We start from the raw sequence: 72,089 nt of genomic DNA, 5'->3' as shown, positions 1-72,089 counted from the left end.
TCTTAAAAGATTCTATCCTTACTGAAAGATTAATTTAAATTTCTGAGGTGCATAAATAATCCCACTATTGTAACTGAACCAATGTGTTTGCTCCTTGGTGAGTCAGAACCTATACCAGGTTGAGTTGTAGCACAAAGAAAGGTTTACTTGCAGTGAGTAAGGAGATCATGGGGAATGACTTCCAAAGCTGTGACTCCCCAGCAAGGGTGGATGGCTTCCTTTTATTTAGGATTATAATGAATATTTAGATAGGGCTATTTGTCATCATATGTAGAAGCAGGCATAAAAGTGTGCATGTGCCTTAGGGAAACATGCCTATACATACATTGCATGTTATGTAAATGAGGCTGAGGCTCCTTGGGTGGAGATTTTAGTATTATAATGAGCTAAAAGTAGTTGTCAGTCATTCTAGGGGTCACTCCAAGGTCCATCTGCACAGGCGTGAGTCAAGTGTTCTGCTCAAACTGGTCTGGGTGGTCTGGGTAGTCTGGGTCAGCTGGAGGAGGGGCGGTTTCACACTTTCCATTTGCTTGAGTTAAGAGAGACACTGGAAAGAAGAGCCTAAGGAAAAATATGGGACAAAAGTTGGTGAGTACAAGCAGGTGGGCAGTAAAGGTCAGGTCTTGGGGTCTCGCTGGTGACACTGTGTCACATGGTTTCTTCTGCTAAAAGTGACAATACCAGAGACATAACTATGATGCCAGAGAAGAGCAAGAATTCAGGTATCCTCTCTTAGATATCCTTGTTACGAATATTTTGAATAGCATTTGCCAGTTGCAAACCGGGAACAGATCCCTGTGTTCCCCGCTTCTGGCCCTGCCACCAAATCCCCCAGGGAAATAGTTGTTAGGAGGGCTGCGATTCATTTTATCTCATCAGGGCCTCTCATAACAATCTGGATAACATGTATATCTCTGTATTTGGTGAAATGTGATGTTTAGTGGTGGGCACAACAGAAAGCAGAAAGACCCTCTGTCCTCATTATGATTATGTATCCTGACAAAGTAAACATTACATTTCCTTGTCAAGTGTCTGTAGTCCTGTGCATGCTTGGTAAACATTATCCTCTACTCTCTAGACATTAGTTTCAATATGGGTTGCATTTCTTTTGCGATTCAATAGTAATATCTGCTCTTAAACACACAGAGTCTGTCCCTTATTCTTTAGCTGTGCCATTTGTCAAGAGGGTGACTGAGGTGGAAATGATAAGTAGAACCATGACAGCTCACACATGCTCTTCATTCAGACAGGGGGCTCACTCAGCCTTTCTGCTGTTGGAGTCTCACACCATCTGTTCAGGCTTGTTGCTGGATAGTACATGTTCTATGACTTCTCCTTAGTTATCACACACCTTCAGAGGATTGGCCCAGAGAAAAGATTGTGTGCTTTTCCTCCATGAGTATAAATGACTCAGAAAGATACCTACTGTTTCTAAACATAAACCTCTTCTTTTACAGAAATATTTCTTTGCAACTCTAGGGTTGGACATAGGTTGCATTGTGCAGTTACCTTTGGTGAGGTGAATGTTTGGGATGTATCTCTGATTGTTTTTCTTGTCAGTGGCCTAAATGTGAAGTTGTCTCTATGAGGTTCTAAAGGTGCACTGTCCAGGTTCTCCCTGTGGCCACATCACGACTTGAAGTTAAAGCTGGCAGCAAGGGGGTAAGAGTTGAAAGAATGAGCTTTTATGTCAGCGAAAAAAAGAGAATGTCAGCCCTGCTATTTACTAACTGTGATTGTGAGCAAATTGCTTAAAGTCTGTGTGCCTTAGTTTCTTCATCTTAAAGAAGACTGCCTCCATGGATATGTCATGAGGATTAGGGTGAGGTAACTGATGTAAAATGCTTCACAAAGTGCCTGGTGCCCCATGAATTCTAAATAAATAGTAGTTACTCTTATGATTGCTATTGTTGTTAAGCAGGACATTTTCAGTGTCTGGGTGCCAAAATTATTCACACCAGCCCTCCTAATTTTTCTGTTTATTATGTTCAGAGAATTTTATGCTGCTGTAGAAAATCTTGCTTACGTATTTAAAAATGGTCTCATTTATTTTCCATATTTGAGAATCACCTGTATGTACTTGTCTAGATTTTATGCACTTTTTCCCATTCTTCTTTGGGTAACTAGTTCAATAGGCATTATTGAGGAATTTCCCAAAAGAATAGGTGAAAATTGAGAGGCTAAAATTATTCATTCCACATTATTTAGTGTGAAATCTTGAAACTGATAGAACATTTGTGGACACAAAATCTTATAATCAATTAGTAACATGTTTTGAATAATGTCTCTTCATTTTACTCCCTTGCTTCCATCTCCCCTGAACACATTTACTACCAGATGGCTTTAGGATGTTTTTAGGCTATTGAACAGACTGGACTGCATTCTGCTCCTGAAGGGCTGTTACCCACATGTAGGTTGTTCATGAAACAGAAGAGTAGAGTAATACATTGTGGTAAAACAATTTTATATTCAAAGCAAAGAATATGTCTTAATTTATTTGCATTCATTAAATAAACATTCTTCTAAGTAGACACATTTCAGTTGAAGAATTAGGCTATGGATCTTGTAAATGTGTTTCTTCTGATGCCTTCCCCCCTCTGACTTCTCTAGAAATGCTTCCCTTTTGATGAAATAGAAGAAAGAATTAGCAGTACTTGCATTCAATACAAGCATTTCATATAGACTCTGACATATCTTTATAGGCAGAAAGTTTAAACATATTGTATACATCAAACTGACTGTCCTCACTGTGTTAAGAAAAAAAAGCAATTATTTTAAAAGTCACAGTTCCATGTAAAATATTGCTTCAAGAAGTTCTTTGGCTTTGAAGTGGTGTCTAAACCTTTGCATCTTTATGAGGTCATATTTTTCAGACTGAATTTTAAATGTATGTACACATGTCAAGGCAGAGGGATGCTTTGTATATGAATTTAATTAAGCAATAGGCCACTTTGGGACTTGTTTTATGGAGCCATTTGTTTCATGTGAGTTCAACTGCCCAAGCTACCGTGCAATAATGGTCTCATAAAATTATACTCTGGAGGGTCTTATTTCTACTATAATGTGCTTTTACTTAAAATTTAGTTTAATAGCAACACTTTTCCTTGTATATCAACTGTATACAAGTATTAGCTATCAGAAAATTTAATAGTTAAAGAGCTCTTGGTTTTCTGTATTTACTGTTGGAAATTGTTCATTCAAAAAGAAAAAAATGAGAAAAGAAAAAATGTACGTATTACATTAGTAATAATCTTTGGATTTGCTATCTAATTATCTTTTGAAATACTCTCAGTTAAATCACTTGGGGGTATTTTTGCCCTCAGCATGTTCATCGCATATATGTGCTTGATCCCAGCTTCACCTTCTTTGAAGGTGCACCGTTTACAGCAGTATTTCCTGGTGTGTGCCAGAAGATGGGCTCTTTATTAGGAAGGGCTATGGTAATCAATTGAGACCTAATTCTAGTTTTTAGTAAGCTTGCAGTTTAATAAGAATCTTTATGAAGATTTGTCAATAAAAGTTCGTAAAGTACTTGCAATTTACAGCAGTGTGTACTGGATATATTTTCAAGCCATGAATTGGTAGGCCACAAATGTATCATTCTTTGTTTTTCTACAATGGAACTTAGTTTCTATCTTGAGCAAGACTCCCTTAGAGCTAGGCAAGAGTGGCCCTTGCCCAGAGTGCTGTACTCTAGAAGACCTAAATTGTCTTATATACAGGTACCCATCAATTTAAAAAAAACACATAGGTTTTTCTTTCACTTGGAATTTAGCACTTAGTGCTTGTACCCCTATTATCGCAAATACCTGCTCTCTTGACTAGTATTACTTCTGCCCCTGGGTAATATTTTTCTTCATTTCTTGAAAAGGCAACTGTGTCCAAATGCTATAAAAGTTGTGGGCTGTGCCACAGATGGCATTGGAAATAGGCATAGCTTCAGAGTGAGGGGAGGATCAGAGCCCGGGAAGGGTTTGGGTAAGAGACAAGATCAATTAATTGAACTGTCAAATGCTTGTAATAAACCCAACAGATTCTTGCAAAATATAGTATCATTTCTCAGTAGTGCTGAGCATTTATTTTCTTGTTGCTTTTCACATCCTAATTGTGTTTCCAAAGACACTCACAAATAGCAAGTATTCACAATATGTTGCAAAGCTTATAATATTTTACAGGGTTAAATAATTCATATTTCTCTTAAATTTGTATTTACTTAGGCTTAGATAAAACTTTCATGAAGCGTAATACTGATTGTTGCTTTACATTGGTAACTAGACAGAAATTAAATGCAAAATTGTGATAAGCTGTACTTTTATAAAATATTTGATAAAATTTAATCAACATTTTTAAAATTAAAAATTTTGGCCTTATTTAATATTTTTATTTAAAACTGATATTCCTAACTACTTCTTAAGAGTTCTTTTGAAATTATTTAAAAATAATTTGAGGGAAGAATAATTTCAGGGATAACATATGAGGAATATTTTTTATATTCATTTCATTATGAGTGACTATATATTCAGATTTGTGTACTTTAAATTTAATGACAGTTTATTTTTTAACAATTTAAAGGAAATTTAAAAAAACCTCAAAGAGGTGGTCTGCTTAATTTTTTAAAACCTGGGAAAATTTAAACAGGTGACTGCCCATTTATTTATTATAATTTATCATAAAATTTATTAATAAGTCAAAGAGACAATGGGGAATACTCCTGTGTGACCCTGGAAAATGTACTTAAACTTGCTATGACTCAATTTTTCTTCTGTGAAATGAAAATAATAAAATGCTTACCTCATAGGGTGCTGTATGGATTGAGTTAACATACATGTAAAGTTCTTAGAACTGTGCCTGACGCACAGAGTGCTCTTAAGAGGTTTTCATCAGTATCAGTATGATGGGAAGGGTAGATGTGATGGGTAGAGTTAAAGACCAGATGAAAGGAAACAATATGTAGGGTATTTTCTATTAATTATTTATTTACTTATTTATTTTGAAGATTTTATTTATTTATTTGACAGAAAGAGAGACAGTGAGAGAGGGAATATAAGCAGGGGGTGTAGGAGAGGGAGAAGCAGGCTCCCCACTGAGCAAGGAGCCCAATGAGGGGTGAGATCCCAGGACCCTGGGATCATTACCTGAGCCGAAGGCAGACACTTAACGACTGAGCCACCCAGGCACCCCTCTATTTATTTATTTTTTTAATTATTTTTTTTTCTTTTTTCTTTTTTTTAAGTAGGCTCCATGCCAAGCGTGGAGCCCAGTGAGGGGCTTGAACTCATGACCCTGAAGTCAAGACCTGAACTGAGATCAAGAGTCAATGTTAACCAACTGAAACACCCGGGTACCCCAATATTTATTTTTATTTGTGTCTGTTATTTAACTATATTTTGGATTCCATGTATAGGAAGGAGCTAATGGAATGAGGAAGGTTGCCAGTACAGGACAACTGGATAATGGTTGGAGCAAAACTCTGAAGGCAGCAGGAAAGGACAGGAGAGAAAGCATTTATGAAAGAAATGCCTTGGGAAAAAGAAGCAATGCTTTTTCCTCTGACATGGGGATGAAGGTGATGGTGATGGTAAGGAAGCAGATGAAGGACTTTACTCCTCTCTGTAATGTGAAATTGAAATTGAGTCAGATGGAGTCCAGCCCATGTATTAATGGGAGGAGATAAGGAGAAAGAGAGCTGCCCTGAACCATCTAAAAGGATCGATGTGTGATGGCCAGGACTTGTTAGCATCATCAGTCCATATAATTGTCATATTGACATGTCTGGGCTTTCAGAAGTCTGGCGGTAGAGGAGAGCATGCAGAGTTTGGATTTATTTAAGTGATCATTTTTCAGGATGTTGAACTAGAAACATATTAGGGTAAAGAAATTGAGGGTGCTGGCAAGAGGTTGGTTAAATTGATATACAGATTTAGGATGGACAGTTAAGGAAATAAGGTTAGAAATAAGGTGGTAGGGCAAAAAAAAAGGAGGGACAAAGGAATCAAGATCCCTTGAGGTCAAACAACACACAGAGTACAGTGGGCATGAGAGAAAGAATCAGCTTGCCAGACAGGGAATAATGAGTTTCTGGTTTCAGACGTGCAAAAATTCTCACAGAGGCTCTTTTCAAGACTTCTTAGAAAACTGTGTAAAGGAGTCAGGGTATGAGATAGAAATCTTGTCCTCGAAAGTAAAACAAAACAAAAACATTAATCAGTTGTTCATCAGCCATACCTATTAATTATAAAAATTAAGCCTTTAAACCAGGTGCTTGCTTCTAATGTATGTTAAAGAAAATGAGTAAAGGAGGGTGCTTTGCCAATGCAGCTTGCTCATAGACCTTTCAGGGGAGCAATACCACAAGTCCCCAAGAGTGCTGAATAATTATTAATGGAAGAAGTGTTCTACACTTGGATTGAATCACTCAGCCAGAAGCTGTGGGAGGTGCTTTCCATCTTGACAATGTAACAATGCTCATTTGCAAACAAGTACTTAAGTGAAATAGGACCAACTTAATGCAGAGCTTGAAGTCATGGCCTCTGGAAAAAGTCTACTATCCTTACAGAATTCTCTGTGCCTCAGTTTGTGAAATAAAGATAATAATACTATGCACCTTAGGGATTGTAATGAGGACTTAATGAGTTAATATTTGTAAAAGCTCTTAAGACAGTGCCAGGCACATGACAAGACTATATAAATAGTATCACACAAAGAGGTATTATAATAATAATAATAATAATAATAAATAATAATAAAGAACATCAGCAAGTATCAGTAGCAAGAATACTGGAGTAACTAAAGGTCATATGCACAGTTCTCTGATCTCTCAGAGTCCCATAATGTTTCACACAACATTTAACTGTCCCAAAGAATATGACTTCAAGTTACCTTAGGTTATTAGAGGACATTTTCTGAGCCCAGAGCTCTGAAGCCCCTAATGCTGGACTCTGCCAGTGGATTTATCTTATTGTTCCTTCTGGCCATGGCTCCACAGTGTGTTCAGTATTTGCTTGGTCAACACTGTCTAATAGGGTCTATTCAGCTTGCTGGGCACTGCTGTGCATTCTCTGCTGAGCTCTTGGTACACTAATAATTATTTCATTCACTTTCATGTCCTTCCAGCTACTGCTGCATTTCTCTGCTCATTTTAACATCCCAGTTTTGGGCAGGCATTTTCTATGTAAGGTATCTTCACTCTCTGATTGCCCAATCACTCATTAAGCCATTGTAATTTTGTTTCCTCTCTCATCATGTCAGGGAATCTGTTCTTTTCATGATCACCAATATTGCCATACTCAATTTCTATTCTTTCATCTAACCTCTCAGCAAAATTGATATAATAGCCCATTTCCTCTTTATCAAAAAAAGCATTAGTTCCTCTTAGTTTCCAGCATACTGTTTTGATTTTCATCCTTTTTCTTCAACTTTTTCTCAGTCTCCCTTATAGGACTACTTTTTTTTTTTAAGATTTTATTTATTTATTTGACTGTGAGAGATCAACCACAAGCAGGGGGAGCGGCAGGCAGAGGGAGAGAGAGAAGCAGGCTCCTTGCTGAGCAGGGAGCCTGATGCGGGACTCCATCCCAGGACCCTGGGACCATGACCTGAGCTGAAGGCAGACACTTAATGACTGAGCCACCCAGGCGCTCTAGGATTACTTCTGTACCCAAACCCTGTGAAGCCCAGAGCTCTCTTCTGTGTCTCCTTCCTTTATATCCTTTCTGAGTAGTTTATTTCTTTCCATGGCTTTAAATGCTTCCTTTGAACTCATAGTTTTCAAATTGATTTCTCATACCCAAACTACTTTCTGAACCCCCCCGACAGTTTGGCAATTTGCAACTGTAGGGTTAAGAGAGAAAAGACTTGAGGTGGAGAACTTCCCATTTTGTGGGCAATGAATAGATCTTCATCTGCCTAATGGTGACTGGCTGTCCTAGGCACTTTCATTATTTCCCTACCACATAAGAAGGAATATTCAATTCTTGGTGACCGTTTAGAGTTATCTGACATACCAGAGGAAGCAATTAAATATGAATTTTGTAACAACCTTTTGTTTCCAGGCCAAATTTCCTGCTGGAACATCTGTCAAAAGAAGAATAGGAGCTAAGTCATATAGAATTGCCTTACTTTTGATTTCAGTTACAAAATCTATGCAAGACTTTATTGACTTCCTGTCATATTGAGTTCTAGAACCTCCAGATAAAGGTAGCCTGGAATATTCTAAAATTTAGAGAGATCTTGTGCTTTATTACTTGGGAGGTGCTTGCTTAGTAGAGAGTCAGGTGCCAGTGAAGTTTCCTGAGGCAGTAGCTACTTTAACAGTGGAGGGTGGTGAAGCAAGCTATTCTGTATGAAGAGAATCTGGAAGCCATCAAAAGCATCTCACACTTACTACGTCCAGACCAAATTTCTGCCCCCAATCTTTCTTCCTCTAGTTTTTCCCATTTTGAGCACTACATACCCAATTATTCAAGTCAAAATCCCTCCCCTCACTGGCTACATGTAAATGATTAGTAATTCCTATGTTCATACTTACAAAATATATTCCAGATTTAGCTTTGCTCTCCATCTCCAACTGCCACCACTCTTGTCCAGAAAGGCATCCTGTCTCATCCAAACTATGACAATGGCCTTATTGATAGTCTCTCTTCTTCTCTTGGCTCCATTTTATTCTATATTTTACTCAGTAGACAAAAGATTTTGAAGAAAATGAGAACATGTTACTCTTTTGCTTAAACTTTTTAATGGCTTGATATTTCCCTTAAAATAAAATTAAAATTCTTCAGCCTGCTATACAAATCCCAGAGTGATCAGCCTGCACCTGATTCATCACTGTCATCCCAAGGCCTCTTTCCCTTTGTTTATTGGACCAGCCTCTCTGAACTTCTTTCAGGTCAAAACATGTCAAGCTTTTCCTAACTCACTTTGTTGATAAAACTTGTGACCATATTTAATATTGTCTCATTATTCATTCACATATCCCTTAGTTTATGTTAAGTATGTTCCCACTGTGTGCCAGGCATTTTTGTAAGTGCTAGAGATAAGAGCAGTTAACAAAAGGGGGAAAAATCTGCTATTAAAGATCTTACCTTCTAGTGTTGGGGTGATAAGGAATAAAAAAAATAAATTAATAGGATGGCAATAAATAAGGTCTAAATGTGATGACTTAAAAAAAACCGTTGCATGAGTGTATTATTTATAAATATGGATTGCACAGGAAACAAAAAATCAATAACAATAAAAATTGTTGAAAGTAGTATATTATGAGCAGTAAAATTAAATGTAGAATGTGGAAGAGAAGGAGAAAACCAATAATTCTAATCATAAATTTTTCTTTTGATTTTTATCCATGTCTATGTAATAGTTTAAAAAAAAGAATTTTAGTTTTAATACAAAAAACCCAAAATTGAAAGCATATAAACTTTTATTAAGGGACTGCTTTTGACATGAGTTGATTTTAGATACCTCAATTTGAAATTTTATGTACAGCTTGGGTATTTGTATAATATGTATAAGCGATTCGATATTTCTGGTTTTTACTCCATATATATGTTGTCCTTTCTCTGGAATATTGTTTGGAGGTTTTGATATGTGTGTTTCAGTGAATGGTATAAAAGATAGAGAAATAGAGTATCTTCCTGTTCTTGTTCCTTATTCCTCTTAATTTTGAAGCTCAGCAACTCTAGTTCACTTTTATGTTAGTATGGATTTATTGTTGAAAATGATGAAAGATTGGCTTTCATACAGCATATCATGTGCTCTGAACAAATATAGTCGTGCAATATATATTTTAGGTTAGATTTAGTCTGTAAAAACCAGGCTATTAGATTATGTAGCCAGTTACACGGAGCTCTTCTTTGTTTAGAATGGCTAATGTCTTAGTATTCATTTGAAAGAAGAAGAAAAAAAAAATCACATCTTCAGCAAATGTGGCTTGTGGTGATGTCTACCAGGCTTGCCAGTTTTATTCTAGTCAAGATGTCACTGTGAAAAGGAGAAGTCTTCAGGAGGGAATGATGTTCAGGGTTACCGTTCTATGCTCCCTCTTCTCTCTGTTTCTCATGTTACCTTCAGATTGGAGCAATTTTATCCTGAGCAATGAGAAAGGAAAAATCTCATTTTTCCCCCCATGCCTCTGGCAGAAGACCAGGAACCCTCTTCTTTGCTGTTTTTGTGCTTTGGATTTCTGTCTCTCAAAGATTTGTGAGAGTAGATTTTAAAGACTGTTTTCTGTATTTCTAGTTCTGGTACTAGGTGTACAGATATTCCCTTAAACATGTGACCAAAATATCCTTGTGCAATATATGATCATGAAGGAATCTATCACTCCCCTAAAGGGAAAATGAGTTCTGTTTATAGTTCATTAAGCAGGTTAGTTGGTTAGGCGCTGCCCTGAATCCAGCCAAAGATAGGTACCTCTGCTTCTATGAATCAATATACCCCAAAAATAAGATCTCCGAGAGTGAAATTCACAGAATTTAAATAGAGTTCTCACAAGAAAACGTGAACAGTAATCTTCTGTGTTCTGATCTGTTTTACTTGTCCTCGTTGAAATTTCTCTCTGGATTTACCTGGAATCCTTAGCTTGAAGGAGTCAAATACATTAAATGTTTAAAGAGTATCCTTTTTAAGGGGTAAGAAAGGACCTAAGGTTGGATGCCTCAAAGAGCTTTGACAATTTTGATATTTAATCTTTGTGATCTCATGAGTCTCCCATGACTTCAGTTCTCCTTGTGTATTCTAATCACCTAGAGAAGTGGTTAATGGTCTCTATTTTTTATCAAGCTTCTGTGTGGGATTTTTCCTTTTGTCTTAGTCAGCTTGGGCTGTGTCTTAGTCCGTTCAGGCTTCTAGAACAAAATACCATAATACCATTAAATAACAAATTTATTTTTCACAGTTCTGGAGTCTGGGAAGTCCAGGAATAAGGCACCAGCAGATTTGGTGTCTGATGAGAGCCTGCTTCCTGGTTCATAGACTGCTGTCTTCTTACTGTGTCCTCACATGGGAGGGAGGGAAGGAGGAGAGAGAGAAGGAGAGGAAGGAAGGGAGAGAGATGAAGAAAAAGCACACTCATCATCTTAAGGACACTAATCTTTCTCATCTTATAAGAACCCTAATTCTGTCATAGGGACCCCATCCTCAGGACCTCATCTAAACCTAATTATCTCCCAAAGGCACCACCCCTAAATACCATCACATTGGGAGTTAGGGCTTGAACATATGAATTTTAGGGGGTCCCAAACATTCATTCTGTATAATTCTGCCTCTGATCCCACAAAATTCATGTCCTCCTCACATGTGAAATATACTAATTCCATCCTAAAAGTCTTAACTAGTACCAATATTAACTCTAAAGTATAAAGTCCAAAGTCTTATCTAAGTATTACCTAAATCAGATGTGGATGAGTCTGGAGATCTGATTCATCCTGAGGCAAAATTTCTCTCCAGCTGAACTTTTGAAACCAGATGAGTTACGTACTGCTAAAACACAATGGTGAAATAACCATAAGATAGTTATCCTCATTCCCAAAGGGAGAAATAGGAAGGAAGAAAGGGTTGTTGGTTCTCAAGCAAGTACAATACATAGCAGGGCAAATACCATGACATATTAGCCCTCTTTGGTTTGATGCTCTGCCATTCAGACCCACTGGGGCAACAGTTCCACCTTCTAGACATACCATGGGGGTGATGGTGGGGTGATGGTGTCATCACCCCCATGGCTCAATGGGGTGGCCCTGCCTCTTTGCCCTGGTGGAGCGCTGCCTATGCAGCTTTTTGCAAGGGCCCTGCCTAGGTGGCTCTTCTGGGTGGCAGTCCTGCCCTTTGAAATCAAGGTGGAGGCAGCCAAGCCTGTGGTGGGAATAGTAGTCCTGATGATCTCTGAATTACCTATGGGGACTTTTTTTTTAATTTTTAATTTTTTATTCTTTAAATTTTTAAATTTTAGTTAATTTTATTATGTTATGTTAGTCACCATACAATACATCATTAGTCTTTGATGTAGTGTTCCATGATTCATTGTTTTTGTATAACACCCAGGGCTCCATGCAGTACGTGCCCTCTTTAATACCCATCACCAGGCTAACCCATCCCCCCACCCCCCTCCCCTCTAGAACCCTCAGTTTGTTTCTCAGAGTCCATAGTCTCTCACGGTTCATCTCTCCCTCCGATTCCCCCCCTTCATTTTTCCCTTCCTTCTCCTAATGTCCTCCATGCTATTCCTTATGTTCTACAAATAAGTGAAACCATAGGATAATTGACTTTCTCTGCTTGACTTAGTTCACTTAGCATAATCTCCTCCAGTCCCATCCATGTTGATGTAGAAGTTGGGTATTCATCCTTTCTGATGGCTGAGTAATATTCCATTGTATATATGGACCACATCTTCTTTATCCATTCATCTGCTGAAGGGCATCTCAGCTCTTTCCACAGTTTGGCTATTGTGGACATTGCTGCTATGAACACCGGGGCGCATGTGGCCCTTCTTCTCACTACATCTGTGTCTTCGGGGTAAATACCCAGGAGTGCAATTGCTGGGTCATAGGGTAGCTCTATTTTTAAATTTTTGAGGAACCTCCACACTGTTTTCCAAAGTGGCTGTACCAACTTGCATTCCTACCAACAGTGTAAGAGGGTTCCCCTTTCTCTACAAACTCTCCAACACTTGTTGTTCCTTGCCTTGTCAATTTTTGCCATTCTAACTGGCATAGGTGATATCTCAATGTGGTTTTGATTTGAATTTCCCTGATGGCTAATGGTGATGAACATTTTTTCATGTGTCTGTTAGCCATTTGTATGCCTTCTTTGGAGAAGTGTCTGTTCATGTCTTCTGCCCATTTTTTGACTTGATCATTTGTGGGGTTTTCAGTGTTAAGTTTGAGAAGTTCTTTATAGATCTTGGAAATCAGCCCTTTGTCTGTAGTGTCATTTGAAAATATCTTCTCCCATTCTGTGGGTTGCCTCTTTGTTTTGTTGACTGTTTCCTTTGCTGTGCAGAAGCTTTTTATCTTGATGAAGTCCCAAAAGTTCATTTTTGCTTTTGTTTCCTAAGCCTTTGGAGATGTATCTTGAAAGAAGTTGCCATGGCCAGTATCAAAGAGGTTACTCCCTATATTCTCCTCTAGGATTTTGATGGATTCATGTCTCACATTGAGGTTCTTCATCCATTTTGAGTTTACCTTTGTGTATGGTGTTAGAGAATGGTCGAGTTTCATTCTTCTGTGTGTGGCTGTCCAAGTTTCCCAGCACCATTTATTGAAGAGACTGTCTTTTTTCCATTGCATATTTTTTCCTGCTTTGTCGAAGATTATTTGACCATAGAGTTGAGGGTCCATATCTGGGCTCTCTATTCTGTTCCATTGGTCTATATGTCTATTTTTGTGCCAGTACCATGCTGTCTTAGTGATCACTGCTTTGTAATATAGCTTGAAATCGGGCAATGTGATGCCCCTAGCTTTGTTTTTCTTTTTCAACATTTCCTTGGCGATTTGGGGTCTTTTCGGGTTCCATACAAATTTTAGGATTGTTTGTTCTAGCACTTGGAAAAAAGTCATTGGAATTTTGATTGGGATGGTATTAAAGGTATAGATTGCTCTGGGTAGCATAGACATTTTAACAATGTTTAGTCTTCTGATCCATGAGCATGGAATGTTTTTCCATGTTTTTGTGTCTTCAATTTCTTTCATGAGTGTTCTGTAGTTCCTAGAGTATAGATCCTTTACCTGTTTGGTTAGGTTTATTCCAAGGTGTCTTATGGGTTTTGGTGCTATTGTAAATGGAATCATTTCTCTAATTTCTCTTTCTACAGTTGCATTGTTAGTGTATAAGAAAGCAACAGATTTCTGTGCATTGATTTTGTATCCTGCCACATTACTGAATTGCTGTATGAATTCTAGTAATTTGGGGGTGGATTCTTTTGGATTTTCCACATAAAGTATCATGTCATCTGTGAAGAGAGAGAGTTTGACTTCCTCTTTGCCAATTTGAATATCTTTTATTTCTTTTTGTTGTCTGATTGCTGTTGCTAGGACTTCTAGTACTATGTTGAACAATGGTGGCGAGAGTGGGCATCCTTGTCGTGTTCCTGATCTTAAAGGAAAGGCTCTCAGCTTTTCCCCATTGAGGATGATATTAGCTGTGGGTTTTTCATAGATGGATTTTATGAACTTGAGGAATGTTCCATGTACCCCTATACTCTGGAGAGTTTTAATCAGGGAAGGATGCTATATTTTGTCAAATGCTTTTTCTGCCTCCATTGAGAGGACCATGTGGTTCTTCTCTCTCCTCTTATTAATGTGTTCTATCACATTGATTGATTTGCGAATGTTGAACCACCCTTGCATCCCAGGGATAAATCCCACTTGGTCATATGGATGATCCTTTTAATATATTGTTAGATCCTATTAGCTAGGATTTTGTTGAGAATTTTGGAATCCATATTCATCAGGGATATTGGTCTGAAATTCTCCTTTTTGATGGGGTCTTTGACTGCTTTGGGGATTAAGGTGATGCTGGCCTCATAGAATGAGTCTGGAAGCTTTCCTTCTGTTTCTATTTTTTGAAACAGCTTCAGGAGAATAGGTATTATTTCTTCTTTGAATGTTTGGTAGAATTCCCCAGGGAATCCATCAGGCCCTGGACTCTTGTTTTTTGGGAGGTTTTTGATCACTGCTTCAATCTCGTTACTGGTTATTGGCCTATTCAGGGTGTCAATTTCTTCCTGTTTCAGTCTTGGGAGTTTATAGGTTTCCAGGAAGGCATCCATTTCTTCTGGGTTGCTCAATTTACTGGCATATAGTTGTTGATAATAATTTCTAATAATTGTTTCTATTTCCTTGGTGTTAGTTGTGATCTCTCCTTCATTCATAATTTTATTAATTTGGGTTCTTTCTTTTTTCCTTTGGGTAAGTCTGGCCAGTGGTTTATTGACCTTATTAATTCTTTCAAAGAAGCAGCTTATAGTTTCATTGAATGTATCTACTGTGTTTCTGGTTTCTAATTCATTGATCTCCGCTCTAATCTTAATTATTTCTCTTCTAATGCGTGGCTTAGGCAATGTTTGTTGCAATTTCTCTAGTTCTTTAAGGTGTAAAGTTTGTTGGTGAATTCAGGATTTTTCTATTTTTTTGAGTGAGGCTTGGTTGGTTATGTATTCCCCCCTTAGGACCGCTTTTGCAGTATCCCATAGGTTTTGGACTGATATGTTTTTGTTCTCATTTGTTTCCATGAATTGTTTAAGTTCTTTGATTTCCTGGTTGACCCAAACATTCTTGAGCAAAGTGGTCTTTAGCTTCCAAGTGTTTGAATTTCTTCCAAATTTTTTTAAATATATTTTTTAAGATTTTGTTTATTTATTTGACAGAGAGAGACACAGCGAGAGAGGGAATACAAGCAGGGGGAGTGGGAGAGGGAGAAGCAGGCTCCCCACGGAGCAGGGAGCCCAATGCAGGGCTCGATTCCAGGACTCTGGGGTCATGACCTGAGCCGAAGTCAGACGCTTAATGACTGAGCCGCCCAGGCACCCCACTTCCAAATTTTTTCTTATGATTGAGTTCCAGTTTTAAAGCATCGTGGTCTGAGAATATACAGGGAATAATGTCAGTCTTTTGGTATCAGTTGAGACCTGATTTCTGACCCAGTATGTTGTCTATTCTGGAGAAAGTTCCATGTGCCCTTGAGAAGAATGAGTATTCTGTTGTTTTAGGGTGGAATGTTTTGTATATATCTATGAGGTCTATCTAGTCCAGTGTGTCATTCAAAGCTCTTGTTTCTTTGTTGATTTTCTGCTTAGATGATCTGTCTATTGCTGAGAGTGAAGTATTGAGGTCTCCTACCATTAACGTATTGTTATCAATATGACTCTTTAATTTGGTTAACAGTTGGCTTATGTAGTTGGCTGCTCCCATGTTGGGGGCATAGATATTTACAATTGTTAGATCTTCTTGTTGGATAGACCATTTAAGAATGATATAGTGTCCTTCTGTGTCTCTAACTACAGTCTTTAGCTTAAAATCTAATTTGTCTGATATAAGAATTGCTACCCCAGCTTTCTTTTGAGGTCCGTTGGCATGGAAGATAGATCTCCATCCCTTCACTTTCAGTCTGGATGTATCTTTAGGTCCAAAACGAGTCTCTTGTAGACAGCATATGGATGGGTCCTGTCTTTTTATCCAATCTGCAACCCTGTGCCATTTTATGGGAGCATTTAGGCCGTTCATGTTGAGAGTGATTATTGAAAGATATGAATTTATTGTCATCATGTTGTCTGTGAAGACTTTGTTTTTATAGATTGTCTCTGTAAATTTCTGTTGTATATCACTCTTGGGGTCTTTCTCCTTTTATAGAACCCCCCTTAATATTTCTTGCAGGGCCGGCTTAGTGGTCACATATTCTTTCAGTTTCTGCCAGTCTTGGAAGCTCTGCATCTCTCCATCCATTCTAAATGACAGCCATGCCGGATAAAGTATTCTTGGCTGCATGTCCTTCTTGTTTAGTACCCTGAATATGTCTTGCCAGCCCTTTCTGGCTTGCCAGGTCTCTGTGGATAGGTCTGACGTTAGTCTGATGTTCCTCCCTCTGTACGTAAGGAATCTCTTCCCACTAACTGCCCTTAAGATGGTTTCCTTGGTTCTAAGATTTACGAGTTTTACTATTACATGCCTGTTTTGTTGGTGTTGGCCTGTTTTCCTTGATCTTGGGAGGGGTCCTCTCTGCCTCTAGGACACGAATGTTTGTTTCATTCCCCAGATCAGGGAAATTCTTAGCTACGATTTGCTCAAATATATCTTCTAGTCCTTTCTCTCTCTCCATCCCCTCAGGGATCCCAATAATTCTGACACTGGAATGTTTCATGGTGCCACTTATTTCTCTGATTCTATTTTCATGGATTGGGTGTTGTTTTTTCCTGACCTCCTCTTTTTCCTTCTTGTCTATTAATTGTTCTTCTAGATAACTAATTCGTTCTTCTGCCTCGCTTACCCTAGCTATTAGATTATCTAGATTAGATTGGATTTCATTGATAGCATTTTTAAGTTCTGCCAGTTTAGCTTTCATTTCTGCCCTTAGAGACTCTATGTTGCCATTAGTCGGTTTCTCCATTCTAGCTCTTGTCTTCACAATTGCTACCCTGAATTCCATCTCCGACATCTTGGTTATATCTGTATCCATTTGTAAATCTGTGGCAGAGGTCACAGTCTCTGAGTCTTATTTTGGAGGTTCCTCCTCCTAGTCATTCTGTTGAGGGGTGGTTGAGGTAATGTATAGAGTCCAAATTATTGACCACAACCCAAGCAAGATGCACCTGTTTTATAGGGACCTTAGGGTTGCTGGCCTCTTGTTCTCCCAGCCTGTCTTCTGGGGGAGGGGCCTGCCGCGCTGTTACTCAGGCAACTCTGTTTGGGCAGAGTTGCCCTGCCCCCTGTGGGGGCGGGGATGGGCTCAGTGAAAACCGGTTTTTTGGGGCTTTTGTTCTCTGGTGGCTTTCCCTGGCGGCTTTCCACATCTCTTCCAAGAATCAGAGCAGAAGAGATTGTTTTTAACCCTCTTCCTCAGAGCAGAGAGATCGCAGTCTGTTCTTCAGTGAGCTCTCCAGGCCACACTATCTCCGTTTCTGTCTATGCTGCTATAAACTGCAGCATTCTGGGTTGTGTGCACCTCAGCAGTGCTCCCAGTCCTCATCTCCTGGTTGGGGCATATCTCTGCTCTTTGTGCTTCTAAAACTGCCAACTGTCCCCCTTTTGCACACGTGGCCCTTGAAGGATAATGCATGTTTACAGCCTTCCTTCATTCCATTGTATTTATCTGTTTCCTTAATCTCAGCAGGAGGTATTTCTTTTGGTGTAATCCTATCTCAGTTCCTGGATTCTATTGAGATTAAGTCCATGGTTCACATCAACATTCATCTCTCCATCAAATAATTGGTCAGCCATATTTTCATGTTCTCTTCTGAACATACTTTCTCATTTTTTGCAATATGGACAGGCTGAGGATTTTCCAGATCTTTAAGTTTTGGTTTCTTTTAGCTTAAAAATTACTCCTTCAATTCATTTCTCTTTTCTCACATTCAACTGTAAGCAGTCAGGAGGAACCAAACCACTCCATCAACACTTTGCTTAGAAATCTCTTCAGCTAAATATCCAGGTTCATTGTTCACAAGTTCTATCCACAGAGTACTAGAATACAGTTCAGTCAAGTTCTTTGCCACTTTATAATAAGGATAACTTTTCCTCTTGTTTCCAATAACCTCATTTCTGTCTGAGACTTCACCTTCAGAATCACTCTTAACATCCATATTTCTAGCATGCACTTTAAAACTCTTTTAGCCTCTACCCATTACCCCGTTCCAAAGCTGCTTTTACATGTTTAGCTATTTGCTATGGCAACATTCCATTCTTGGTACCAAAATCTGTATTAGTGAGAGTTCTTGAAAGAAACAAAACCTATGTATATGTATATAAAGCCTACATATAAATAAAATAAAATATTATTTTTAAGATTGGCTCATGATTATGATTATGGAGGCTGAGAAGTCCCATGGTATGCAGGTGGCACATTGGAGACCCAGGCGAGTCAGTACTATCATTCCAGTCTGAGTCCAAAGGCCTAACACCCAGGAGAACTGGTGATATAATTCCATTCTGAGTCCTTAAGACTGACAACCAGGATAGCAGATGGTACAAGTCCTAGTCCAAGGGCAGGATGAAGATTGATATCCCAGATCAAGTAGTCAAGCAGAGAGAGAGAAAGACAGACAGAGAGAGAGACAGAGAGAAACACCGACAGAGAGACAGAGAATTCTCCCTTCCGCTGTTTTTTTATTCTAATCAGGCACTCAGCAGATGAGATGAGGCCTATCTACACTGGTAAGGGTACTCTGCTTTACTCAGCCTGTGGATTCAAGTGGTAATCTCATTCAGAAACACCTTCCCAGATACACCAGGAATAATATTTAACTAAATATCTGGGTACTCCATGACTCAGTAAGTTGACACATAAAATTAATTATCACAAGTATACATTTTATTAGATCAAATAATTCCCAATATCCCATTGACAGTGAAGTTCTATTTTTTTAAATTTTTTTTTACTTAGCACCTGATCTTTCAGAACTATTTCTTCTCCCAGTTTCTGCCCACAAGGGAGGCCTTGACTATAGAAAAGGAAGTGTAAAGTCAACCATGCAGACTTCTATACCAATCCTGACTGTATGCCTATTTTGGAAAAGTTGATATTGTATCAATAGCTATAAAAACCAAGAATGCTTCAAGAGCCTTGTAAATACATCAACTTAATAATAAATATTAAGCTTTTCCGGGACTATTTTCAGATAGTTGCAACATTCATTACCCTTCCTTTGAAAACATCAAATTCTAAAACAATAGCATAATGGTTTTGTGAAGAGTTATTTCTAAGATTAAATGGTGAAAGCCCTTTTCCCTTTGAGCATGTTTGTATATTATTCCTTTATAGCATGTAAATATGTGCGCATATTGAAATACCATACAAATCAAAATTAATTTTTTACTAAAGCAGGAGTGATAATAAAATCACTACCTTTATGTGTACCGGCAAATAAAAGAGAATACTCATTGGGTATACATTTGTATTTTATATGATGTTTTTGTCCCAAATCACCAAATGTGTTATGCAAAATTTAATATTTCACATTTTAATCATTGATTTTGATAAAGTAATGGCATTAAGAATTTACTTAATATAGTAATTTAGAGAAACAAAGTAAAAAAATACCTCCCCCAAAGAAAACAATAATGTGCATGTTATAGGTACGGGAAATTTGGAATGTTTTAGATTTCCCCGATAAATAGCAGGCATTTAGAAAGAATTGCAGTATGCAACATGGTTATCCCAATTTTATTATGCTACCTTTCTAAGGGCAATGGGCTCTTTTCCATCCACTGCTTCCTCTTTGACCTTGGTGCTTTGTTGTAAAGGCATTTAGTTACTGCTTTTATGTGATGGCAGAAATACCTGATTTGGCAAGTGTGTACTTTATGAAATGTGATATGGCATCAATCATCATTAACCCAAATATCCCCATCACATGCAGGGCCTGACCCCATCACATCTGGTTTCCTATTTGAAAATCCTTCACTTTGTGGAGGTTTTGCTGATAACAATGCTCAGAATGATCTCTAGGCAATGGAAACTGACAGAAGATGAATTATCTGCCACTCAGGAGGATGCCCTGACCATGGAAACAATCAAGTACAACTGTCCATTATTATTGTTTTTTCCCCTTGGCTTTCTTTATTTCTTGGATTAGTTTCGAGCTCAGCATCTGCTTTAAAAGCCTACTGAAAATCTCAAGAGAACATACAAAACAGAGAACTCCCAGGGAAATTATTCTTAGTTGGTAGCAAATGCAATCTTCTCCTCTTTGTTGTCCAAATAATATTTTGAATTGTGACACATTAATTTTTCCAAAAAAGCACTTTAAAGTTACACTTATCTCATGTGTGGGCATCTTAACACAAGAGTTTTTGTTAACTATTAAATTTCTGGACAGGTTATAAATTTGTGGTTAGGAATCAGGGGTTTTATTCTCCTGAAAAGCCTTAGGTAATTGATGATGTGGTATCAGTCACTAAAGACGGCTGCATATACAAAATATTTTTATCCTTTAGGATTGACCCAAAGTTTTATTTTATTATATCTAATCCTTTGCTCACTAAACGCTAATTCTGGGCTGTTTTACAAAGAGACTGAAACCTGAACACAGCTTCCTCCTCATCAACAACATATAAGCAGCAGCACAGAGTTCAGGGAGCAGATAATCTTACTTCTCTTTTTGACAATTCAAGATGTTTCAGACGCCTTTGAAATAGAGGGGAACAAGTTCAATGTTAGGTAAGAGGATCAAATCAGAAAGTGATTGCAACTTTGTGCATGAGCAAAGAGGACCATTTGAAAATTTAAATCACTAGACAGGGAGTTAAGGGTTGTGGAAAGGCCAAGGGATTTTGAGGTGTTAGGAGAATTGTAAAGGGAAAGATTTCCTAAAGATTTCTGTCTAGATTAGGGTGCCAAACTCAGTTGCCAATAGGAGCCAGACAGGTGATATCAGTTAAGTGAGTTATGGACAAGCTTTGTTTGCACATTAGAAATGCAGCAATAGAATTATAACTTCACGTAACCATATGAATGAATCTCACAATCTACTCAAAAGAAGGCAAACGTACAAGAATATAATCTGAATGATTCCATTTTCATGAAGTTCAAACAGACAAAGCAGGTCAATGGCATTCGAAGTTAGGATAGCAATTCCTTCGTGGGAACAGTGAATGGAAGAAGGCACAAAGGGGCTTCTGGGTGCTGATAATGTTCTCTTTCTTGATCTGGGTGCTGGTTGCATAAATGAATTCAATTTATGAATATTTATTGAGCTGTATACTTATGACTTGTGTCCTTTTATGTATATATGTTTTACTTCAATTTAAAGTTTAAAAAATATGTCCCAACAAATCTTCAAATCCACAAAATTATTTGTCTGTCTTTTTTTTTTTAAATCTAGAGCCTAAAGTTCTGATTTCCTTATTCTAGTCTTTAGAAGAGGTGTGAATACTGGGGTGCCTGGGTGGCTCAGTTGGTTAAATGTCTGCCTTTGGCTCAGGTAATGATCTCAGGATCCTGGGAGGGACGCTGTGTCAGGCTCCCTGCTCAGTGGGGAGTCTGTTTCTCCCTTTCCCTCTGCCCCTACCCTCACTTGTGCTTCTCTCTCTCTCTCTCTCTCTCTCAAATAAATAAGTAAAATCTTTAACAAAATAAAAAAAGAAGAGGTGTGAGTATTAAGAGTTGTTTCTTCCCCAAAAGAAAAACAATTTGGTACATTGTGACAGTAAATAGTGACTGGTACTACTAGGCCTTGGTATCAAGAGAAATAATAAAGTGAAGTGAGGACCACGAAAACTAGGGAGTTACCTTTCTACAGAGGACATCTGCTTTTATATTTCATCAGATTTGTACCATATGGTTATGTGTGCTGAGGGCTACCAGGTTTTCTAATTTTTAAATTAAGCTAGGAATCTTGATTTTATTTAAAAACTCCACATTTTCCGTTTTTTTTCCTTCAGATTTTCAGTTTTTGAGTAATCTTTTTAAGTACTGTGACACTAGAGGAAGCAATGGCTACAGGTCAGATTTGACCTCCAGTTTGATCCCTTTGGTGTAGGAGGGTTGGTTGACTTCTGGAAACTTCTGTGCTATCTCTGTTGATGCTGACAAAATTTAAGAAAGGAACATAAAGATGAGTGGGGACAGGAAGGAACATACATGTACTTTTTAATTGAATTTTGTGTGCGATTTATGACAGTGTTAATGATAGTTTCTTCATTTTCACCTTTGGGGATCTAGAAAATGGGGTGTGACTTACATGCTCTGGCATCTCAAATTTGAAGAATGGTGGATTCTATGGCTTTCTTCATTTTCCAAACTGCTTTGAACATGTTTTCTCTTTGATTCTTCCAAATGCATATGTATTGGATGCTTACAGTGTTCTAGGCATTGTGCTAAACATTCAGAATTCATGTTCCCATTTAATGCTCAGATACTGTGATTGTCCACAATTTGCTGGTGAGGAAGCTGAAGCTTGCCTAAATTTATAGCAAGTTAGTGATAATTAGGATTTGAACCAGGCTTGTAGAGCTTGTACTCTTAACTACTAATCTATCACTAATCACTAATTTTATCATTGTATCTAGAGATATGTAAATCAAAAGACTTCAGCCCTGTATTATACCTGAGAAGACTGAGGCACAGAATCTTAAGGGACTGGAGAGAACTAGGGCTGCTATTTAATGAAAGAGGTTTGCTACATGCCTTTTGTTCTTGTTCCTATACTCCACCCCCACCCCACCACCCCCCCCAAGGTCATCCAGGGAGTGAATTTCATTTTAGCAGATTTCTCTAACAGTAGATTCTTTCCTGTCACATAGCAGTATAATTATCCTTTATTTGTGAGTATAATCTAAATAAAATCAACTTAATCTTAGATGATAAGGTGTAGACCAAATAAGAAGTGCACTGATGTCTGATATGCATACTGAATTAACATTCTTGATGCTTAGGATAACAACTAATGGTGCATCTCCTCTAAGCTAGTGAATTAGAAAGCCAGGCATTCATCCAAATATGCAGATGTTTAGCCTTGTATAGGCAAAACCTCTGAATGACTGATACAATTTTCACTTTGAATTATATTCTTTGGTGCTACACAGTGGCAGAATATCAGGCAAATGAATGTATGACTTTAAAAAGAATTATTTCAATCTTGACCAATAGCAGCCCCAGTTGAGTGGGCAAAATATATATTTTATGGCTTGACTTATTCTTATATTGTACTTATTTAAATTTTAATTGGTCCTTTTGAGTTTTCTAGTTTTCTTCACTAAACCAGTGATTAAGTGTCACAATTCTGTTTACTAGATGGAATTTAAGTGATCTCAATAATCAAAACAAAAATTAGTTTTGTCTGTTCCTCTTTCTCCTATTCAGTCTGGTCAGGAAATCATAAAATATTTAATGCAACATTTGAAATCCGAGAGTTGTAGAATTATCTCTTGAAATAGGTTGGAATGTATCAAACAAAGCATTTTATTTGTAGTTTTGCTTCCTAAATGTTTACAATAAAAATAGGGAGACAGCTTTATTGTATTTTTGCTAAATTCATTAGGACTTCTATTCAGTCTGTTAATTGTCCCCTCCTGTTGTGTGGTCGTAATGAAAATAATCCATTTTTAACCAGTACCCTCCATTGTGGCCCTGACGTTTCCATGGAAATGAAATAGCTTGTTCTGACATTGTTTGCTGTACATATTTACAGCACATTAGGTAACACCTGGGCATTGAAATCTTGCAGTACAATAGGCTTTTATTTTTAAAGAACACCAGCAATACCATGTTTCCTTCACATTAGTTTCTTGCCATTTTGGTGGATGAACATGTGAGCAATAATTACCAACACTGGTCTTAGGTTGGCAGTTAGATGAGATTTTTCACTAATATATATTATTATATTATATTATATTAGTGTAATATACATATATAACAAGTAGAAATGTCCTAGAATCTTCACAACATAAAAACAGAAAATCTTATCTTAGTCTATTTTTATTAAATTATAAAAATGCATTCTTCTCCTTAGCAGGTGTCTCAAATACATATGTGTAGTTGTATTTGTATTCACCATTTGTGCATGCCTAGCAGGTATCAGATGCTACAATGATAGCCAATGCTACAAAGATGAATAAGATATATTTCCCTGACCTCAGAGAGCTTAAATTCTAGAATGTCAAATGACAAATCTGAGCAATAATGTATAGTAAACATCTTCCAACTTGGGTAATCCCCAGAGCTAAAAAGCACTATCACATTTAGAGTCAGATGAAAGGTATAAAGATCAAATGTCAATGATTACCTTTCCTTTTTAAATATAGTTTCTTAGGTGATTTTATGCATGGCTTTGGATGGATACATTTTGGAGGATCAGAGAAGCCATAATCCCTGCCATCTACACATTCATGCTTATCTCTCCCGGCTACTTGGCAGAACACACATACCTTTCCTTTATCTTTCCCTTGCATACCACACAACAATCTCAAAACAATTATTTAATCTCTCAAATTTATATTCCATTCCCACATCATGGCAGGCATTATTACCTAGTTTTCTGAGATTGTCTGACTCTCAGAAATCTCATTTCTTACATCAAAATTTCTACATATCTTTATTCTTTACATATTTTCCTCCTACTTCAGAAATAGAAATAACTTTCCTCTTCAAGGCTAATATTCTCTACCCATGGTCTTGACTCTATTATCTCTAACTTCTTTTGGGCCCCAAAGTTCCCTTTGGCTGTGGTTAAGATTGTCTCTCATATTGTCACAGCAGCACTTATAGCAGGATTTAAGGCAGTTCCAAAGAATTCCTTCTGCTTCTGGTAAAATTATGATTCCACAGCTTTGACACTGACCAAAGCAGGATTTTAGGAAGCCCCAGAACTCCACATGCTTTTAGTAAGACTATCACTCCCTATACCCATCACTAGCCACAACATTTCTCTTAGTGTTACATACTGTTGATGAGACCAAGAATCAAGTTGATTCCTCACATTCTCTAAGAAACCATCAGGATTAATTTCATCATGCCCTTCTTTGGGCACAAATTCAAGTCCCCGACTCCAGGGACATCCGTCATGATTTTAGCTTCACGTGGCTCAATATGTTCGCTACTCTGAATCGGTCTCTCTCCCTTCCCCAGTTGTCCACCCTCTTCTACTGTGCTCTCTACAAAATTCCCTATATCTTTTGCTCTAGGTAGTTCTTCACCTTTTATGCCAAATGAAGTCAGATATCCTCTTAGAAAACAGCTCTCTGAATGGTGACATCATTTTCTTCCATATTCTACTGGAACCAGAGATAGGTTGGATGTCTTCCATGTTTCTCATCGTCTCTTCCAAATCCCTGTCTGTCCCTTTTTTTGTCAAAACTCCCAGTTTGTTTGAAGCAAATGACTACAGCATCCTCTACACTTCTTAAACACTCATCCTCAAAAGTCCCACCTATGTCTTCTCATAAGAAGACTGCTGTTTTATTAATTCATTCACGATGTCTGTTATTTTTCCTAGTATCTTGAACATTGAGATAAGTGCTCTACCACCCTAGACCCTCAGTTTCTTGGCTGCATTATTATCCCTAATGATTATGTCCTCTACTTATCCTTAAGGCATACTCTGAGCTTGTCATTATGAAAAACTACAGTTTCCACAAAATCTTGATTTCAAGGATTCTACTCTCTCTGCTAATATTTCTGGCTCACTTATTTCATTATGACTCCTACAATTCTTCTACCCTGTATACCCCTGAGGCATGCCACCTTTTTAATCTACCTATAACTTCACAAATCTTCACTTTTCTTTTTATTTGGATTGCATTGCACTACTATTTTTATCACCTTCATACTCCCTTGAATTCACTTCAACTCTGTTGTCTCTCTTTTTTCCCCACATTGCCTGGTAGGATACAAACACTGGCTAAGTCCTCCTTTTAGGCATACATGCACCACTGCAGCCAAAGGCAGCTGGAGGAAAAACATAAATGTACTCACTGGTTTCATTTTAAAATCATAATCGCAAGCTTCATGTGTTTCCTCAGGACTGCCTAGCTATCCTCCTCCATTTTAAAAGTCAATTCACCTTCTCATTCTTTCAAAAGATTACTGCACACCTTCTCCCCTTTCCTTAGGGTGTCAATATCCCTTTCACTTTCTCATTGTGAGTTGATGACTCTCGTCTTATAGCACTAAGAAAATAGAAATAATCACAAGACAAATACTCACATTTTTTTTTCACATGAAACCTGGCCACTCCCTGCATCTGGACATATAATTATTGCCTATCTACCTTTTACCATGGATGAACTTTGCATTTGTGCATTGGATTACAGTCCTTCTGACTGACTAAAATTAATCCCACAATTTTCTCCTTTCCTTTTTTCTCTGTTTTCAGTGGTTTTGCTGCCTAACAGATCACTCTAAAATTTAGTATCTTAAAACAAGCATTTTGTTATCTCTCGTAGGTCCTGTGGATCAGGCATTTAGTAAGTGATCAGCTGGGTGGTTCTGTCCAAGGATCCCTCGTGTGACTGTAGTCAGATCATGGCTGGAACTAGCACAGATGGAGCAGCGTGTCAGGAGCAGCTGGGGATTGACCAAGTGTTTCTTTCACTTCAGATAGTCTCAAAACTATCACTCTGTGATATCTCTGCCTGGGTTGCTTTGGGTTTCCTCACAGTGCAGTAGCTTTAGGGCAGTCAAAACATTTACATAGTAGTTTAGGGCTATAGTGGGAGTGTCCTAGTAACCGGGGTACATTTCACTATCTTTTCTGTCCTAGCCTCAGGACAACAATATGCTTCACACAGCATCTGTCTGCTGATCCTTTTGATTATAAGACAGTCACAGACTACACAAATTTGGGAGAAGGGACATAATCCCATTTCTTAATAAGAGGAATGTTAAGGTCCCATCACAGAATAGCATGTGGGAGGGGGTATATTGCTGTAGTCAATTTTGGAAAATAAATCTGCCTCTTGATTAGTGAATATTTTCTTTACTACTAAAGTATTACCATCCACATACAAAGGCACTGCAAAAGCATTCATCAAAAAGAAAAAAAAAAATCCCTCTATCTCTATCCGCACCACCCCTCCCCCCCCACTGCCTGTATACTTTTACTCTCTTTTGTTGCAAATTTTTCAGAAGAGTTTTCCATTTATCATGTTATTTATTCCCTCAGTGGAATCCAATTTCATTTCTACCTCTCCACTAAAATACTCTTGAGAAAGTCATCCATTTTTTGAGTCCAATTCTCATTTGACTTCATTACTTCATGGTATTTGACAGAATTCATGATTCCCTATTTTTGGAATACTTTTCTTGTGTGATTTCCCAAGCTCCACTGTCTCTGAGTTTTCCTCCCACTTTTCTGGTGATTCCCATTCCTCTCCTTTGCTTCCCTGATCTATTTAAGTTGGACTGCACCAAGATTCATTCCTCAGCCCTCATCTAGTTCTCTTCCACACCTGTGTCCTAGATTATCTCCTCCAGTCCCCTGGCTTTACATTACACCTCTTAGTCATGACCTCCCAAATTTCAGTTCCAGTCTTAAACTCTCTGTACTCTGGACTAATATGTCTGATTGCCTTTTTCACATCTCCACTTCGGTCATCACATAGGCATATAACATTTAATATGTCTAAAATAAAATTCTGTCACCGCCCCACCCTTGCCCCCCCAAATATGCTCATTTTTCAGATTTCCTCATTGTATAAAATGGCACCCTCATTTACCCAGGGGCTGTGCAAACATCTAGGAATGATTCGTGAGGTCTTTCTTGTCTTCATCCTTGATAGACTAGTCACCCAAATTCCTTCCATTACACTTTTAAAATATACCCAGACTTTGTGAAATCCTCACTATCTCCACCGCAGCCATTCTAACAAATATATGTTAAAGCTGAGAGTAATTTATTGGGGTCGACAACAAATTTTGTCTATCTCACTTCTTTCCCCCCAATAACAAAAGTTATCTTTAAAAAACATAATTAAAACAATTTTTTTTTGCCCCTAATCCTTAAATGGCTTCTCCATGTATTGAAAATAAATGCAGTGTCCTTATTATAACCCACATATGTGTTCCTACATATGCTGGTCCCCATCCATCTTTCCTCCCTCATTTCCCACCACTCTCATGCTGCTCACACCTTTCTAAACCCTGTGGCCTTCTTGCTGTGCTTTGATCCTAGCAAACCCCTTCTTTCCTCTGGACCTTTGAAATTAGTGGCTTTTTTTTTTTTTCCTGCCTTGAACATTCCTATACATTTCCAGTCTTCTTTTACTGCCTTCACTGTTTTCTAGATTCTTTAAAGATCACAGAAAGCATAGTTTCTTTCAGTATCTAGGGAATGTAGTTATCCAGGTCATGAGACTGGAGTTCTTTCATAGGTTCTCCCATCTTACTGCACATGAAAATCATTCATGTAACTTTCTAAAGTACAGAATTCTAGGCTCTACTTAGGCATACTGAGTCATTACCTTCAAAGGTAGGTCCATGGATCGATACTTAAACATTTCCTGTGGTGTTTCTTCTAGTGGCCAGTTTGTGGGCTAGCATTTGGGAACTACTAATAAAAGCCTAAGGAGCCTAAATTCTCTTTTGATGATGTCGCATATCTTGGTTTTAATTTCCTCTCATCATTATTTTTCTTATACTTCCTATTCCAACAAATGTTCTCCTGGAAAATAGAAAAAGGCAATAAAATAGGATATGAGACTAATATTCTTTCTGATATTCATCAATAGTAATCCATTCACCAACTTCAGTAAATACCTTCTATTTTATAATAGCGTGTAAACTGAAACATACTTGTTTTGCCATAACACATCTCAACTTTCGTGAATTTTTATTTATTTCTGATGTAACACATCATTTGGGTGCATTAACCATACATATTTTATATATTGCTCTTAAAAATCGAAGTTTAAATGTTTCCATGTATTGGTACATCTGTTTCTTCAGATAGATCTGTTTCTTCTTTTTACCTCACCAGTGTAATTTGGTTTCCATAGTTGGTTTCTTGGCCTTATATATCCCCTAATTCTTTCTAACATTTCAAAATCCCAGACCATGAAAACATGCTTGCTTCTTTGATTTAAAAAAAAAAAAAATCGGTTTACCTCAATTTGGGACAGCGTTTTCAATTTTCCTGCATACAGGAACCCCTTTATAGCATCAACCTACTTAATACACATCATGTTGTCCTGGTTATATTTTTACTGTCTGTTGGTTGAGAAAACCCAAATATGTCTGTGCACTCATGGATCCAATTGCTGCATGCCTGTTATGGGTCTTTTAGAAATTTAGATATGAGAAACATAGCTAGTGTTATGGAGAGAACATGTTAAAATAATTGAAACATACCAGTTCCCCTGGCTGCTTACAGTGTTTCCCAAAAATCATAAAAATGAAAATGGAAATACTACTCTCTATATAAATGACTTAGTACATATTGACCCCAATGAAGATGTTGGTAAAATCTGGGAACAAAGAACTATGTTTAAGTTTAAGTAAGTTGTCCTAGCATCCCTCAGCCTCTTTAATGGAATTGTTAAAACTGGTCTTCTTTGACTATCTATATGGAAGAAACGAGGTGAAGATAGAAAAACTGGTAGGACCTGTTAAGGGGCAGGTCTTAAGTTTGCTTGTCCACATGACTGCATCAAATAAAGGAGTAGAAAAAAGACTCATGGCTGGGCATAAGTAGAGGAGGCTAATTTTGGCCAAGTCTGCTTATCACATGAATGTAGGAGTTGATAATTTAGAGAAAAAGCTTACTATGGGTTTGTGACTTCTAAACATGGTAACACTGCTCACAAATATCTGTCCTCCAAGAAATGTCCCAGGTAATAAATAAGTAGCTTAACAAATGTGGCTGCCATGTTTTTTGGCCAATACAATGCTCTTCTTTCTAGCTTCTTTCTATCTAGTAATGGCTTTATGACTCTTTTTCTAGTGATGAATTATGAGTCGTTGTCAGCGAAGTGGAGTTCCTGGAATGCTTTTGATTCCTGATAAAATACGACACATTTACCAAGCACGTAAAGTGGCAACTTTACGTCTTGTCTTTCACCTCCTCCTCCCTGAAATTCAGACGTAATATCTGAAGTTTAGCAGTCATCTTGCAATTATGAGGCCCCAAACCAACAGGCTAACGATGGAAGGACAGAAAAATAGGAAGCTTTGGTTTCTTGTTGAAAAGAAGAACCAGTGCCAGCCACTATTAATCTCCAGACTTCTAGTAATATATGAATAATGAATCTGTATTGGTTTAAACTACTGTTTGTTGGATTTTCTGCTATTTGGAGAACAAACTCCTAAGGGATGCAATCCTCCTACCCTACAGTAGGTGGAACAAAATAGGAAAGGGAGGGGAGTAGAATCTGGTAAAAGTTATTCTGCTCCTGTAGAAACTCTGGCCCACAGTTTGCAAACAACTTGTGGTCTTATCTTATTTTTCCAAGCCAAATTCTTAAGAATGCAAATAATCACTGTATCTTTGTTTTTACTTCCTATAACAGATAGTACTATGCCTTGCGGTACTTTATTCCTTTCTCTTTTTTCTTCCTGTCCAGATTGGAAAAAGAACCCTATTGATAATAGGTTCTGCATGCCAGGTGTTATAATAGGGATAGAAAGAGAATCGTGGTACCTCCTGCCTGAGGGAATTTCACAACTTAGTAGCAGAGACAAACAAGAGCATGCATAGCTGTGACATGTCATATATGCATGAACAGGGAAATAGTGGAGAAGAAAGGAGCTATATCTAATGGGCAAGTGAGGAGGGTTATAATGATTTCCATATTTTTTTGCAGTAAGTTACCAGGTTAAGAAAATTCTTTTGTAATGTATGTATAAGGGAATTAGACAATTTTTAGTGTGATGTGTCTTCATGAGTTGGATAAACTGCTAAAAAAACTCAAGGGTAAAATAAATCTATTTGACAGGGGAAGTGATGTTCATGGATCTTGTTAATATATATATATTTTCTGAAACATTCCAATCTTTTTTTCTATGTGTGTGTGTATGTGTTATGAAATTCATGTCATGCTGTATCATATAGTATGTGTTGCCCTGTAACCTGCATGTTTGCTATTTCTCAAACATAATTTCATGACAAAACACAAGTATCTGTCTATTATCATTCATAATGACTATAGACTATTTCATAATTTGAATGTATGAGCAATTAATTTAAAGTATTCATTTATCATATATTTAGGTTATTTAAAATTATTTGAATTCAACATCCTTGTATCTAAAAAATATACTTTTACCCAATTCTGCAACTTAAAATTTATGGGAGATGGCTAGCTGAGGAAGGTCACATAAGCTATAATTAATGTAAGATAGCCCAAATGGCTTCCTCTGTGTGAGTGATGTGCATGCATACATTGCTCAAATGCTTTATCTGTTAACCTGGAGCCAAACAATGTCCTGTTGTGGGAGAAGAAAGTCCTTTTTCTATTGGAAGCTGTATCTGAGGGTCTCAGAGTCCTCCAAGGAGAAATTTTTCTCCTGTATCATTTAAATCGTTAGTGAAGTTTGATATTGGACAAAATCTAAGATTTATGTAGTTTGATTTGACAACATGATCTTTGTGTCACCACAGATAAATTCCAGAAGTGCCATTTCTGGGTGAAAGGGAATGCATTATTTTAGAAACTGTGGAACATATAACTGGTCTATTGAACAGTCTGAATTAGGTATGGTTAAATAACCTTGTTCTATGCTCTCTCAGATTTCCTTTTTTCTTTCTTGGGGGACATCTTGGACAATTCCCTCAGCTTTTTTGGTACGTTCAGGTATATATATATATAAGAAAGTCTAGTCAATTCAAGTCCAGTTTAAAAGTCCAACTGCATGTCCAATTTATTGCCCATCTCCTCTTCTCCTAGGTCCCCCCCAAGCCAGGCTTGGGGAACTTGGAGTAGAAATGAAACAGTCAGCTCCTAAGACATCTATTCCACCTCTGTTTTCCCTCTTACACATCTTTTCTTTTCCAGCTAGTAGAACGGGGAGGTATGATAAAAAGAAAAAAAGAGAGAGAGAAAGTGTTTTTTACTTATAAGTTTCTGATTAGGGTCATCTCTTGGATCTCCCGGCCGTTTTTCTCCTGTGGCAGGCATTCTGCAGCCTGGCTCTCTTGTTGTGTTTGTGTGATACTAGAAGGGGAGCTCCTCAGTGCTCAGTTCCTTGACATGCGACGTCTGCTTCACTGATATCTGTCAAACACACCCTAGGTCCTCCTTCCGGTTGTCAACACAGCCTTTTGTTTCTGGGTTCCCCTTGCTTGATTGTCTGCCTTCGTGACTTTCAGACCAACACGATGTTTCAAGTTTTATTGCTTTTCATTATGTCTACTTTCTCTAAGACAAAATCGGCTGGAGTACAGATGACACCACGCTCTTCCCCTTCTGCTCTATCTTCCCTCTCAACTTCCTGTGTCCACTGCTGCTCGAATATTCCTCTGTGCAGATCATTCAGTGTGCCATATTAAGAGCCCCAGCTAATGAATGAGGTTCAGTGTGCCATTTTAAGAACCCCAGCTAGGGGGGCATGGGTGGCTCAGTCGTTAAGCGTCTGCCTTCGGCTCAGGTCATGATCCTGGGATCCTGGGATCGAGCCCCGCATCGGACTCCCTGCTCCACGGGAAGCCTGCCTCTCTTCCCTCTCTCACTGTGCCTCTCTCTGTCAAATAAATAAATAAAAAAATCTTAAAAAAAAAAAAGAGCCCCAGCTAATGAACGAGGTTCAGTGTGCCATATTAAGAGCCCCAGCTAATGAATGAGGTGGCAGTATCTTTAATTTATTTTCTCAGAGATTCATGATTTGGCTTTAGGGGAAGAACAGGGAGGGCATAGCTTCTCTTAGCTTAAATACTCGAGATACCCTCTTCTTTGTTGGTCTGCTGTGTTCATCAAACATGAAGAAAGTGAGGCTTGTATGAAGGATAATTATTTGTTTTCTTCTTAAGAAATACTAAAAAATTACCTGACCCACTAACTCATTTTGATATTTATTGCTCTTGATTTTGCGTCCCAGACCTCAGTTCTTCAGATATCAGGAAAACTCTCATTTAATGTCCTTATTCATATGAATAAATTATCTTCCCCAAAGTCACTACTTTTGACATCTAACTGTCCTTATGAGAATTGCTTACCAACAATGAATATTAAGATTTATTTAAGTTTTACTCAACAGGTAGTTCTAGAACTTCCTTTATGGATGTTTTAATCAGAATTTCTTCAGTTAGGCCGAATTTTTAAAAATGTGTTTATTAGCCATTTGTGTTTCTTATGTAAATAGCATAATCATGGAGTTTAGCTCGTTTTTCCTTTTCTTTGATTTTATTTATTTATTTGATAGAGAGAGAGAAAGAGAGCACAAGTAGGCAGAGCAGCAGGGAGGCAGAGGGAGAGGAGAATCAGGGTCCCTGCTGAGCAGAGAGCCTGATACAAGGGCTAGATCCCAGGACCCTGGGCAGACGCTTACCCAACTGAGCCACCCAGGTTCCCCTAGCCCATTTTTCTAATGGATTATTCATACTTTGAATACTGATTTGTGGAATTTATATTGAATATAATATATATTCAATATATAATAGAATTATATTCTATTTATATTGAAGATCCTGAGCATTTTATTGCTATGTACATTGTAGGTTTTTTTTTCAAACTTTGGTCTTTGATTTTTCACTTTATTAATGATAGTTTTTCCTTTACCATATTTTTAGTCTTTATGTAGTCAAACTATCAAACTCTATCCTTTGAAATACGTATTAAAAGTAATTTCTCATTCTAATACATTTATGGTTTCTTTTTGTTATTTAAATATTTAATCCATTTTGAATTCATTTTGGAATAAAGTGTGATAGATATGACAATTTACCATGATATTTTTTTTTGGCTTTTTAAGTTTTTATTTTAATTCCAGTTAGTTAACATATAGTGTTAAATTAGTTCCAGGAGTACAATATAGTGATTTAACAATTCCGTACATCACCTGGTGCTCATCACAACAAGTGCACTCTTTAATCCCCATCACCTATTTAACCCATCCCCTTACCCACGTCCCCTCTGGTAACCATCAGTTTGTTCTCTATGATTAAGAGTCTGTTTCTTGATTTGTTTCTCTCTCTCTCTCTCTTCTTTCCCTTTGCTCATTTGTTTTGATTGTTAAATTCCACATATGAGTGAAATCATATGGTATTTGTCTTTCTCCGACTTATTTTGCTTAGCATAATATTCTGTGGCTCCATCCATTGCAATTGCAAATGGCAAGATTTCATTCTTCTTTATGGCTGAATGTTATTCCATTGTATATAAACACCACATCTTCCTTGTCCATTCATCAGTCAATGGATACTTGGGCTGTTTCCATAATTTGGCTATTGTAGATAATGCTGCTATAAACATTGGGGTTTGTATCCCTTTGAATTAGTATTTTTGTATTCTTTTTGTAAATACCTACTAGTGTGATTGCTGGATTGTAGGGTAGTTCTATTTTTAACTTTTGAGGAATCTCCATACTGTTTTCCAGAGTGGCTGCACCAGTTTGCATTCCCACCAACAGTGCACAAGTGGTCCTTTTTCTTCACATCCTCACCAACACCTGTTGTTTCTTGTGTTGCTGATTTTGGCCATTCGGACAGGTGTCTGGTGCCACTACAGTTTTCAATGTTCTCAATAACCTCTATCTCTTTAAATTCACCTTTCTTCACTAGTATAAGGAATTATTTTATACATTTGCTTATTTCATTTATTTATCTATTTACTCACCCATTTATTTATTCAGGTTTTAATATATCATATGATAAGGCTTCTTACATTATTTTTACTTTCAAAGATTTTATATTAGTTATATTTACTTTCAAACATTTACATTTCATGATGAATGGTATACCTTTTCCAGTTTTCTCATTCCAAAAAGTCTCTTTCTTTCCTTTCTCCCTCTCCCTCCCTCCCTCCCAGCCTCCCCCTCTTCCTCAATTATGAACACCATCACTCTGTTTTATTGACATGTTCAAATAATTAGCTCTGGAAACAAGTTTCTTAATTCATTAATTTCTAGTCTTTAATGAATAATCTTCCTTTACTTTTCATATCATTATTGCATTTTTCTTTTTTAACATGTTGAATTGAATGCCCAGTTCAACCGTTTTTATTCCTTTTTTCTTTAATTATAAAGCATACAGCACTAGCTTTGGCTATAACCTTAAGATTTGGTATATAATCATTCTATCGTTACTAATTTTCAAGTAGCCTATAATTTTGGTTTCATTTTCTTTTTACCAAAGAATATGAAAATTTTTCTAACTGCTTAGTCTTTTAAAAAACTATTCATCTGATATGAATATCACTTTGCAGTCAGAGTATGGCTTGTAATATGGCTCCTTGTCAGGGATTTTATTTTCTTCAGCACCAGTTCTAATTGTTATTTTTTTTCCCAATATAGGTAGTTTATATCTTTTTATTACATTTTTAAACCTCCTTATAATTTTTTAAAAATTTCATCCTCTTCCATTTTCTTCTAATATTCTTGCCTTTCCAACTAAAGCAAGTTTCTTTCTCATGATTTTCTCTCTGTCATATAGTAGGTACATTTTGCAAAATTAGAAATTAAGTTCAGGAATTTTATTCTTGTATATGGAGCTACTTCAAAGGGTATGTCTTTCCTCTAGGTCTTCTAATTGCTCTTCTTAGATATAGAGAATAAATGCCAAGTTTTATGGTTAGTTCAGGGCTTGGGTTTCATGGTCATGGAAAGATGTAGAGACAAGTAAGAAATATTTTTCTACTCTTCCTCGGGTCATGTGTTTCACTTAGGAAATTATAGTGTTCCATGAATTGTAGAAGGATTTCTTTAATCAGATACACATGCTTTAAAATAAAAAAATAGTCCTTTCTAAATTTTGACATTAGTTGCTTGGCAGTATTAATTTAAGTTATTGCAAAAATTTGCCATTTTTTTTGCATTGAAGCAGAAGTATAAAATACTATTCCTAACCCCCAAAATGACAATTTTCATAATTTATTATTATTATTATTAGTTTGCTGCAAAAGACTACTCATGTTTGCATTTTAGCACCTTGCAAAGTGCTTAGTATATACCATGTCTTTAATAAATATTTAATAAATAAGTAATCCTTGATTGCAGAGAAATGAAGAAAAAGGCAAATGATATTTTAAATTGCTTTGGTGAACTAAGATTTTAATATGTCAAAATTATACTGCATGTGGATTAAGAAATTAAGCAGATGGTCTAGAAGTAAAATATACTTAGAAGTTTGTTTTTTCAGATGCTAGGACTACCCAATGATATAAAATTTCCAGTGGCATAAATGATTTCCTTGCTCCTAATTTAAGGGAATTTTTTTTGGTGCTGCCTATGAGATTTTTAGACTCTGCCTGCAATATCTGTCACTTCTTTCTAGTCTTTCTCTGTGTCATGGACATGTTTTTAGTTTGGTAATAACTAGCAACAAAGTTGAAAGAACAATTAAATTAAAAAATCTGCTGACTTTTTTCACAAATGTTTTATTTCCTCTTAGTACTTCAAGAGAACAGTTTTGTGCCTTCCTTCTAAGGGACTGAACAGAGGTTGAACTGTGTAGAGCTTATGCTTCAAACTAAGGATCATGGAAATCAGGACCAACTCCTAAGCTGAAGCAGCAGCTGGAAAAAGACCAAAGACAGGAAAGAGTGGAATCACTTGATAATTCAGATAAAGCTAGCTACGCATGAAAGTAGAAGGAGTTGGAGATCTTAAGTACTTGGTCTGTTTATTCCTTAGTCTGATCTGGGCTTAAAGCTGAGCAACTCCTTAGTCAGGTAGCACTTCTCTTATTGTCCTAAGAAAACATTATGCACCTTACACTGTGCTGGGTACTATGAAGGTGTGAAATACAAACACTATCCTTGATGAGGAGACTCATTCAGTGAATTGAAGAGTGAAGGTTTGTTATCATGAAATTCTAATAAAGTAAGTATTAGAGATGTGAACAGATGAATGAAACCTTCATCATGTGATACCCTGAATTCTGCCCACCCTACTCATAGGTGCTACTTTCAAAGCTTCTGTTGAGTTGTTGAGTATGCAGAGTCTTGACTGGAGTTTGAGCAAAGGGGCTGTAAGAAGTATTTGCTTTATTTATTCTTATTTTTTTATTTCCTGGCAGAGCAGAGGACAGAAAAAAGAGAAATGGGAGAAGAAAAATAAGAGAGGATGGTCAAGTGACATAGAATAATGACAAAGTGAACTTTTAAGTATAGCACTATTTAATATTGAATTTTAATTATTATTTTGCATTTCATGCTAGGTCATGAATACTTTCTTTGACCTGTTTTTATGGAAACATAATAAAAGAATAGTGTTCCAAGTTTGAGTCCATAGTGGGATAGAGATAAAGGAGAGTAAAAGACAAAGTAGAGGACAAAACTCCAGCGCAATAGAGGTCAGATGCAAGGAAAGGGAACCAGAAGTGACTAGGGATTCATGAACCCCACAAATTGACAGAGATCTTATTGAAGGCATTGTACCTTCTGTAGCTCATGGAAGGTAAAATATTATCTGGCTCTTAAACTGGGAAGAAAACCACAGCTGATATTTAGATAACATAATAGGAAAGGAAAAATTTGTGTGGCACACATAATAAATCACCTGATGAAGTAAAATGGGCAAATAACTGGGAGTTCCAGTAAAAAAAAAAAAGTCATGTGACCTTAGCTGGGGCTTATATGGTGATTTGGATACTAAGAGATGGCACAGAATTATACTGTAAGTATGAAAAACATAAAGGCACTTCTAATTTGTACTAAAAATATCACAATTTAGACAAGTAAGCGAGGTAACAGTTTTGAAAATAGAGATGGTCCCCTACCTACAATGGTTTGACTTTTGATTTTTTTTTGACTTAGGATGGTGAGAAATTGATATGCACTCAATAGAAACCATACTTCAAATTTTGAATTTTGATTTTTTCCTGGGCTAGTGATAAGCCGTATGATGCTTTCTCGTAATGCTGGGCAGCAGTAGCTGTAGGTGCAAGTCAGCCCCATCATCATGAAGGCCAACAATCAATAAAATTCCAACCATTCTGTACCCATATAGCCATTCTGTTTTTCACTTTCAGTATAGTGTTCAATGAATTACATGCTATATTCAGCATTTAATTTAAAATAGGTCTTGGGGCGCCTGGGTGGCTCAGTTGTTAAACGTCTGCCTTCGGCTCAGGTCATGATCTCAGGGTCCTGGGATGGAGCCCCTCATCGGGCTCCCTGCTCCACAGGAAGCCTGCTTCTCCCTCTCCCACTCCCCCTGCTTGTGTTCCCTCTCTCGCTGTGTCTCTCTCTGTCAAATAAATAAATAAAATCTTAAAAAAAAAAGGGTCTTGTGTTAGATGATTTTAGCCCAACTGTAGGCTAATACAAGTGTTCTGAGCATGTTTAAGGTAGGCTAGGTTAAGGTATGAGGTTTAGTAGCTTAGATGTATTAAATGCATTTTTGACTTATGATATTTTCAAATTACGATGGGTTTATTGTATCATATAACCCTACCGTAAGTCAAGGAAGATCTGTATAATGACATTCAGAGTTGATTTATGGGCATTTAATGTCAGTTGCTGCCTAAGGAATATGATTTGAAGAAGTCAGAATAGTTCTTGTGTTCCCATCATGGATAACTCAAGCTCTAGGCAGATATTAAACAGTATTATCAGGTCTCATAAGTGACATCTCTATTCCCTGTCTTTAGAGTCAATTGAGAAATAGATGGGCGTTAGAAGATAGAGAACAGATTAGGTCTTGCAGATGTAATTGCAGCCAATATGTGCTAGATCGATCTGATACTACTCCGGGTCTTCCTATTCCAGGCCCGTGAGGCATAGACACCATTGCCTGGGGACACATCGCTCTTCTACTCGCCTGGGGAGAAGAGGAAGAAGGTGTGTGAATTCCCTTTTGTTGAGGGCTTGTGCTGGATTAGCTCAAACCAGTCCACCAAGTGTCACATTCCACCCCCATACAGAGGAGGAGGGGAGAAACAAGGAGGCAGGAGTATTTAGATAAGATATTTTCTCATGGAAAACAAAAGGGCATCAGATAAATCTCCCAACTTCAATCCCAACTACTTTATCCCTTTTGAACTCTATATAACCCTTGCAGGAATAAAACATGCAGTTGTTATAACTTGATCACACATTGATGTCAATTACTTTATCAGTTCCTTTCCAGTGTGATCCCTGATGATGCCCAGCAAGCACACTGCAGCCTTTGTAGCGCATCCTGCACCAGGAGCCAGACACCATTCTCTGCCTGGTTCTAAAACAATGCTCCTGCTCTTGTTCCATGAACCCCACCTTCTGTCCTGCTGCGTTGTTTTCCTGACTCCACTGCTGTCATGGTGCCACCCATATGGGTGGGGGAGGTCTTCTAATCTGGTTTATTTAACAGCTAAGAGAAGCTTTGGCAACCAGAGGGCAGACAGAACATGAGCTCACTGGAGATAGAATTTCTAACATGAAAAAGGCATTGACAGGAAAAATGGGAAAGAAACTAAAAGATGAGATGAGAGAGATTGTGCTGAGAGTGCCTACTTAATTATTTTGCCTTAGGGCCGATTTTTATGACATTAAATTATTTTTATTTGAAATCCAGATAGATGTGAAACCCCATGGAAAAAATTAAGAAGTGTGGTGATAAGGACAATGTGAATATGCTTCACTTTAGATATCAATTATTGTGAATAATGGACAGTCAACAACTGTGAACAAAATGGTTTAATATAAAAATGTGCATACTTAATACAGCCAATCAAAGCAGATAACTATATATATATTTTTTTTTTTCTTTTTTCAAATCTAAGTAGGCTGAGAAGATCCATGAGCCTATTTACCTAACATAGAATTCTGGAATAATAAGCTTTTCAACTTTTTGTCTTCTAATGTCATTAAAACTATTATGTGTTTGTGCTCTCTGTGATGTTATTAATGACTTGAACTGTAAGACATTTATATAAATAAGTGAATGCAGTTAGAGACAGGAGAGATATTGAGGGAATCTGCTTGTTTTTTAGAACATTTGAGCTGAAAATATTCTATATGTTACAGCTCTTTCTCTACCATATACATATGCAGACTGTCCTACATTTGAAAACTCATCTCCTCCTCTTGGTGGTTGGCTGGTATTTTTGTGAAAGCAGCCATTTCATTTCAGTTGGGCATTAGCTCGAGCCATCTGCTGCAAGGGTTTCCCATGGTCTATAGCCATGACAGTGTTTGAAGTTATGCTTCAGGGTATCTTTAAAAACATTTTGCTTCTAATTTCTGTTTGTAGGTACCCTACTTTGCTCCTCATCCATAAGCTGCTTGAATATCCTGAGCACATCTATCCTCCCACTGATTCAACTTAGCAGATCAACGAAGCAGTCCATATTTATTGAGCTCCAATTAAGTGCAAAACACAGGGAGGTGGCTCTGTTGTATTAAATTTCAATGTAGGTTGACTGGCTGCATTCCAGATCCTCCTTGTTGGTAATTCTGACTTGCCATTTAATGATATGTAGTACTTTTAGATGCTGCCAATGAACTGTTCAAAAACAGAATGGTTCCTCTAGAAGAGATATGTGAAAATTATAGAAAATAATTAAATGTAAGATTTTTTTTTTCTGGAAAAAGCAGAAAAGTGTTTTGATGAGAGTCAGAATTATCAAAACTATTATGGTAGTGAAGTGAACTTTAGTTTCCCCAGACAAAAACATCCAGGGAGCTTTTTGGGATGAGCACAGTGCTTCCAGTTAGGTGCTATAAAACACTTTAATCCCTTTGCATTTCAAATTTTTCCAAATTATGTTCAGGTTAGACAGTTATGATGAGGCTTATGACTTAAGTATGCAAAGAGCACATCATAATTATGATTTGAGGTATGAAAGTAAATAATAAACATATTTAAATGGTCTACTATTAAGATAAAGTTAAAATTTTGTATGAGTTAGCTTTCCGGGGTGTTACAAATTTCATCTATATGACATAGAGTTGAGATCATGGATGTCAGAGCCTGACACATATGCACTGATAACTGCCTCTAATACTCAAGAACCTTGGCAAAGGCACTGCAAGTTTCTAAATCTCCTCTGTAAAAATGGGGATAATAATACCATTACTTCATTCAATTGTTTTGAAGCTGTTATCAGAGAGTGTAAGTTCTTCATATAGTTCTTGACACATAAATGTTAGGTAGTGTACCTATTGTTATTATTCTTGCCCTTTTTGAAAATTACCATAAAGAACAATAATAGACTCCGAGAAACAAACTGAGGGTTTTGGGGGGGAGGGGGATGGATTAGCCTGGTGATGGGTATCAAGGAGGGTAATTGTATTGCATGGAGCACTGGGTGTTATACGCAAACAATGAATCATGGAACACTACATCAAAAACTAATGATGTACTGTATGGTGAGTAACATAATTAAAAAAATAATAGATGCATAAGCACATCATGCTCAGTAGTCACAGTGAACAGATTAAAAAATAATAAACACTGTTCATTACAAAATGACTGATAAGCATCAGATGAGAAGTGGATAATACCTGATGTTATTAATGACAATAAAAGTGATGGTGAGGGGCACCTGGGTGGCTCAGTGGGTTGAGTCTGCCTTCGACTCAGGTCATGATCCTGGAGTCCTGGGATTGAGCCCCTTGCTGGGCTCCCTGCTCAGTGGGGAGTCTACTTCTCCTTCTCCCTTTGCCCCTCCCCTACTCCTTGTGTGCTCTCTCTCTCTCTCTCTCTCTCTCTCAAATAAATAAATAAATAAATAAAATCTTTAAAAAGAGTGGTGGTGAAAAGAGCAAACTGTTCTTTGAAAGGTTTTTAAACCTTGATTCCTTCAATTTTTCACATGAGACTCTAAATGTAGTCTCTATCTCATAGACTTATACGACAGTGTGGTGAGTTAATACATGCAAATCAGTTATGGGCAGCATAGTGTTCGGTACATGGGAGGTGTCAAAGCATGCAGCATCACCATCGTCATTGCTGGCATCATTATCACTAGGTTAATCTTGTGATGTGACCATCTCTTTTGATTGATTTAAACTACTTGATAAGACACTCTATGGAGGTTTTGAAGTGCCCCTCATACTTCTCCTTCTATATTCTGAACCAGTTAAAGGATAACCATAGAAGATGACTGAAACAACAGCTTCATAACTAATAAAGCTCGGCTGGAGGATCCTACTTAAACCTGCAACTGAAATCGGGATTCCTGCTCTTTCCCCAGCTGAACTGACCTTTCCACCCTAACGTGTAGGTTTCTATCCTTTCTAGGCAGAGCCTACTCTGATAGACATATCACATGGAGCAGAGCAGAGTATTTGTATTCAGAGGTAAGCTAGATGGGAGAGTGCACCAAGAGGAGTTTGAGCTACACCTTCTCAGAGCTTATTTCTTGATCTCATCCCTAAAATGAGCCATTCCTCTTCTCTAGTGAAATGTGAATGAGAGGATGTGGATATCTTTCCTCCAATACCATTCCCTCCTGGGAGGGCAGTGTAAATTCCTTCCTCGGTGAGATTGCGAGACATATGGAGGTAAAGCCATACCTATCAATCTGGACCGACATGACACACTTTAGACTCAGCAAGCCTCTCCTAACCCCCCCCTTTTTCCTGGATCATTAAGTAAGACTTAAATTTCTTGCACTTGAGAATTTACTAGCTGGAAAATGGGTTTTTGATGGACAGCACTTCTCTAGCTTGCCGCAATAGTTTGGAGATTAAAGAAGATAACTGCCTTGGAGATGCTCCAAGAGCCTCACATAAAAGGAGCCATTATGTTCAGGTATCATGGACTAGATTATGGGTCTTGTAGATTGCTAACAATTTTAATAGCTAGTTTGTTTTTCTTTAGCAGTAATTCCTTCTGATATTTTCCATTTTTAATCAGGCAGAAGTTACCTCCAAATTTCCTTTGTTTGTCAGAACATTGTTTTCTCCAAAAAAAGTTGAGGCATCTTTCAAGAACAGAAAAATATAGTCTTTAAGATTTCTTGACATTTATACCAAAATAGCAATATAGCTGAAATCAAATGGGAAAACTTAGAAAGCTAGAATGATAATTGCAAAAAAGGGGAGGGAATGAAACAATTTTCACTGCTTTTGTTAAAAAGTTTATACTTGTCATACTATGCTACATCTTATTTTTGAAATGCATTGAAAGTTGTCACTGGTTTGATCTCAGTTAGTATGGCTGCCAATTCCTTCCCCAGCACTCTGCCATTTGGCTTCTTTCCAATGATGCCATGTGTAGTTTTCCCTTCCCTCCTCCTTTTTCTAAACAGAGAGGAAAACAGGTCCATTTGGTATTAGCCTGCAATCTGTATAATTGGAATTAAAATTCAAGACATGAATATGTTTTTAACTCAGAGGGCCAACTGCATTCACAATTCCTCAAGTTTCCATTTTTAAAAATCTTTAAACATGATAGTCTTAAAGCTTATAAAAAATATGGTCTGGGTCGAAGCCAAAATTGGAGTGATTTTTCTTTATCAATTTTTGGCTTATTATTTTTATTTTTTCTTAGATGTCTTAAAAGTGACATGTTATTGTACTCTTCACTGGTTTCTAATTTGTGAAGTTCACTTTAAAAAAAAACATTATCCATTTACCAGATGATCTTTATATAGTGTATTTTATAAAAGTTATTTCCTAGTATGTGAAACTTAGAGAGGGAACTCAGATTTTCTGTGTCTTGATAGTATCCACATAAATCTTTCCTTCAGTGAATAGAGCATTGATTACTAGGATATTAGGAGACAATAGTGTTTCATATTTTTTTCTTCTAAACTTGTCATTTATTCTTCCATGTTAGTGAGCAATCCATCTAATCTATATGTCAATAGATATATCCACATACTATGGGTAGGGTCATTAGCTACCTGCTAACTTCTAAGAAAAATTAATGTACTTATTTCACAGGTCCTTCCTTCTAAGGAACTTGAATTGATCTATACATATGTCATTGGTTCTCACCAAATGTTGGGGGGAGATTTGGCAGATGTCTTTATGTTACAAATGGTTCCTCATGAGGCCTTACTTTGTTTACCACCTGGAAAGCTTGTGGTGGACACAGTGGATCTGTCACCAAGACAGGGGGCACTGTCTATAAACCTTTGGAGATGGGGGAGTGCTATGTGCACAATGGGGACACATTTTCCCTGGGTTTTGCAATCCCTTTGTGACATCTGTTCTTATTTAATGAACTGTAACCACTGATGCACTCACTAATGCTCTTGATCGGAAGAATTTCTGGGCTTTAAGATGGGGAGAAAAGAGGTAGATAAAACAGCTTCTAGCCTTTTCCTCTCTTCATTTCTTATTTGTCTCCCCCTCCCCAAGGCTAAAGGCAAAGTGGGTGAGCAAAGTAAAAGGACAGTCAGTCTTGGACACTGTAGAATGTACAATAGAAACTACAAAGGTGAAGGTTTAGATCTGTAAGAACTTTGCCCTTTTCTTTCTAATGCCCTCTTTATGTTGAGTCCAGTATAAATAAATATATCGCTTGCACTGATCTTACGAGCAGTGAGTCAGAATACATAACACATTCCTTGAGCATAAAGATGTTGGAAATTCAGTCCACAGTAGCTGATCTAATAGGCTGATGATCAATAAGCATATTAACCAAGTAGACTCATCCTAGACAGTTCATATCAGTGACTGGTTGCTCCTGCTGCCACTCGCTGAATAAGTTTATGGATGTTTTGGCTCCAAATTTTTGAAAATGAACCTCTCTGGATGCCAGAATTGCTGGTCTGCCCTGCATGTTACAGGTAGGAGCCGGGCTGTCTATAGATGTAAGTGAATTTGAGAAGCAGTGAAGTGGAAGGGACTCAAGGACTGTACCAGCTTGCTACTTGGACGGTCTCCAACACAATGTCAAAACAGCAGGGACTCTCTGTGCACCTGCCCAGGCTGCACTTAAAATTAATGATTATTTGTGAGAACAGACAAGGAGGAAGATCTACTCTGTTCACAAGTTTGTGGTGTGGATTAGCTTCATTGGTATCTAATGGCTGACTGCCACCAAGCTGATCTTTTTTTGTACTTTCTGGCTCCTTCTTCAGGATGCCAGAAGCTCTTTGTTTAGCTAGTGCTTTATCTAATTCTGGCACAATCAATTCCACCTCATTCTCTCTCAGCATAATTGGCAGGACTCTATTGTTTATAGGGAAGGTATTTTCCCTCTAATTTAATACCTGGAATCTTTCTATGTTTCTTCCATTAAAAAAAAATATTTCTTTGTCCCTTTCCTATTTTCTTTTGTTTTTCCTCTCTCTCTCCTCCTTCAAGCTATATGAAAAATCTATCGTGTAACTGAATTACCAACTTCTATTGTTCTTTCCTTTTAGGGTCTATCTTTCTACTTATTTTTCAAAGTAAAATTAAAAAAAAAACCTCTCATCTCAATGTGCTTCTTTTCCTTTAAAATGCACAGTGAAACAGTAATTTATGCATAAGCATAGAGTTTGTTCATTGTTTAGTAATATCTATATTATATAATGAGGCTGGTATATAGAACATTTCAGTGATACAAAATTCCCCATAGTAAGTATAAAGTTATCTATTGTAATGTCCCATAAACATATTTTTATTGCAAGTCCAATGGGAGTCCTGCTCATCATTGTCATTTTCATAGTTGTGTTTATCTTTAGTGAGTACCTGCATGATACAGAAGATCAGATAATAATTTATCTTAGTAGCTTTTAGGGCCCGTTGCCTCCAAAAATCTTGGCTTGCTGTTACCTCTCAGTTAAAGTTTTGAAAGTATGCCTCCTACCAGTCAGAATGGCTAAAATTAGCAATACAAGAAACAACAGTTGTTGGTGAGGATGCCGAGAAAATGGGAACCCTCTTACACTGTTGGTGGGAATGCAAACCGGTGCAGCCACTGTGGAAAACAGAATGGAGGTTCCTCAAAAATTTAAAAGTAGAATTACCCTACAATCCAGCAATTGCCCTACTAGGTATTTACCCAAAGTATACAAAAAATACTAATTCTAAGGGTACGTGCACCCCGATGTTTATAGCAGCATTATCTACAATAGCCAAATTATGGAAAGAGCCCAAATGTCCATTGACTGATGAATGGATGAAGATGTGGTATGTGTATGTATACACACACATGTATATGTATATATTTCACTATATATATATATATGGAATATTACTCAGCCATAAAAAGAATGAAATCTTGCATTTGCAATGACATGGATGGAGCTAGAAAGTATTATGCTAAACAAAATAAGTCAGTCAGAGAAAGACAAATACAATTTCACTCATATGTGGAATTTAAGAAACAAACAAAATGATCATAGGGGAAAAAGAGAGACAAGCCAAGCAACAGACACTTAACTATAGAGAACAAACTGTAGTTACTAGAGGGGAGGTGGGTGGGTGGACAGGTTAAACAGGTGATTGGGGTTAAGTAGTGCACTTGTGATGAGCACTGGGTGTTTTATGTAAGTGTTGAATCACTAAATTGTACACCTGAAACTATTACACTGTATGTTAATTAACTGGAATTTAAATTAAAAGAAAGTGTGCCTCCTATATATATTCTAATTTATAAATCATATACCTATATATATCCACACATATACCTTTATATATATGATTACTACTGTAACATAAGGTACATTGTGAAAAATATATAAGCAGACATTTAAAAGTCTACAGTGGAATGAATAAAAATAGAAGTTCTTCTATTTTGTTCTTGCACTCCAGTAGATTATATTCTGCATACCCAGAGATGCATACTTTGGGGATTTGTGAGTCTCATATCTGAGTGAGCATTAGAAGAGTCTGGAGAAATTTTAAAATTTCCATTGTCTAGACCCCTCCCCATATCTACTCAGTTAGGATCTCTAAGATTGGAAGGTACTAGTGTATTTATTTGTGAACACTTCGTGATTCTGATGATCTGCTATAGATGGGATTCATTGCTTTAGGACAGATGTTTTTTAGAGAGAGTCACAGTTTGACATGAAATCCATCTGGAGGCAGTGAATAGAATGTTGGGATTCCCAGGGGTCTTTTGACATGAATGAGGCATTAGGCATTGAATTGGCTCACCCAAAAAGATACTGAAGTTCTAACTCCCAGTATCTGTGAATGTGACCTTATTTATAAATAGATCTTTGCCAATGATCAAGTTAAGATGAGGTCATCAGTGTGGGACTTAATCTAATATGATTGATATCCTTATAAAAATGAGAAATTTGGACACAGAAGCAGACATCCACATAGACACCATGTGAAGATTGCAATTATGCTGCTGCAAACCGAGAAACTACCAGAACACATCCTTCTCTACCACCCTCAGAGGGAGCCTGCCTTACTGTCACCTTGACCTTGGATTTTTCCAAGATTGTGTGAAAATAAATTTTTGGTGTTTGAACTACCCAGTTGCGCTACTTTGTTAGGGCAGCCCAGGGAAACTGATGTAGAACCATCAGTTCTTTTCCCTGATGCAGGGAAAGAACCATTTGCAGCCAAACCAACCAAAACAGTTTGAACCAAATTAAGCCAAAAAGGCCACACCACCCTACTCTCTAGTTTTTCCTATTCTTTTTCGTGTTTCTTTCCAACATGAAGACATGAGAGAGTGTCTACTTTTAGGATGAATAGTTTAAATATAAAATGTTCTGATATAATTGTGCTTTAAGAGAACAAAGTATAAATTATATTCCAATACGAAAGGAAACAAAAACTTAAAAAGAAATAGAAATGAAAAAAGAAGATGAGCAACTATACCAATACAACCACTATAGACATTTGGTATGTTCCCATAACTTTCCCCTTTATGTACTATTTAAAAATATATTGAAGAACTTAATTAAACGTAACATATTTTATATGGGTGGATAGATTGAAAATATTATCTATATTCATATATTTTACAAAATGTGTATAGACTTTGACTAAACATATCTATTTATCTATGCTCCTTAAGAGTAATAGGAAAGAAAATAAATCCACATAGGCAAAATGAATGAGAGAAGATGACAGCAGAAAAGATGTGTCAATAAAATAGTGGAAAAGAGAAAACAAAGCATAAATGGTAATTGACTTAACAGTTCAGAGAAAAGGGAAATCTGATTGCCTGCACTGGAGGAGTACAGTGCAATGAAGTGAGTCATTTCCTTCTGAAAACACCTTGAAATACCAGGAATTAGAACCAGTAGGTACATCTAAAACTGGAGGAAGGACTTAAGACAGGAAAAAATAGTTGAACATTCTTATTCTTTGCAGATTCCACATAAGGAAAGTGATTCTCTCATATTTTTTTTTGCAAGGTACTTGTTCTGATGAAATAAAATCCTGGCTTAACTAAAACAATTTATAATCTGGGCAGTTGAATGTCTTAGAAAATGGCCGTAATTTTTTTTAATTCTAGTTCTGCCTGCTTTAAAAGTTCATTTTTTCCCATCATCTGGTGAAACTTATTAATATGCAAATAGTGATTTTGTAAAAATTTTTTTTCTCTTAGATATTAAAGGGAGAAATGCAGAGACTAAAATATCATATTATCAGAAAGAATTTTTACAAAATATAAAATAATAAAATGATATATTTTTATAGGATAAGCCATGCCTCAAAACACTGAAATGTACTTGTTAGAATAATGAGTGCAAAGTGCAATATGACCTTTTTATGTGAATTAGGTAAAATTAATTCTGTCCTAAAAATAGCATTACTCCTATTACCTTTATTTAGAATGATGCTTTTAGGTAAATAATGAACTATCAAACAAAGGATGCTTAATATGTGCACAATTAAAATATGTTAATGCCAGTATTTGCTAATAATTCAATACAGATAATGCTCAGTTGGTTTTTGTTAGACATGGTTCAACCTAAAGACATTTCTTGGGAGAATAGTATTTTGGTCATTACAATTTCAATTATGTGTTAGAATCATTAATTCACAGATCTTGGGTGAACTTTACTTGAGGTGAAACTCTTCCAGTTTGTTCTATCTCATCTTACAGGGATGGGGTTGCAGTACTACCTATCATATACAAGGATATAGTTAGTATGCTTATAATGATGATTATTTAAGTTATAAAAAAGTTTGGCTTGGGATTTAAAAAAAATGAATCTACATGATGCAGTATGTCCAAAGTTCAAATACTCCTTAGAGACAGAGACTCCATTAATTCTGAATATACAAATATTTTTTTTAGAATGAAGTATGTACAGTGCTTTTCTAAGAGCCTTGGGGTGTCTAGGAGTGACCTGCATAACATGTAGTGACTGTTAAATAGTGAACTAAACCAACTAACACTATAAGCTTACTTTCAAATAATTCAATTCAAAATAAATAGATGATCTTATATTTCCTTGATAGTCTTCTTGTTCCTTTTTTTTTTTTTTGAAAGAGAGAGAGAGAGAGAGTGAGCAAGCTGGGGGGAGGGGCAGAGGGAGATGGTGAGAGAATTTCAAGCAGGCTCTACACCCAGTGCCAAACCCCACAATGGGCTCGATCTCATAACCCTGAGATCATGACCTGAACTGACATCAAGAGTCAGAGCCTTAATTTACTGAGCCACCCAGGTGCCCCTATTTCCTTGGTATTCTTAATGGTCTTTTAGAGCAGGGCTATCTGAAGCTGATGAATTTTTTAATTGTCAAGTATCTGAATTCTCGATAGGAACTAAAATAGGCAGAGATAATGAAGTGTAGATGGTTTCTCCTATTGACTATAAGGGTTTTAGGTTCCTCAGGTGACTAAAATTGTTGGAGATGTTACAAATGACATGGGAATTTGTCTAGAGGAAATATCTGTTACAAAAAGTAAGAATCCATCATTTCCTTGGAAATACTAGCTCCTCTTCTGTTTTATTTAAAATTAATTTTTTTCAAAAAGAGATCAAGGATGTCTGTTTGGGTTAATTCTATATTGATACACCTCCCTTTTATACTTCTCATGTAGCATTTAAGATCTTTTAATGGGTAACTAATTCCTAGCAAAAAGTCATTGATATTTGGTACCATTTTTATTTTATTTTAAGATACTTTTTGACCTATACTTTTCCCTCCTTTCTTTTCTTGCTCATCATCTAGGGAAAATATGTATATTATTATGTTAGAATTCAATCAGGTTTGCAGTTTTTTAGTAAAAATTTAATTATATAGATTTTATTTAAGAAAGCAAACTAATTTCATTGTTTTCTTCTATAAAAACAACACACTAAAGAACATACTCCTGATTATTGCAGAGTCTTAAGATATTTTAAGTGGATTATTTGGAAAGCATAATATAAGAAAAATGATTGATTGATACTAGAACCAAACTTTATATTTGAGTGTAGTTTGTGCATATTTTATAATTTCAATGAACTAAATTTATTGGGGGAAGAATAAATGGTTAAAGGAGCTATTTAAACCTTCTCAAAGCCCATTGGCTTGAACTTTTTCCACCAAGTATGTCATTTATCATTCCTACTGAGTGAGTAGAAGGTTAGAAAATTGTCACATTGGTGCCAGCACTTAGTAAATTTTTTTGAGAGAGAAGAAGGAAAATCTAAGATGGCAGATTAATACACATTCAAACAGAATAGGTTTCTAAATATTGAAAATTCATTTAAAAATATTTAGTGATGACCATTTAGGGTTATTCTGCTGTGGCTCAAAAATGAACAAAATAGACATGATCTCTGGTCTGTCACATTCTAGTGGGAGAAACAGACAATAAAACAAGGAAACAAAAAAAATTTAATGAACTGCAAATTGTAATCGAGTGCTATTTAGAAAAACAAACAAACAAAAACAAACAAAAACATGGTACCAAGGTGGATGATAACAAGGAGGATTTTTTTATTCTTCCTTTCTTAAAACTTAACTTTCACTTTAAACAAGGGCAAGGAAGATAGATCTTTGACAGTGGCATTTCAAAGACTGGTGAAATGGAACTATATATGCAAAGAAAATGGAGAAGTATTTTCAACAGAAGGAGCATCCTGTTCAAAGACTCCAAGCCTGGAAAGAGCTTGGTGTGTATTGGCAACAGGAAGAAGAAGCATGCGGTTGTAGTTGAAAGAGAAATGTGACATTCTATGGGATTGAAAACTGAGGACAAGTTAGTGGTTAGAACAGATGGGTCCTACAGGCCAAAAAGGAGGCTTTGGGTTTTATTCTAAGTGCAAAGGAAAAGGCTTGAAGGGAAGTAAGATTATCCAATATTAGTTTTAAGAAAATTCTTTCTGCTCTTTGGAAAACAAATTTGAGGGGAATAAGAATGGAAGTATGGATTTAATTGAGAGTCATTTGCTAAACCTTGGCCAGAGACTTTGGTAATCTGGACTAGAGAGGTGTGATTGGAAATAAAGAGGATGAAATTGAGACATGTTTTAGAATCATAAGTAAGAATCATTGATGTGTTTGGTGTGATGCAAAGAGGATGAAGTAAAAAAGAGGAACCAAGGGTGATTTAAGTTTCAGACTTGTCAAATTAAAGTTTGATGTGAATTTCTAAATTGGGAAAATGTTGAGGGGCAGGTTTTAAGAAGGAAAGAATAAAACAAACATCTATTTGGCTCATGTTATGTTTGAGATATATGAAACCTTTGAATAGGAAGTCAAGGAAGATGGTGAATATGTACATTTGAATCTCAGTGGATGGGTTTTTCTCAAAGTCATGTGAATGAATGCATTTGCTTAAGGAAGACTATAACAGGAGAAGATAAGAGAGTCTAGGATCAAGGACTTCCCATCATTTAAGATTGTGAAGAGGAGCAGGAGATAGCAAAAGGGCTGAACCACAGTAGGCAGTGCAGGAGAAGAACCCTTGGAGAGAGTTGTGTCCTGAAAGCCAAGAGAAGAGATTATTCCAAGATGGAAGGGCGGCCATCTCTCATGAGAAGGCTGCATACAGAACAAGAGAGATAAAGAATATTTGGCTACATGAAAGTGACTTTGACAAGAGCTGTTTTGGTGTCATATATTTTTGCCATTCCACCAAGTCAGCTTTACTCATCTTCTTACTAAAAATGATAGTAAATAGTAACCTCAAGTGAGCATATGAAATTGCCATGGGAAGCTACAGATTTTTGTGAAAGAGAAATAGACTTGACTTTATTTAAACATAGCCAATTTGATTTCAGAAAGTTGGATGGAAACAACTTACGAGATTTTAATTCAATTGCTCTAAACTCATAGACCTTTTCCTAGCTTGTTTGCTAAAATATTTGAGGTTGTTACTAATACCATGTTGATCCCACTGTCAGATATAGGGATGGCAAAGAGTCAAGAAATTGTCAGTGCTTGGTTGGGTTATTGTTTGTGTCCTATATCTACACTTGGTTGCAATGAGAAGTAGAATTATCCCAAATGCTTCAAATGAAGAGAGCTTTAGTGAGCAAATTATTTGCAGGAAATGCATATTAATAGCAAGACACATGAAGACCTACAACAATGGGAAATTTTTGCTACCCCTAGATCTCATGGGACAAGAAGAGGAAAGGGTGTTATTGGCACCCAGAGAGCTGGTATTATGGACGAAGACAGCTCAGTGGAAACAACACTCCTGGAATGCTGAATTATTGCCAGGGACATTGCAGTGAAAAGGAGGGGGAGTCAGGAAAGAAATAACCCCTCTGCCTCTCATCTCATCCTTTAATCTCCCAACTGTGTCCTCTCTTTGACCAAACTTAAGCGGAGACAATTATCATGGTGATATAGTCTGTGGAGTTCAGCCACTTAGAATTCAGCTCAAAAGAGAAAAAAAAATTTAGAAAAAGAAGGTGGGTGGCTTCTGGTTTCTGGACAGCATGTAAGGTCTGTGGAAGTCATCACTCAATCCTAACAATAAGTAAACAGCAGAACAAAATGAAAATTAACAACTCTTTTTGGATCCATCAGAGAATTGAGGTCACAGGGTAAACCACTGCTCCCAAAATTGGAAAGACAGACAGATATAGAGAATAACAAGTTACCAGAGCAGAGACCCAGGAGCAGAAACCTCTGTGGGAACATCTGCTGGGTGGGAAAACCTAAACTCTAACTGACAAACTGCAGGAGGCTCAGTACAGACAAACTGGAGAGTTAAAACTCCGGGAGGGCAAGTCTTATGAGGGAACACCTACACTTTTGTGAGTTTTACTTGCAGGATGTCTGCCAGGTTATAACAATGAAGATTGGAGAAAAATCCTGTTGGGCTTCCAGTAGAGGGAGGGAAAAGTAACCATCTGAAATATATCAGAGCATTCTTTTCTTAAAGCCAGCATTCAAGAGAAGCTATTTTACCACAGCCTGACCTATTGGGGTTTAGTCAGAGCCTAACTGACCCACGGGAAGGGAAATATTCAAGTCTACCCCTCTGGCCATCCTGTTCCATGTTAAGGATGGGGGAAAACTGAGAAGCATTTGAGAAGTACAGTCCAGGGGTACAGATTCACTACAAGATTGAGACCTAATCAAAGGACGATAGAATTCTTCCCCTCCCCCACACCTCACCACCACATTGCTAAAGGCCTATTTACCACAATGCCTTTCACTTAGTACATTAGTTCTCAAAAATAAATTACAAGACATATTAAAAGGCAAAAATCATACTTTGAAGAGACAAAGCAAGCATCTGAACCAAACTCCAATATGAAAGGAATGTTAAAATGACCAGACCAGGAATTTAAAACAACTATGATTTATATACTAACAGCTTTAGTGGAAAAAGTAGGCAAGAACAAAAAATATGCAAGAACAGATGGATAATGTAAAGAGAGAGATGGCAATTCAAAGAACGAATCAAAAAAGAAATGCTAGAGATAAAAAATACTGTAACAGAAATGAAGGATGGCTTTGACAGGCTAATTAGCAGACTGGACATGGCTGAGGAAAGTGTCTCTGAACTTGAGGCCATGTCAATAGAAACTACCAAAACTGAAAAGCAAAGAAAAAAAAGGAATATTTAAGAACTATGAGACAACTATGAAAGGTATAACACACACACAATGGGAGTATGAGAAGGCAAAGAAAGAGAGAAAGCAACAGAAGAAACATTTGAAAAAAGAATTTTCGGTTGGTAGACAGCAAATTGAGAATAACCAGAATACTGGGTTATTTTACTCCTATTTTTTTGTAAGAGGAAAATAGTAAAAATCTCTTCTGCCTTTTGATTGCTTGTGACTTGGTGGGGGAGGATAAAAGGAAATCAATACAATTTATATATGAGATAAGGTAGAGAATTATTTGCTACATTTGGTGATGTAGAGAAATGGAAGGAAAGAGAAAGGTAATAAAAGTAATGTGATAGTGAAGGATGGGGCAATGTCCTATGTCACCTTTTGCCACATCCCCTTAAATCATTAATAAAGTGTGAAATTCCTGCAAGTGTTGGTGTTAGGGGGTCATTTCTGTATAACTGTGTCAAGATTGAGCGTAGCACCTAGGTTAGAACTAGGTAAATACAATTCATAGAGGCAAACATTAAGAGAAATGGAACCATAAGAAAGTCAGATGTAGGGAATGAACCCAAATCGTGGTTTGGTCTGGAATCCTTCATTTGACAAATTGCAGGTTAGAATTTCATTTACCTAACTTAAAGACGATTCTGGGTTCCTTAAGTGTTACAGCCTTTCCTAGATACCATACCCTCCTGTAAATTGCCTCAGTATTCACAAACCATGTTTGTTTGTTTATCTTAAATAAGGAGGTAAGTGTCTATTGGGAATTAGGAAATTAAATTGGGTTCTGGGACCCTATACGCAATGGGAAACAATTTAATCCAAAGCAAAAAAAAAAAAAATCAACAGGGTTGGTGAAGCTGATTATTATAGCTAGTTTGTGTGTCTATATCAGTAGATTCTCAACCCATGGGTTAAACTTTGACTAGAAAAATATTCAGGTTTTTTTTTTTTTTGGTAATTACTTTGTTCTTTCATATTGGGTTGGTGGTTTGGCATGAGGAAGGAGAAATGTTATTCTGTTGAGTTTTGTCATTCCAATCTTGCAAGTTTTACTTTGTGCTTCCCAAATGTGTATATTAATTATATGGGTAGAAATACAGCATTAATTCTTGGCAATCACTTCAAACACCCATTCATGGGATCATCTATCTGTATGTATTATATAATTGTATCATTGCATTAGCTTCTTATGGACAATTCTGGAGCTTTGTGCTCATTCATCTAGATATTCTTTCCATAAATATTTATTACATCCCTACTGTGTCTGAGGTACAGTTTTCAGTGCCATATTGCCCTGGCCATATATGCCATATCCATTCCTATATCATAATGCAAAAATTAAAGTGAAGTACTGAAGACATGTCAGTGAAAGAGAAAGGAAAAAAAAAGAGTAGATTAATGAATTTCTCATCCATTTTCCCATGAAGTTGCCTCCTAAAGGTATTTCCAAATTGTGTTTGTGATTGTTAATTCAATTTTTTATTTACAGTGAGGTTATTGATGACTTGCTTTTATCTAACTAAATTATGGTTTTTAATATTAATGGTTATATTTATTTTTTCTGATCTACATAAAATAATAATTTCATTATAAAAAATACAAACATTTAGAAAATATATAAATCAAATGCAGCAGTTCACATATTCTCCCTTTGTAGATTTAATATTTAGCTAAATGGAATTTTAATAATACATCAGTTAGTAACACAGTGAATATTTGAGTTAAATTATTATGGGATAGTTTTATTATAAGCATTTTTTTCTTTTGTTTCTATGATAGTAATGCTGCTGCAGACTTCTAATTCTTCAAAAATACTTGTTTATACTGCTGGATACTTGCTTTTCTGGGGAGAACAGAGGCTTGCTCTCCTCTTACAAATTGTTTGTTGACAGTGTTAAAATTTCAGGGAGTAGTTTGAGACTGGAAGTGGCCTATATACTTTATCTCCTTTAGGGCTTTTACTGCTAGGGTTTGGCATGATAGTCCGTGGTAGTAATACTCAATTCACGTCTAGTTGGCAAATTAACACATCAACTAATTACACCTGGGCTTTGGACTGCAGCTCGTGTTGGCAAATTTATACAGATTTTCATTAACTCAAATGGAAAGATAGGGACAGACACGATTAAGGGCACCAAGGTCAACTCCTTTTTGATGCTTGGAAACATGAGAAATTATGATTTACTTCTGTCAGTTGATTTCTCCAGAGTACCTCACATACACAAATTTTTCCTTTATTAATCATTCCTTCTACTATCGTTTGAAAGATTGTCTTTTTAAATATTTTTTACATTCTCTAAATTAATTTAACACAGTGCTATATTTGTTTAATGGGCTATTATTTTCTCTCTTTTAAAATGTTAAATAAATGTAAAATAGGAAGTGAATTCTTCTCCCCAAAATAATTCATATACTTGCAGTTCTTATCTATATTGCTAGCACTCCTCAATATTCTATAATTTAGGACTTATAATTATTTTTCAGTTGAGAATTATTTATTTTCCCAATGTCCCTCTCTTTCTTTATTTCTAGAGAGATGTTATAAAATGACATATTTTATATGGATAAATAAGTACAGAGGGTGCTTAAATATCAAGTTATAGTTCCAAAATCAAGTTTTCTCTTTAATCAGCTTTGAAATTTCTGCATTTCTGTTGTGAGAAATCATGGCATCTTATACTTTTTTTTTTTTGTCTGTACTCATTTCAAATACATTTCTTAAACTTGTATTCTAGACTGTAGGTTAGACTGTGAGTTCTGTGGAATCAGGAACTATATTTTATTCTTCATGTCTTCCCCAGCATTTTGCTCAGTGTCTGCACATGGCACAATATGGAAAAGCATGGGAAATACACCTAAGCCCAGTAGTGGAATTGTGTCAATTATACTAAAAAAAAAAAAAAGTACACCTAAACCAGACTTTGGATTTGAAGTAGATCAGAAAAGATGTCCTGGATTAGGCCACACTAGAATTGACCCTTAATGAGTTAATTCAAAGAAAGAGAGTGTGGGAGGATATTTTAGGTATTTAAGACATGCTATTTGAAAGTGGTGATATAAAGGAGATCATTGAAGTATTCTGTGACTTGCATAGCATTCGATATGACAATGGTGTCAAATGAATAGATGAGGCTTGAAATATTTGTTGAGGCAAGATTGCAGACATCTTGTATACCATGCTCATAGAACTTGAATTGTATCCTAAAAGCAATGTACAATTACTGGTTTTAATCAGATTGGTGATAATCAATCCCCTTCCTCCCTCTCTCCTTCACTCCCTCCCTCCCCTCCTCCCTTCCTTCCTTCTTTCCTTCCTCCCTCCCTGTCTCTTTCTTTTTAATGATCAATGCCGTGCTAGGGTGTATATATTAGGGCTATGTAAGATTGAAGGAGATAAGCCTTTACAGAAGACTGATTTCTGCAATTCACGAAATAATGATTAGAACCTAAAATAAGGTATAGGTCATGGTAATGCAGAAAATGGGCAGATCTGGGAGATGTTAAAGGAGTTAAAATTGAGAAACTTTGGTGACAGGATACAGAGAATAAGGGAAAGAGTAAAATCTAAAATGATACTTGAGCTTTTGTTTCCCGTGTGGATACTAGCACTGTTTTTTAATATTGGGAATATTAAAGCTAGATAGCTAGAGAAAGTGAGTTTGGTTTTGTGCATTTTGAATTTTAGTTGCCTATGTAACATCCAGATATAGAGGCCCAATAGATAGACATTTAATTGAAACTTGGATATAAGTACCTGGAGTATTTTAAAGCATCATTATTTCACTGGTAAATATTTCATTTATGTATCTTAAAGTGCTTTATTAGTTGATTTGGGAATTAATCTCAGGAAGCACTGGTAGAGGAGAGAAATGAGAAAGGAAAAGGAAGTAAGTTAATACAGAGTGTGCTATTAGCAAATTCCCTGTGTGATAAAACTGAGATTTTGTCCCACTGGGGTCCTACGACAGACTGTGTAGAATATGCCTGAGTAGTTCCACCTGAAAGGTGAGGCTGCTAGATTATTTATCCACTAACTATTGTCTATCTCTGGTAGAGGCTGCTTCCTGTGAGCTAGCTCACCACACTTGTGTCCTACCCTGCATGCAGGACTCTAGCGCACTTCTGCAAATAAAGTATGCCCTCAGACAGAGTTACAGATCCTGGTAGTAAGAAGCTATGCCAAGGGGATACAGCTATGGGAGGCATCAACAGCTCATCCTTAATGTGAGGTAGATCTTGTTTGAAAAGATGGTTCTGAAAGCCATCAGCATTTAAAAGATAATTAAAGCTAATACAGTATCATAAGATCATTCAGAGAAGAGGGTCTAGAATGGAAGCCTGTAGGACACTAAAATTTAAGGGAGAATATAGGGAAAGATAAATCTGTGAAAGAGAATGTCTACTATCTTTATGTGGTTAATATGTCCAAGAGACTTGCCTTGAATATGCTTAAAACAGTGGAGTCACCATTTATCCACTTATTATTTCTTTGATTGATCTATCCACAAATATATTTGCTTCGTAGTAGCTATGGCCACATCTAATTCCTCAATGCATCTTTAGTACCTTGTATGTACCTTTAGTACTTGACTTAGAATATATACCAAGTATTTTTTCTTTTAAACAACATATTTCGGACTACTGAATTTACCTAATACACATTTTAAAATAAAATTAGAAAATGTAGTTTAGGAAATGTTTGTATTATCAAAACTTAAGCATTTTAAAAAGAATATTTTAATTCCATATTTTTGTTTTTCAAATACCTGATTTTTACTCTTATTTTCTCTTTTAAATTAACAAACTTTATATTTCAGAGAAGTTTGAGAGTCACAAAAAATTGATTAGAAAATGCAGAGGATCCCATATACCCCCCTCTCTCCACCCACACAAAACCTCTACTACCGTGGCCATCCTATACCACAGTGGTACATTTGCTACAGTTGATGTACCGGAATTGGCACATCACTATTATCCAGATTCCATAGTTTACAGTTGGGGTTTACTTTTGGAGTTGTACATTCTATGGGTTTGGACAAATGTATAATGACATACCACCCTTATAGTATCATACAGAGTAGTTATATTGTCCTAAAAATCCTCTATGCTTTATTCATCCCTCCCTGCCCCCTTCAGTTACTTCTCAGAAGACAGAAACTGATGAACAGAGAGTTACAGGGATTTATTCACCTATTCCATTTCCATAGATTTATTTCATGGTCTTGAGGATTTGTTCCAAATTGAAAGCACAAAAATGAAGACAGTAAGAAAGAAAACATATGTTTAACCTATAATGAAGTGTTGGTTTTCTCAGTTCATTTTATGTTTTTGATAATATTTGATTCAAGTTATTTCTCCAGGCCAACATATGTAAGTCAGAAAACTGCAGAGAATGATTCCAAATATTTCTGGCACAATCAATTATGGCTTTTCTGCCAAAATGTTTCTTTTCCTTAGATGTACATCTTTTGCATCATTTTGCCTGCATTCTACTTCAAGTCATAAGTTATATTTATATGTAAGGTCTTTCTCATTTGCTTGGTAGCAGTTGATGAGCAAGCAAACCCCTAATGATGATTTCTGTGATTATTATTATTTTTGAAAATGACTCAGAAAAGAAAAATATGTACTGGTACAAGACATGACTGAAATGAATTCTTTTGTTTTCAGAGAGCTTTCCAGCGTTGTAGTTACATTACAAGCACACTTGGAAATCTGCTCCATCCAGGGGGAATTGGCTGTGGAATATCAGGAAATGTAGACAGAAAATTTAGAAAAGGATTACGTTTTTGAAAGAGATTATGTCCTAGTTTTTACTGAGGGTCAAATGAAAAGTGACATTGATAGATTGGAGCAAAAATGATTTTTGAATGTGTGTGGCATTTTGAGATGCAGTGGACATTCTGTGTCCCCATTTTCTTTGTCCCTCTTCCAAGTGAGGGTTCTTCATAGTGTAGTCTTCCATAGTCTTTATACATTTTTTTAAAGGAACAGTTAATCTCTACCTGCGATGTTTAACCAAAAAAGAAAAAAAAAAAGCTTAAAAAGTCTTTGAGTTTTTTCCTTTTACCTATTTGTTGTGTATTCTCAAGTCCTTTTATTTTTTTTTTAACCTTTCACTAAGAATGAAGATGATCATGTTAAGCAAATATTATTACTGTTGGCTTCTAATTTTTGTAGAATATAGCAGTTTGATTCTTCATTTCTGTACAGTCCTTCACAATGGTGTATCATTAAGTTGACACTTGATTACACAAATTTAACAGCCCAAAAATTCTTCTGAGAGCTTATTAGCATCAGCAAATGGTTCTGCATTCCTATCTTTCAAAGATTTGAAGCTCATCTATCCATTTTCCCCCTGAAAGTTAAAGAACTTTAGAATGAGAAAAACATCACCATTTTTTCGAATAGTGAAACAATTAAAATTTTTTACTTTAACTTCTGTGAGACTTAATTTCCTCACTGTAAAATTGGGATAGTAATCACTATCTTGGGAAGTGATGGTAAAATAAAAATATGTGTGAAGTACCTAATGCACTACCTAGTACACGTAAGGTTTTCCCTAATGTTGGATGATATTCCCTTTCTCCTCCTCCTTATTCTTCTTTTTACATCTTGATCTAGATCAATGGTTCTCAAACTTTAACATAAATCTAAACCATGTGAGGGGCTTATGAAAACACAGATTGCTGGGCCCTGACCCCAGAGTTACCGATCTAGTAGGTGTGGGGTAGAGTTGAGACTGTCTGCTTCTAAGAAGTTGCCAGTCTCGTTGAGTGAAGAGCCAGCACTTTGAGAGCCACTGACCTGGAAAAATAATGCAAATGTAGTGAACTAGAGCTTTGTCGCGCTCAATATATTTTTTCTGTAGTTATCTCTGACTAATAAATATTATCACTTTATATTTTGAAAATTAGTACCCATCTACTATAAAATATTAACCTATCTATATCTAAGTAACTCTCCCAGTGCCCTCATTTATGTAGACAATAGCGTAAAGGTTGCTCTTCTGAAATTATGCAATATTTTGGTGAATGTTAGAATTCAGGTCATGTTAAAAAAAAAAGCAAGACTTTCCTCAGTTGGGCATGTTTGAGACAAAATGAGAGTGGTGGAGTTTATTTGTTTTGTCTGAGCAATTGACTGAGCAACAAGCAACTGCCTGAAACTTGAAAAGTCTGTTATTTGTATGTCATTATTATGTAAGGAGACTTGCTCACCACAGTAGGTATTGTTATTGTACCTGGATATAATTTAGAGAATATTTATTTGAATTGAATGATACTTCCGTTTTCATTTTATCTGCCAGATTTATTTGTCTTGTTCAGTGACCTATCATGTCACTGGTAATGAGAATGTGGATAACACAATTACCATTATAACTAGCAAAAAGGAAAGATCTCCACTCTAAAAGATCACATTTAATCAGAAATAGCTTGTCATAAGTTAACAAAACCCTTCACTCTTTACATTCAGCCAACAACACTGCCAAGTGTCCAAAATCTAAATGTAGAACATGACACATACACAGTGCAACTGCAAATAAGAATAATTCCTGATGAAAAAATAGATATTTAAAATGTGAGTGTCAACTTGTATTTTTGGCATCTTCTGAGTCAGCTTTTATGTAGTGTTAATGCAATCTCAAGCTATATATTAAAATACTCTTGTAGTTAAAAATAACATATGCAAAACTCTCACAATGTGGTTAGACTCTTGTAAACATCAGGGACAGGTTTCAGAATTCCTCTTTTCTTTATACTCACACCCTGGGTGATCTCATACTATTTTATTGTTTTAAATACTGTGTACAGGCTAAATTCATATGTATGGCTTGTGTTAAATCTAGGTCTTGAACTCCAGACTCTTATAACTAATGGTGTATTCAGCATCTCCAACTGATTATTGAAAAGGAATCTCCATTATAACATGTCACAATCTGCTCTTTCTGCATACTTTCTTTCCCAGGCACTTAATGGTGGCTACTCTATTTAAACCACTAAGTTACAAACAATGACTGCCACCTTTGTCTCTATATTTTTCTTCTACCTTATATCCTCTCCACGAAGAAATATTATCAGTTCTACTTCAAACCTGTAACCAGAATCTGGCAATGTCTCACTCATCTGTTGTTACCACATGAGTCCAAGCCCCATCATCTCTTACCTACATTATTATAATAACCTTTCTACTTATCTGTTCATATTTATCGCTTCCTCCATTGTATATCTTCCCAGGAGCTGTAGAATTAATGTTTTAAAACATATGGAAGATCATGTACGTTTTTTCTCAGACCCCACAGAGGATTCCCATCTTTCTCAGAGTAAAAGTTAACATTTTACACATAATTGAGGCCACCACTAAGTATGTGAGCTCAGCTCCAGCTACTATGGTGTTCTTGAAGTTCTGATACCAAGATCATAAAAAGACATTACAGATAAAAGGTAATTATGGAACACTATGCATCCACACACAGATGCAAATATTCTAAACAAAATTTTAGGAAATAAAATCCAAAAATATATGAAAGGATATTAACTGATGACCAAGTGGAATTTATCCCTGAAATGCAAGCTCATTTTAATATTTAAAATAACAAATCAATATAACTTAACAGATCAATAAAAGAGAAAAACCTATTATCACCTCAATAGATGCAGAATAATATTTGACAAAATATAACATCTAGTCCCAAGTAAAACACTCAGTAGCCCAGAAATAAAAGGAAACTTCCTATACCTGATAAAAGGCAGCAATGAAAAACATACAGCTAAAACCATACTTAATGGTAAAAGACTGAGTGCTTTCCCTCTAAACTTAAGAAAGAGGTATTTCTGATCTCACTCCTTCTATTCAACATTGTACAGTAATTCAAGTAAAAGGATGAAAAAACACCTAGATTGGAAAGAAAGAAATAAAAACTGTCTTTATCGGCAGATGACACGATTGTATGTCTAAACAAGCTAATCGAATATACAAGGAGGCTAGAACTGATTGAGTTTACAAGGTTCAGTATATGAGATCAGTATACGAAAATCAACTGTATCCATATATTAGCAATGAACAATTAGAAATTGAAATGATAAAATAATGCCATTTACCATAGCATCAAAAATAAGAAATACTTAGTGATAAATCTGAAAAAAGATATGGAATCCACGTGCACTGAAAACTATAAGCTATTGCTGAGAAAACTCAGTAAAGACCTATATAAAAAGAGATACATACCCTGTTCATAAGTTAAATTGATCTTTAGATTTAACACAAACTCAGTGAAAATCCCTGAAGTCATGATTTGGGGAGTAAAAATTGATAAGTAGATTTTTTTTTAAAGATTTTGTTTATATATTTGGTAGAGAGAGAGACAGCAAGAGAGGGAACACAAGCAGGGGGAGTGGGAGAGGGAGAAGCAGGCTCCCCGCGGAGCAGGGAGCCTGATGCAGGGGCTCGATCCCAGGATCCTGGGATCATGACCTGAGCTGAAGGTGGATGCTTAACGACAGACCCACCCAGGTGCCCCTGATAAGTTGATTTTAAAATCACATCAGAATGCAAAGCATGTGGAATGCCAAAACAACTTTGAAAACGGATCTTGAAGCTGGAGAAATAACACTCTTCGATTTCAAGACTCATTATAAAGGTACATTAATCAAGATAGTGTGAGATTGGCATAAAGACAAGCAGATAGATCAATAGAACAGAGAAGGGATTCTAGAAATATACACATACGGCCAACTGATTATTGACAAAGATAAAAAAGCAATTCCATGGATGTGATAACATTTTCAACAAGTGATTCTGAAACACTCACATATCTATATGTGAAACAAAGCAGCACACTTCATACCTCACACTATAGACAAAAATTGACCAGGTTTGGATTATACAGCTTAATGTAGAACCTAAAACTAAAAAGTTCCAGGAGAAAATCTTTGTGACCTTTGTTTATTCTAAGGTTTCTTAGATACCATATAACAATATATAGCAATAAAAATTGATAAATTGAACTTCATCAAAACTAAAAATGTCTACTCTTTGAAAGATACTATTAGGAGAATGAAAAGACAAGCCATAGACTCAGAGAAAATATTTGCAAATTATGTATCTGATAAAGCCCTGTGTCCAGATTATATAAGGAATTCCCAAACTCAATAAGATAATAGCAACCCAATAAAAATATGAGCTAAAGGTTTGAACACACTTCAAAAAAGATATAGATATTAAACAATCACATGAAAAGATGTTTAATATCATTAGTCAATAGAGACATGCAAATTAAAATCACAATGAGAAACCACTAAAAAATTACTAGAATGGATAAAATTGAAAAGATATATCAAATGTTGAAAGGATGTGGAGGAATAGTAATTCTCATCCACTGCTGGTGGGAATATAAAATGGTACAGACACTCTGAAATATAGCTTGGCACTTTCTAGAAGTTAAACATGCCCCTATCATATGATCCAGTCATGTCATTCCTAGATATTTACTCAGGATAAATGAAGGCATATATCCCTTCAAAGACATGTACAAGAATGTTTACAGAAACTTTACTGGTAATAGCCAAAAATCTGGAAACAACCCAAATGTTTATCAGCAAATGAATGCTTAAATAAGTTGTGATATTTCTGTACAATGGAATACACTCAACAATAAAAAATATGAATTAGTGATACATGCAAGTATATGGATAAGTCTCAATGTAATTGTGCAGAATAAAGCCCTATAAAAGAGTACATGCTATATTACTTATATAAAAATCTATAAAGTGCAAACTAATCTGTAATGACATAAAGTAGGTCAGTGGTTGGATGGAAATGGGGATGGGATCAGGAATGGCAGTGGGGGCATTACAAAAGGGCGCAGGAAACCTTTGGGGGTTGTAGATACATTAATTTCTTTGATTATTGTGATGAATTAACAGGTATATACAAATGCAAATCTGATCAAGCTGTAAAGGTTAAATATGTAGGATTACCCTATGTTAATTGTATCTACTACATGTTGTTAAAACAAGAAATAGTCAATGTTTGAATTTAAAAGTGTTTTTTGCTCGGATGGCCAAATGTAAAAAATGAAAAATTATTTAGGATTATATACATTGTAACCAGTGTCAATCTCAACTTCAATGTTTTTAATATTTTGATTTTAAGAAGTACATTTTTCTCATGATCATAAGTAAATCATAAGCACAAAGATCTTAGAAAATTTTCCTGGTGCTTTTTCCCCCTACAATGAAATGTAATTTTAACAAAAACAATGTGTTTGCTTCAGTAAAGGAAGCATACCGATAATCTATCCACAAAGCATAGGCGTGTCCAAAAACCAAGAGTATAGGAGGCAGGATGCCAGCTTCTAGTTCATCATCACTGGCGACTAGTCACTCCAATAACTGTAACCTGAGGACGGCCATTTAACAGTGTCCCTCAAAGTTTAATAGGGACAGCAGGGCTATATATTGGGGGCAGACAAATGTGATAACAGGTGAGCCTTTGGTCATCCCTTTAAGTAAGGTAAATTTACAAAGTAACCTATTGGATGCTAGCTATTTTCTACTGCAAGTCTGTCTGAAGATCTAGTGGCTGCAAGTTTGGCTAATTTAACCCAGGAGACTTAACCTAGGTGTGAATAGCTGCTGTCTTTGCTATAGAATGCATACACTCATATTTCAATACGCTTAGTGTGCCCTGTGTAAACTTTAGGTGAAAATATTATGGCATAGATAACTAATCTAAGAGATTCTTTATACAATAATGAGGGAGTAATGTAAAAAGAAAGTAAACTCAATGTTGGCTTCAAAGTCATTTTGATTCCTTTTATGATTTAGAATAATAGATAAGTGGTTAAATAATACCTGAACAACTATCCTATGTGGCGCCTGGCTGGCTCAGTCAGAGGACCGTGCAACTCTTGATCTTGGGGTTGTGAGTTCAAGCCCCACACTGGGTGGAGAGATTGCTTAAAAATAAAATCTTTAAAAAAAAAAATGAACTAGCCTATAACATGGACACTATTTAGGAACAGTCCAGCCCTGGAGTCCTAAGTTGATGAGTTTGATCTAGAACACTGCGCTTTTCTCTAACCCTTCTTTCTCCTCAAGCTGTACACCCGGAGGAGGTTCCAATTTTCCCTGCATATGCATTTAACCCTTTTGCTGTTCCTCCATGAATTCTTTTATTATTATTGTTGAGGTATAATTGACATATGTTAGTTTCAGGTATATAATATAGTGATTTGATATTTGCATCTATTACAAAATAATCATCACAGTAAGTCTCATTAACATCGTTACCAGGCATATTACAAAATGTTTTCCTTCTGATAAGAACTTTCAAGTTTGCACCTTTCAAATATGCAATATCATATTATTAACTATAATCATCATGCTGTACATTGCATCCCTGTGACTTGTGTATTTTATAATTGGAAATTTGTACCTTTTGACCTTTTTCATTCATTTCTCCCACCTTCCATCTTCCACTTCTGGCAACTACCAATCTGTATCCACAGGCAGTTTTTTGTTGTTGTTGTTGTTTCTTTGTTTTTGTTTTTTCAGATTCCACATATAAATGAGGTGAAGCAGCATTTGTCTTTCTCTGTCTGACTTATTTCATAATGCCCTCAAGATCCATCCCTGTTGTTGCAAATGACAAGATTTCGTTCTTTTTTATGGTTGAATATTCCATTGTGTATTTATACCACATTTTCTTTTTCCATTCATTCATCAATGGACATTTAGGTTGTTTCCATGTCTTGGCTATTGTAAATAATGCTGCAATGAACATGGAGAAGTAGATATCTTTTTAAGTTAGTATTTTCCTTTCTTTTTCCTAAAGTTTTTATTTGAGAGAGAGCAAGAGTGAGAGAGTGCACGCGCGCACACACACACACACACACACACACACACACACACACACACACACGAGCGGGGTGGGGGGAGGGGCAGAGGGAGAAGCAGGCTCCCCACTGAGCAGGGAGCCCAACACAGGGTTTGATCCCAGGACCCCGAGATCATGACCTGAGCCAAAGGCAGACACTTAACCGACTGAGCCACCCAGACACCCCTAAGTTAGTATTTTCATTTCCTTTGGTTAAATCATCAAAAGTGAAATTGTTGGATCGTATGGTAGTTCTATTTTTACTCTTTTGAGAAACTTCCATACAATTTTCTGTAGTGGCTATGCCAATTTACATTCTCAGCAACAGTGCACAAGGGTTCCCTTGTCTCCACATCTCGGCCAGCATTTCTTTTTTGTCTGACAAGCTTCTTAATGCACGTATATTTTTAGTATGAATTCCTCTTTTGTGGTATTTTTTTCTTTTGTTTTTTACCTGTGTCTCCCATTCATTACTCATTACTCACTTTGCAAATTGGTCAGAAATAGGCCATTTCTAAGATATTTAGACTGAATTATACTCTATTAGTTGACATCTTCAAGCCCCAAAGCATTAGATCAGTTCTGCTTATTGGAGCTGCTAATTTTGAAAATGTCTTCTTATGATTACAGTTATTTCATGTAGTGTTGGATATGCATTGGAATAGTCACTGTGTTTGATGATAATGGAAGGACTCTAATGTTTGTACAGTGAGGCTGTTCAGGCCAATCAGCTCAAATTCTTCCATTTTGACCTACATTTGAATCCTGCTTTCAGTTGTGGTCTATTTAGGGCAGTACTAAAATCTAATCAGCTTGGTATAAGGTGTTTATGTTTATAGTTTTCAGTGATGAGGAGGTGTGATTTGCTTCATGGTGTGTGTGTGTGTGTGTGTGTGTACGCAATAATTTGCTACATTATTGTTGCAGTATTTATAGGATCAGTCTGTGGGTTTTGCAAAGATTGTGGAACACAAGTACAAAAGTGTATTTTTTTTCAAAAAAGATTTTATCTTATTTAATGGGTTTTGAAATTTTTTTAAATTCTGAAGTTAGAACAGAGGCTAATCCTTATGAGTGCCAAAGATGTGGAAATTGAAGCAAGTCCCATCAGTGCCTTCATTCTGAGAATAATTTTCCACGCTGGTTGCTATTCTGTGCCCTGCATGAGTGACTCAGTGTGCACCTAAGGACCATTTTAATGTGTGGCATCTGGATGGACACCTGGAAGCTGTGAAGCTTTGAACTAAGGAGCCATTAATGCTAAAAAAAAAATTAACATTAATGTTGATTATCCTCTTTAACTTGTTTCACCCACAACTGCTCAATCATTCTGCAACCAGATTACTGCCAGGTCCATATGTTTCTGTGTCACTTAGGCTTGACTAATTAAAATATTCTGTTGTAGGTGCTGCATAAATTTTAAAAGTCTGAAATGTCTCTCTAACCAATTGAAGAGACTTTTAATGTTTTATGATAATTAATGTATACTTTTCTTTTAACCTGCCAAATACCAAATATATGATCTAAAATTTTATGTTCTCTTTGGTTTTGATTCAGAACAAAAATCTATGCATATCAGCTGTGTTCTAAACTTTGCCAAACTGAAATACTCTTTATAATCCTGATAGAGTTTCCTTAATGTTTTCCTTTAGATTTACTCTTGTTAATGAATATAAGAATATTTTTTAGCCAAAGAATCTATGAGAAAAGGATTAGTCCTCACTGGTAAGGAAAGAAATGCAGACTAAAACATCAATCAAATACCATTCCCTTCTTTCAAGTTGTCACTGATATGAAAAGATAATAATCAGTGTTCGCATTCTCAAGCACTGCTTATGTGAGTGCAAATTGGCAAAATATTTAAAACACAATTTGGCAGCATATAGTGAGTGCCTTGATGTTTTCATTTTGTTTCAGTTTCATTCAAAAAGTATTATGAGAAAATAATCAGATATGTACAAATATTCATTAAAATATTTATCATAGTGTTATTTTTTATCATGGTGTTATTTAAAACAGCAGAACATAGAAATTTAAAGGAGTAATAATGCAAAAACTGTTCAGTTAATCAGTTCTTCCATATGATAGACAAATGCCTTGTTTACAGTGTTTTTGAAGACTAATGCCAAAGGAAATTTTCCTTTTTTAAATTTATTTTGTTTTTAAGATTTTATATTTTTAGTTAAAGCAGAGTTAACATATAGTATTAGTTTCAGGTGTATAGCCTGGTGATTTGACAGTTATATACAGTGCAAAATGCTCACCACGATGAGTGTGGTTACTATCTGTCACCATACAAATTATTACAGTATTATTTGTTAACTATATTTCTTATGCTGTTCTTTTCATCCCAGTGACTTATTTATTTTATAACTGAAAGTTTGTGCTTCTTAATCCCCTTCATCTATTTCACCTTTTCCCCCACCCCCATAACTACCAGTTTGTTCTCTGTTTTTATGAGTCTCTTTCTTTTTTTGTTTATGTACTAGTTTGATTTGTTTTTTTTAAATTGCACATATAAGTGATATCACATGGCATTTGCCTTTCTCTCTCTGACTTATTTCACTCAGCATAATAACTACTAGGTCCAGCTATGTTATCACAGATGGCGATTTCATTCTTTTTTATGGCTCAGTATTATTTCATTGTGTGTATACTATATATATATACCACATCTTCTTTAGTCATTCATTTATTGATGGGCACTTAGATTGCTTCCATATTTTAGCTACTGTAAATAATGTAGTAACAAACACAAGGGTGCATATATCTCTTCAAATTAATGTTTTATACCAAAGGAAATTTTCTTGATATGATAATATAATGTTAAGGGAGAAAAATTTTCCAAGTAAACCAACCCACCACATACGTATTTACAGAAATACGGAAGGATAGTGCATTAACATTCCTTATCTCCAGTGCTATTTTTACTTGTTCATTGATTTAGTTTAATCTATTTATACATTTCAGTAAGGATCATTTCTTTATAATCAGGGAAGAGTTATCAGAAATAAACAAACATAACAAATAATTGTTATTTTTAAATAGCTTTAAAATTTATCTCTTCGTGAGTGAATATAGTACATTTAAATGGTCCTATTTAATTCTTAAAAATATTTTTAAATCTCTCCAACAAAATTCTAAACTTCTTGAGGTTGAACCTATGTTGTTTCCTTCATTGTTATCTTGTGTAGCGTCTTTCAGAATGCATAAGAATCAACTCTGTGAAGTTTTAGTAAAATACATATGCCCAGCCCTATTTCTAGAGATCCTCATTTAATATGCCTGTTTTGTCACTAGGGATTCTGGTGTACACAAAATCTCAGAGTCAGGAGTTCCCTTTTAAGATTTAACTAATAATGTTAGTGAACGATATTATGCTATTACTTACTACCTCATTAATGGAAAGTATTTATTAGAACTTAGTTTGAGTTTGTTCAGATAGGTTCATTTAGGGGCGCCTGGGTGGCTCAGTCTGCTAAGTTGCTGCCTTAGGCTCAGGTCAGGATCCCAGGGTCCTGGGATTTAGTCCCATGTCACTCCTGCTCCCCCTGTTTGTTCTCTCTCTCTCTGTCAAGTAAATAAATTTAAAAACAAAAACAAAACAAAAGAAAAAACCAAATAGGTTCATTTGGACACTGGTTCACACTGTAAGGGATGCCTTGGTATAGAGATTAATTTAAAAATTAATTGTCTGACTTCCCTTTGGAGGCTGGCGGGGTATAAATAGATACACAATAAAAATAATTTTTCTCCATAGATTCCCAGTCAGGAATCTCTATGTAGACACTAGTTGGGAAATAAAAGAACCAATAAATTAAGTCAGGTCACACGTAATTTGTTTAAGAACATATGCATTATTTTCATTCTCTGTTATGGAGCAAGGCCTCATATTTCTGGAGTTTTTTTTACTTTTCATCCACTGCTTCCAGCATCACTAAAGAAAATAATTTTCAACCTATTCTCTGATACTGCACAAAATAGAGCAGCAACAAGGATCAACCCAATAACACAAACATTGAGTAATTCGGTTATGTAATTAATTGTTTGAAACCATACTCCCCAAACACATGTACACACACACACACACACACACACACACACAGGTAATAAATATTTTTCACTTTTGATTATTATTTTAACTGATTTGTGTTAGTAACTGTTGTCCGCTTACAGTTTCTGAACAGTCAGGCCCTGCTTCAGAGTCATGCTTAAAAGACCATGCCACTCTGACACAGTCTTAAGTGGTTTAAGGAGATTAAAGAAGTGATCTCCCTAGTCCTAATTTGATCCCATGGGAATATATTCTTGTTAATTTTGGTGCTCTCCTCCTTTAGCTATGGAAATGAGCAAACTATTTTTAGTTAATGTAAGGACATAAAACCAGAATTCTTGCCTTGTGAAAGGTGATTAAAATTTAAAATGTTATTGCTAGTTCTACCTTAAATTCATTGCACTTGAACTATTAATTTATTAGTTTTTAGGAGTGAGTGCTGTTAAAATAACTAAACAAGGAGGCCATTATGCCGAGGTAACTCCTAGGCGGCGTTGGCAGCCTACCTGAGCAAGCCAAAACCTAAGCTGGAGTCAATGAGCTTTGGTCTGAGAAAATGAAATTTAAGAACAACCAATGACAGGCAAGTAGACTTTCCCACAGAAGGCAGATGCTCAAGCCATAGCCAATCAGTTTCCTTGCTTTGCTTCTGCATCTTTTCTATCAAAACCTCTTCCCCAGATCCTGTCCTTTCTGGGAGTGCTCTTAATCATTTGTGGTTTGGCGCTGACTAGTTGTAATCTATACACGCAAACGCTTGAAAATTTTAATTTAATTTAAAAAATTTAATTTTTTTTCTCTTGTTTAGTGTTTATTATTGGATTAACTTAGCTCCGTAACAGTCTCCAGGATCATCATTATGCACATTTATAGACAGAAGTGAAGAAATTGAGACTTGGCTAGGGAGAGGGGCTTGTCCAGCATCACACAGCTGGGGTGGAGAGGTGGAGTCTGGGGTAACCCCAGGGTCCCAAGTCTCTCTCTTTTGCCATTCTCTCTCCCCAGAAAGGTGGTAGTGCCCTCCTGCATTCGGTCAAGGCCAAAACCCAACCAGCTGTCAAAAACGTGTACCGCT

The sequence above is a fragment of the Callorhinus ursinus genome, unplaced genomic scaffold, assembly GCF_003265705.2.
Source record: "Callorhinus ursinus isolate GAN/ISIS: 27379988/994484 unplaced genomic scaffold, GSC_fseal_2.0 scaffold4, whole genome shotgun sequence".
In the NCBI taxonomy this organism is placed as follows: domain Eukaryota; kingdom Metazoa; phylum Chordata; class Mammalia; order Carnivora; family Otariidae; genus Callorhinus; species Callorhinus ursinus.
Note: the sequence above shows the minus strand (reverse complement) of the source record.